This window comes from Medicago truncatula, chromosome 7 (genome assembly GCF_003473485.1).
Source record: "Medicago truncatula cultivar Jemalong A17 chromosome 7, MtrunA17r5.0-ANR, whole genome shotgun sequence".
Lineage (NCBI taxonomy): Eukaryota > Viridiplantae > Streptophyta > Magnoliopsida > Fabales > Fabaceae > Medicago > Medicago truncatula.
This window is the reverse complement of record NC_053048.1, coordinates 32,319,272-32,390,107: the sequence shown is the minus strand read 5'-3', so window position 1 is coordinate 32,390,107 and position 70,836 is coordinate 32,319,272. Positions and strand designations below refer to the sequence as shown.

General features: G+C 33.3%; 7 protein-coding genes, 1 long non-coding RNA gene and 1 pseudogene across 10 annotated transcripts; 4 read left to right on the top strand and 5 right to left on the bottom strand.

Moving 5' to 3' along the window:
- The first annotated feature begins 2,497 nt into the window (after positions 1–2,497).
- On the top strand, positions 2,498–3,241 carry LOC112416660 (uncharacterized). Its single transcript, XM_024770969.2, has one exon. The coding sequence runs from the start codon at positions 2,498–2,500 to the stop codon at positions 3,239–3,241; it is 744 nt and encodes a 247-aa protein (XP_024626737.2).
- A 4,725-nt stretch (positions 3,242–7,966) lies between these two features.
- On the bottom strand, positions 7,967–10,990 carry LOC11426427 (pyruvate decarboxylase 2). The gene is made up of 6 exons (XM_024770495.2): positions 10,472–10,990; positions 10,001–10,164; positions 8,906–9,556; positions 8,704–8,821; positions 8,419–8,607; positions 7,967–8,330 (listed from the first exon to the last, which is right to left on the bottom strand). Exons 1-6 carry the CDS (start codon positions 10,988–10,990, stop codon positions 8,160–8,162), a joined length of 1,812 nt encoding a protein of 603 aa, XP_024626263.2. The 3' UTR covers positions 7,967–8,159.
- Positions 10,991–16,043: 5,053 nt separating this feature from the next.
- Positions 16,044–19,669, bottom strand: LOC11413621 (dnaJ protein ERDJ3A). Its single transcript, XM_003623266.4, has 7 exons — positions 19,468–19,669; positions 18,848–18,903; positions 18,682–18,755; positions 17,853–18,328; positions 17,428–17,766; positions 16,807–17,160; positions 16,044–16,716 (listed from the first exon to the last, which is right to left on the bottom strand). Exons 1-7 carry the CDS (start codon positions 19,555–19,557, stop codon positions 16,429–16,431), a joined length of 1,677 nt encoding a protein of 558 aa, XP_003623314.1. The 5' UTR covers positions 19,558–19,669; the 3' UTR covers positions 16,044–16,428.
- A 4,557-nt stretch (positions 19,670–24,226) lies between these two features.
- On the top strand, positions 24,227–42,342 carry LOC11412327 (importin-11). 3 transcript variants are annotated; one of them, XM_039827531.1, is made up of 24 exons: positions 24,227–24,668; positions 24,780–24,889; positions 25,121–25,193; positions 25,797–25,858; positions 26,208–26,349; positions 28,000–28,209; positions 28,352–28,418; positions 29,775–30,174; positions 31,660–31,807; positions 31,919–32,079; positions 33,207–33,306; positions 33,562–33,636; positions 33,750–33,884; positions 35,712–35,801; positions 35,901–36,083; positions 36,166–36,270; positions 37,247–37,405; positions 38,830–38,874; positions 38,987–39,208; positions 39,715–39,821; positions 40,197–40,253; positions 40,510–40,579; positions 40,691–40,934; positions 42,044–42,342. In XM_039827531.1, the coding sequence occupies exons 1-23, from the start codon at positions 24,528–24,530 to the stop codon at positions 40,850–40,852; spliced, it is 3,024 nt and encodes a 1,007-aa protein (XP_039683465.1). In that variant the 5' UTR covers positions 24,227–24,527; the 3' UTR covers positions 40,853–40,934; positions 42,044–42,342. The 3 variants fall into 3 exon arrangements, with proteins under 3 accessions (XP_039683465.1, XP_003623312.2, XP_013449193.1); XM_003623264.4 differs by having other exon boundaries at positions 42,016–42,342; XM_013593739.2 differs by having other exon boundaries at positions 24,531–24,668; positions 24,752–24,889; positions 42,016–42,342.
- A 6,108-nt stretch (positions 42,343–48,450) lies between these two features.
- Positions 48,451–50,580, bottom strand: LOC11405964 (trafficking protein particle complex II-specific subunit 120 homolog; annotated as a pseudogene).
- A 125-nt stretch (positions 50,581–50,705) lies between these two features.
- Positions 50,706–54,304, top strand: LOC11406501 (ribosome biogenesis protein BRX1 homolog 2). The gene is made up of 8 exons (XM_003623261.4): positions 50,706–50,985; positions 51,082–51,223; positions 51,753–51,831; positions 51,996–52,120; positions 52,586–52,687; positions 53,558–53,626; positions 53,711–53,809; positions 53,913–54,304. The coding sequence occupies exons 1-8, from the start codon at positions 50,786–50,788 to the stop codon at positions 54,042–54,044; spliced, it is 948 nt and encodes a 315-aa protein (XP_003623309.1). The 5' UTR covers positions 50,706–50,785; the 3' UTR covers positions 54,045–54,304.
- Positions 54,082–59,349, top strand: LOC11409559 (chlorophyll synthase, chloroplastic). The gene is made up of 5 exons (XM_039827969.1): positions 54,082–54,198; positions 55,823–56,025; positions 58,899–58,986; positions 59,086–59,172; positions 59,254–59,349. The coding sequence occupies exons 1-5, from the start codon at positions 54,082–54,084 to the stop codon at positions 59,332–59,334; spliced, it is 576 nt and encodes a 191-aa protein (XP_039683903.1). The 3' UTR covers positions 59,335–59,349.
- Positions 56,556–57,710, bottom strand: LOC120576872 (uncharacterized). Its single transcript, XR_005642953.1, has 2 exons — positions 57,488–57,710; positions 56,556–57,216 (listed from the first exon to the last, which is right to left on the bottom strand). It is a non-coding gene; the product is annotated as an uncharacterized lncRNA (long non-coding RNA).
- A 2,052-nt stretch (positions 59,350–61,401) lies between the features above and the next one.
- On the bottom strand, positions 61,402–66,468 carry LOC11411098 (ERBB-3 BINDING PROTEIN 1). The gene is made up of 10 exons (XM_003623257.3): positions 66,308–66,468; positions 66,089–66,209; positions 65,596–65,680; positions 65,101–65,250; positions 64,857–65,010; positions 62,618–62,833; positions 62,399–62,535; positions 62,216–62,307; positions 61,948–62,127; positions 61,402–61,742 (listed from the first exon to the last, which is right to left on the bottom strand). Exons 2-10 carry the CDS (start codon positions 66,177–66,179, stop codon positions 61,663–61,665), a joined length of 1,185 nt encoding a protein of 394 aa, XP_003623305.1. The 5' UTR covers positions 66,180–66,209; positions 66,308–66,468; the 3' UTR covers positions 61,402–61,662.
- Positions 66,469–70,836: the final 4,368 nt, after the last annotated feature.

Here is a 70,836-nt window from a genome sequence, read left to right as displayed (position 1 = left end):
AATACATGTCCATTTTGGAGAAATTGCACTAACCAAAAAACCAAATAAATTTTGTTATTTTTGATGAAAATATGTGTGTTTTCTGAAATACCCTTAATCATTTATTATTTCATTTTATTTTTTTCTCTCTCTACAATAAATATGCAAGGGTATTATTGACAAGACAATAATTAATGTTGCATTGAAACTTAAAAGTGACAAGTATTGTGAAACAAAATTATTCTCTAAAATGGACAATTATTATGAAACGGAGGGAGTATCTTAGAAGAAATGTTATCTTAACAACCTTTTGGTTGTCCTTTTTGATTAGGTATACTATTATTTTTTTATCAAGAACCTTTTGGTTGTCCACACTATATTTTTATACTTTATAAGTATTATTTTATTTTTTTAATTACTTATTTCTCTCTATTATAGTCACATCATTAGTTATAAATTGTGTATTTTTATATTGGTTGTTAAATAATTGTTGTTTTTTTAATGTTCAAATAACATTGTTCTTAACTTAGATTTCATTTTCTGGCCTCTTGACATCAATCAATGTATACAATTAATACGTACTGAAAATCAGTACACATTAAATATTTACTATTATTACTAGAAGGTTTTCTTGGAACATTTACAACAAATTTCAATACCACCAGCTTTGCGAAATAGTCTCATCAATCGAAACACAGTTTGTTACTTGAATAATGCTAAAAATACATTCAAGAAAAACAAAAGCAACACAATTTTGCCAAACACGTCATTCACTATGGATTCATGGTAAAAAAAATAAAAAAAATAATATTGCTTGATATAACATTTTCTTCCATATAAGTCTGAATTGCCAAAGCACTTTCATAGACTCACCTCACTCTACCCAGTCAATTCCAACCTCTGAAGTACTATAAGCCGTAACGAATTAATGTCAAGGAATTGTACTCAAGTATTTCATTTTCAAATGTAGAAAAGAAAGATGGCCAATTATTTAGGCCAGTGTAGTGATAAGGGACAATTAATAATACATCTGGTTTAGTAGTTAATTGAGTCTCATATATAACACTAATGTGTAAACCAATTAGGCTAGTGCTCTCTCAAACGTGAATCAGAATAGAATAAGTACAAAAATGAACTAGCCAACTTCCTTTATTTAAGCATGTGCATTGTTGACTGTAGAGTGGGCCAATAGCTTAGTACATAATAATAAGTGGACTACTAATTTTCCCACCCTACCCATTTCTCACGTGCCCTATTTTTTTACGAAAGTGCCCAAGAGATTTTTGGATTCTATAATCCGAGTCGAGTTTTTCTCATGTTTTGGAGTGGAAAAATGAATTTTTCATCAATTCAGATTTTATAAACCGAACACCCAAAAAAAACAGGGTGTGTTCCTTGTTTTTTCGGATTATAGAATCCGAGCACCCCCTAAACACCATTATTCAGGGGAAAGACAGTTCGGATTATAAAATTCAAACTGTATCAGCATAAATTCTTAAATTTCTTGTAACATGGATAGCCAATTTACGGGTCATATTAATCTTCATAACTCACATCCTTCTGTTTAAGGTCATTATTAGATATTCTCAAACAAAAATTCGATTTTCAGACTACTTGATCAAGTTGCTCCGAAACTTTTCTAGAAAATCAAAAGAAAAAAAATCAAGGATCAAGACTCCCCTAGAAGAGACTTCTTAGAGAACACCGCCCCTCAAAATCCAAAATTTCATCAATTAGACCATTTTTTATTTTTTATTCTATTTTTCATATTCACAGAAAAATCCAGGAAAAAAATTCATTAGTTTTTTTATTTTTATAATTTTTTGGTTTTTTTATTTTATTTGACATCTTTTATCAATTTTTACATTTTTTTTTTGTTGTTTTTTATAAGCGAAATTTTCAACTGCTGAAATGGAAGAGATTCTGATTGCTGCTTATAAATAAGCATATTAAGGATTATTTATCCGAACACTTTCAAACTGTGTTTAGATTATATAATCCGACACCCATGAACATTTTTATATATAAAAAAAAGTGTGTGAAAAAGGTAATATGGTAGAAAAAGTAATAGTCTAATAAGTGGCGGGTGAATAACATAAGGCAAAAAACATTGTAAAAACAATTTTTTTCCCCATCAAAACAAAAACTATTGTGTAAAAGTTTCATATTCTAAAATAGATTGTTCAAGAGCCTCATAATTTACTTCAAGATTTATTATGAATTGCTTTGTATTTGTGTGGACTAAAAATATTTGGTGACCGAAATGAACTTGAACTATTAGGATTTTGTTATCTATATCTATGTATGAAAATTAAAATTGCCCCCGAAAGTTAAGAATTTCCTTTGGAGAGCTTGCCGTAATTGCTTGCCCACGAGAATTCGTTTGCAATCTAAAGGAGTTCAGTGTACTGACAGGTGTGCAGTGTGTGATGATTTCGGAGAGGATAGCAACCATTTGTTCTTTATGTGTAGTAAAAGTATGCTTTGTTGGCAACGTATTGGCTTATGGAGCCCTTTGATGGTTGTCTTTGATATTAATGTCAGTTTTCCAACCAATGTATTTGCTATCCTACAACACCTGGATCAGCAGCAAAAGCAAATTTTCAATGTGACCCTTTGGAGTATTTGGAAGCATCGAAACAATAAGGCATGGAACAACATCACTGATACAGCTCAAGATATTTGTGCTCGTGCAGGTTCTCTTCTTACTAGCTGGAGGAATGCTCAGAATATTCGGCATCCTAGCCCTCAAAATCCTTCCACCCCGAATGATTTGAAGTGGGTTAAACCAAGTCCCGGCAGGTTTACTTGTAATGTTGATGCGTCCTTTTCTCAAGCTCGGAATCGGGTTGGTATTGGTGTTTGTATTCGCGATGAAGAAGGTCGTTTTGTTTTAGCCAAGACTGAATGGATGACTCCGCTCCTTGATGTCGAGTTGGGTGAGGCTTTGGGTTTGTTATCAGCAATGCACTGGGTTCGTGATCTGCAACTAGGTATTGTGGACTTTGAGCTTGACTCCAAAAGTGTGGTAGACAGTCTTTATGGTAGTACTAGTGGCGTCTCTAATTTTAGCGCAGTTATTAATGAATGTAGACGTCTGTTAGCTTCTGATTTAGTAACCTCTGATGTTAGGTTCATTCGGAGACAAGCCAACGAAGTCGCTCATAGCTTTGCTAGAGTGGCTTTGCGTCATGCTAGTTTCCATATTCATATTAGGATTCCATCTTGTATCTCTACTATTATTTTGAATGAAATGCAATAAGTTTATTTTTGTCAAAAAAAAAAAAAAAATCTATGTATGAAGAAAGTAGCGGTTTCGGAAAGATTTTGGATTGGCATTTTTATTATTTCAATTATACATTTAAACAAATTTTCATGTAATAATATTATATTGTCGGTGTTATTAAAAAAGATAAAAAAAAATGGTATATATCAAAATATAAATATCTATACTAATAATTATACACTTATGTTTTTATTAAAAAATATAAATATAGTTTGTTGTGTTTGTTACATTTGAAAGTCACAAATATCTATACTAATAATTTTTTATCTATATCAAAAAATTTATATAAAATATCATTTGTAATTTACACGCAAAATTTCTATAAAATATCATTGATAATCTACAAGTGTTAGCGTAATAAAAAGTGTAGAAAGAAGAGCACGTGAGTGCCCATCTTTTCGCTAGTTATATATAACGAAAAATAGTAGGTTTTGGATTTTTTGGGCTGGCTTTTTCTTTTCAAAATTACCCTCTACTTTCAATTAAAATAACACATATAACAAATAGATATGCGTAAATTCAAAGATTAAAATAAAAGTTTAACAAATATGATTTTTTTTTTTTTGGTAAGGTTAACAAACATGATATGATATGAGTATATGTATATCCAGTTTTTTTTTTCTTTTATCATTTAAAAAGCGTAACAAACTATATGCGTATATTTATAATACTTTTTCGTTATCTCAATTATACCCTTAAACAACTTTTTCTATAATAAAGATTGTTGTTGATGTCGTTTAAAAAAAAAAAAGAATTCAGATTATATTTTTATGTTATATTATTGGTGTCATTGAAATAGATAATCATTATTAGTTTGATTTGTTATATTATGAAAGCAAAAAAAAACATTTATTCATTTTCTCATTTGTGTCCTAAAAATATAACTCATAGTTTAGTGTAAAGACACATTTGATTACTAAAATAATGGAAGTCAGAACAATTAATGTATTATATTATATGCTTACTGGCAGGGCCGTCCCTATAAAATAAGAGGTTCGACTCTCTATTTAAAATAGACCCCAATAAAATAAAAATGCAATTTTTTTTGTAGCTAAGCTTTATTAAAAAATCAGAATCAGAAGAGCTTCCAAACATGAAACGAAATACAAAAAAATTAAGTGAAAGAGAGATAGAATTTACTAACGGTGTCGTTTGGATTTGTCACCTATCCATTGTGGGAAAGGGGAAAACTATTGGTTTATGTGAAAAAGAAATGATTGTTGTGATTCTTTCAATGAAATGACTTTTCAAATTGAGGTTGGTTTGATAGTACCAGATTTATGTTCAGATAGGAGAACTAAAGTCTAGAAAAAACCCAAATGTGTAAAGAAGTAACATACATATTTTTTATTTAAATGGAGGTGGGTATTAGAGTTAATTTTTTCTGTGACTCATAACTTTTAGAGACTCGACTTGATTGAGCACCTTGCACTCCCTCAAAACCAATCCTGCTTACTGGCATATTATACTCCTTCACACACTTGGTGGTAAACTATTCACGTACTCAATTGTTTGATTATCAACAGGCATGTACACGAAATGTTGAGAGACATATCTCCATCGACATTTAACAATTGTGGACTGTTGTTTATGAAAATTGCTTTTCTCACATGTATTTTTTTTCTTTTTAAAATCACATGGAAGATACGTTTTTTGCCTTCAGTTGCAGTTAACTATTGCCGGTTCAGCTGTACTTAAGTGCAGTTCATGACAGAGAATCAATTGTGACTTTACGCGTTTTTGTCAAAAAAATCAAAATAAATCGAGGCTTATTTGGAATGCTACGAAACTTTACAGGTCCTCTGTATGTATTTTTATAGATGTGTTAGCAAAAAAACCAACTCAATATGTGATTTAATTCGTCTGTTGTCGGAAATTTCTAATTTTTTGTGGGAAATGTTTTTCTATGTCCTTAACATGTGTGCAAAAATTAATGAAAAAAATTCAACCTCTATGTAACTTTTTCGGACGCGCACTTGGGAAAAATTGCGATTTTACGTGTTTCGGTAAATAAATTAAAATAAAACCAACTCAAATTTCGAGTTCTAGGTTGATGTTTTGGCGAGGCACCGGTAGAGAACCTTTGGACTCTAAAGGCGTCGCTAAGAGGCTTTAAGATGGTTTCGAGGTTGAGAGTGAATTTTAATAAGAGTTGTTTAATTGGGGTCAATGTGGAAAGGGAGTTTATTGAAAGGCTTAAATATGATTTTCGTCCCTGTAAAAAAAAAAAACTTTGAAAAACATCTCTGTAAAAAAAAAATTGTTTGAAAAAGGTCACTGGCCCCACTTTTTTGCTGACATGGTATGGTTTTGGCCACGTGGCAGTTGCTTACTGTGCAACTTTTGCCACGTGGCAGTCCATGTCATTAAAAATTTAAAAATTATTTTTTAAATTCTGAAATTTATTTTATGAAATTAAAAAACTGAAAAAAATTCCAATATTTTTTAAATATGAAGAAAAAAATTGAAAATTACTTTTTTTTTACATACGGAAATAAATGATTGAAAATTAAAATATGAAGAAAAATAAAATTAAAAATTATATAATCTCAAAATTTATAACTTTTGAAAATATAATTTTTCAGTATTTTCGAAAAAAAATGTAATACATAATATTCAAATTAAAAAATGAATTATTTTTCGAAAATTTAATTTTCACTTTTTTTTTCAAAAAATTTAATTTTGACAGTTTTTTTCCGAAACTTTTTTTCGGAAATCTTTTTATGATTTTTAAATTTTTTCAAGAAAAAAGATTTTTTTTTTTAATTATGTGGCATGCCACGTGGCAAAAATAATGACAAATCAGATCGGAAGTGGAGCCAAGGACCTTTTTCAAACAAAAAAAAATTTATAGGGATGTTTTTCAAAGTTTTTTTTACCGAGACGAAAATCATATTTAAGCGTTATTGAAATGACATGTAATTTTTTGAATTTGTAGCGAGAGTGCACTTCCTTTTAAGTATTTGGGTCTTCTGGTGGGGCAAATCCAAGGAAGTTGGCTACTTGGGAACCGTTAGTTATTTATTTAGTTTGAAATTATTTTTTTTGGAAAATAATAATCATCGTCGAAAAAGGATATTACATAGCATACGGATTCACCCCCTCACCTAGTTGTTTATTACGAGCACCAGTTATAAACTCTATTCATGCAAACCAACATAAAAAAATAAAAAATAGACTTTAAAAGTTCACGAGAAACCAGCTGTGAAATATATACTAGAAAATATGTGACTTATTTAACTTCCTTCTAGTATGAACTATTAATGTGAGAATGATGTGAAAAAGAAGAAAAAAAACGTGAGAATGATGAAAAAGTTGATTTTGGACAAGTTTCTTTTATGTTTTCAAAATAAAAAATACACTAGTATATTTTCGACAAAAAAAAAGATAGAGATAGTCGTTGAATTTCTTGTCACTTTAGTATTACTAGCTCTCTTTCACCCACTACCATGATGATAACTTCAACTTCATGTCTGTTTCCCAAGTTTCTTTCTCTTTCATAGCAAAGGTTCACAAATATGGGTTGGTCCCCATTTAGTAAAATAGGTTAACATCACCACTCACTGTGTGGTTTAGTATTCCATTTTCATCGAACTAGTGATCAATCATGGCAATTCAGATACAGCCCATGTATGGACTTCTATCATAATCTATAGAGTAAATTACACTCCTCTTCCCTTAAAGATGTTTGAATTACACTCCCCTCCCCTCTTAAGTTAAAATATACACTCCCCTCCCCTCTTATTCAAAACATATTAGAAAAATTTTCACTCTCCTCGCCTAAGAGAAACTTGAATTACATCCCCCTCTCCTCTTATGTTAAAATCTACACTTTACTCCCTCAATATTCTTTTTTATTATTTCTAATAATCTAGCAAAAAATAATAATTTAACACACTTAAAAAAAAATGGTATTGCGGGTCTATTTTAATATAATAAAAAATAGACTACATATTTTTTGCTATTTTTTATTCACAATTTCATTAACATGTAGTTTTAAACCCTATTATAAAAATGAAACAACCCAAAACAAAATCAAAATATGTTAAAAATTACTAAAATCATTAAAGCATGATTATTTAAAAGTTAATTTTAAACTCTAATTTATAAAATCAATAGCAATATATTTAAATTTAATTATCATTGACATTTAAACTATAAAAAAATGAATTAAATTTTCTTAAATGGTGATTCAAAATTAATATATATTATAAGAATATTGATTTATGTTCAAATAGATTATTAATTAAAGTGTAGCGCATATTTAATTATTCAGGGAGGGGTTTGTAATTCAAGCATCTTATATTGAAGGGGAGTATAAATTTTAACATAAAAAAAATATTGAGGGAGTAAAGTGTATATTTTAACTTAAGAGGGGAGGGGAGTGTAATTCAAGCATCTTTGAGGGGAGGGGAGTGTAATTTACTCTAATCTATATATTTATCAAAATTAAAAAACATACATAAATACATCTTTAGTAAGTTTGGTCTTCGAATACATCTTTAGTTAGTTAGTTTTAGTTTGATCATCAAATGTGTCTTATGTTGATCCGTTTGGTTCATGAAATTTTTGCAAAAGACACATGAGAATGTCTTTGTAATTTTAATATATCCAGGGGACCAAGTAACAGTGTCTCACAGACTAAATTAACTATTTACTAAAATAAAAAACTATGCTTAAGAATCTTGAAGCAGCAAAGTATATTGCAAAATAAAAAGAGTGATGCATGCCATTTATATCAAGTGACTGAATTTATACAAACAAGTAGCGACTCAGTTACATAAACAAGTAAGTAAGCCATCAATAAAAGTAAAATCATCTAAAAAAAGGTTCTCAATTTTTAGAATCAAATGGCAACTCCAGCAATGTAACAACAATAGACTGACTCTGAAGTTTACTGAGGATTTGGAGGACGGCTATTGGCAGCAGAGACTCTGGAGCCCCACTCAAGCAACTCTTTGCTTGTGTCATCCTTGTGAACAATCACTTCAATGAAACATAAGCTATCTTTCTTTGGTCCTGTTGCTGTTGCAATTGCTTCAACTAATTCCTCTTCACAGAATACCTGAAAATGAAGCATGCATGAATCAGCACTTATATTCTTGTTATGGAAGAAATTTGAGGAGAATGCATCAAGATGTCAAACGACTCACCTTGGTAGTCCAACATTTTCCTTCACCATTGTGAATTGCATCAATCAATCCAGTGTAATTCCAGTTCTTGATAACATTGTATGGTCCATCATGAATTTCAACCTCAATTGTGTATCCTCCATTGTTTATCAGGAAGATGATGGTTTTCTGACCACACCTCAGCATTGTCGACACATCCTGTGCAGTTACCTGTAAAGCATTTAAGAGAAAGGTTAAACAAACAATGTTCAAGAAAAAATTACAAGTTGAATGAATTCATGCTTTAAGCAGTTATGCAAGACAAACCTGAAAGCTTCCATCACCAATGCAAGCAATCACTCGCTTCTCGGGGACAGCTTGTGCATAGCCAAGAGTTGCACCAACAGACCATCCAATTGAACCATATTGCATTTGAAACTCATACCTGCCAACAAGGTTTTATCAGCACTATAAACAACATGAAATTTATTGTTGAAAATACAACAAATCACATTATCTCAACACTTACCCACATCCCTCGGGCAATTTCAATTTTTGACAGTTAAACCATGAGTCCCCTGTCTCAGCAATCACAGCAGTTTCCCTCGACAACATCTGTTGTATATGTTGGAACATAACATTAACTCTCAAAGGTTCTTTTGGTGCTGACTTCAAAGGTTTCCCATCTGGGACAAATATCCTATGGTAATTTTCATATGCAGCATTGTTGTGTTTGAGACGCTTTGCAAGTGCCTTTAGGAAATCCTTCATCAAAATGCATCCAAATGCAGGTCCATTAGCAACCACAACCCGATCGGGCTGCACAATGATTGCCTTCTCTTTCTTGAGAAGAAGTGAATACCCAACAGAGCTGTAGTCATTAAAAATGGGACCGGCAAACAAGTATGCATCAGCAGATTCTACAATCTCAGCACAGAATGCCGTACTCACAGCACCCCAATAAGTTCCAATGAAATGAGGATGGTGCTCAGGGACCATCCCTTTAGCTGATGGCATCACGGCAAGTGCGTAACCACTCGCATCAGCTAGTTCGACAAAGGCATCAGATGCTTTTGCCACCCTCAGTTTAGGACCACCTACTAGTACAGGTTTTACTGCTTTGTTAAGAAACTCTGCTGCTGCCTCAACTGCTGCCTCCAACCCCATGTGGTTACTCAATCTGCAAAAAAAACAAAAATTAGATAAAGACTAATCATCAACATTTCCAATAATCGGTTCCTCTTCTTCACACATAAGTTTGTAAAATTTCATGTGATTCAATATAGTAAAAAGACCAGAAATTCCATTATTGCTAAATCTATTCATGTGATTCAATGAAGAATGACATCAAATCAGCTAAAGGTGGTAGAATCACATTGGGCCACCCCGATTTTAACAAAAACTAGCCTTTGAAGCTTCAACAATCTCACAGTACCACAATGATTCCACCAAACTTCAGCTAATTCAAACATGCACATTTATTGAACATCGTGTTTAAAGCAAGTTTGGTGTAAGCTTTTCAATTTAAAACAAAAGCCAAATTCTTTGTATGATTTGAACTGTAATATAGAAGACACGCTAATTACTTGAAAGTGGGATGAGGAACAAATAGAGAAAGACTTACTTGGGAGCGAGTGAAAAGGGGACAGGATCACGGCTGAAAGTGGGATGAGGAATACCAGGCAAGTTACAGCCAATGCTTATATAAACGGGCTTGCTCTCTTTCAGCGCAGTTGAAATCGCAGTATCAATCAACTCATGAGCATCTTCCAAGTTATTCACCACAGCCTATAATCAAATCAAACCACAATCAAAACAATCACCAAAACCCATTTTACAACAACTAAGTGCATGTATGTTTGGATCACTAGTGAGTTCGACAGAACCACAACGTGGCCACTTAAATTACCATGATTTTAGGACAACGTACACTTTAGAGCTTAAAAAAATCACTTAAGTTCTTCAAACTCACTGTAACGTGCACACTACTACACACTAACTCACCAACTTCACAAACACAATAAACACAAGAAAACAAAATCATCATTAAACAAGTCAACCCAAAAACCAAAAGATGACAAATTTAGCAACCAACCTGAAAGCAAGTAACAGTTTGAAAACACCTCAACTCCTGACTAAAATCAGGAACACCAATAGTATGATGAAGAATCCTACTAGTCCCATAATCATTAGAATTGGGTCCACCAACAATACAAATAAGCGGCAAATTCTCACTATAAGCACCAGCTATAGCATTAAGAACACTCAACCCACCAACAGTGAAAGTAACAACACAAGCACCGACGCCACGTGACCGAGCATAACCATCAGCCGCATAACCAGCATTTAGCTCGTTACAGCAACCGATGAGGTTCAGCTCCGGTTCATTGATGAGATGATCGAGAAGTGTGAGATTGAAGTCGCCGGGAACGGAGAATACATCGGTGACTCCGACCTGAACTAGCCTCCGTGCTAGGTGGCGGCCGAGGGTAGCGTCGGAGGTGGCGATCGCGGTGGATGGTTGGATCGTTGCTGTGCTGTTTTGTTGTTTGCATGAAACGACGTCGTTGCTTGTTGGTTTTGCTATATCTAAAGATCCTAACATTGTTTCCATTTTGTTGTGTAATGAAATGAAATGAATATTTTGAAGTATAGTTTTGATGGATATTTAAAGTATGGTTTTGTGATCTAAGAAGGGTTATTATATACTAAAAGGGGTATGAGTTGTTAAGAGTAAGACAGTGGGAGGTAACATGGAAATGAACACCTGTATTTAAGAAGATACCAGGGGCTGTTTACTGTTTTGGTTTAATAATTATGGTGTAGTACAAGGTATTAGATATTTCATTTGTTAGCTTTAATTTAATAATGATGTGTTAACTTTATGACTGTTTGTTTGTGTTTTGCTTTTTCTTCTTTTCTCTAGAAATATCAAAGAGGAAGGAAGGACCAATGAGGCGTCTGTTTGCAGTTGAGAAAGCAAATACCAACTTGCTTACATATATATACAAGACTCTGTAATTGATTCATAGAAAATTATGAAATTTAATACAAGTATATGAATTTAGAGTGGCTTTTTCAATTCTAATTATATTTTTAAATAAATTTGCTATTGAGAATATTGGATTTTTTTTTTTTTAAGAAGAATGTTATATCGTTGGTGTGATTAAAAAAATAAGAATTTTTATTATATTTGATATAATATTGATGTTACCGAGAAAAATAAGTATAGTTTCTTGCAACATTTTTTTTTTGTGGTTGGGGTTTCAACCCCGGGCCTTGCATATATTATGCATTGTTCTTATCAATTGAGCTAAGCTTACGATGACAGTTTCCTGCAATATGAAAGTGTAAAATATTTATATCTATAATTTTAATCAAAATTCAAATATCATTAAAACTATTATTTGTAATTTATAAGTATTAGTGCAATAAAAAAATGAACAGATGAATATCGTCTGAACATTAGTAACAATAATATTAGAATAAATTTATTAGTAATGTGTATTATTATTTTAAAGAATTTAGTTGCAATTTATTTTCGTTAAGTAATTTAGTGGTTGGAGCTCACACATTTTAAATATGAATAAGTCAAGGTTTCGAACTCTTATTTCTACATAAATTATACAATGTTCCTATTAGCTAAACTCACAAGGATTATGTCATTTAATGTTGTTAAAAACTATGTAGATAATTTTAGATATTTTGATAAAATAAAAAATAAAAAATTATTGAAGTGAAACAACAATATTGTATGGTCAATGTCATATATCATATGGTCATGGCGTAGTGAAGAAAACGGCAAGTTTGACTCATTTCTTATTCCAGCTCACTCTCTTAAGGTTATGAATTACGTCTGATGATTCACGGGAGTAATACACACTCTGTGGGACGGAGTAAAGGCCATTGAAAAAAGAACATAACCTTGCATAAGTAATAGATGCTTAAATTCTTAAAATATTTAGTTTAGAGGTCAATATCTAACTAGTGTGTGTGAAAAAATATTGGAAGATATCAATTTTTTAAATAGATTTCAGTTACTTTTTGAGAAATTAATCATTACATGAAATTAGTCATTCGTGTCTTAGTTTGCAACAAAGCGAGTAGCCTAGTCAAGGAGTGCAAAGTGAACTTTGGTTATCAAATGATTTTATATTTACTTAAAAATTTATAGGGTTAATTCATGTTTGCTTCCCTTTAATATTAACGATTTTCAGTTTACCTTCTGTAAAAAAAATTGTTTAGATTCCAATCCTGTAATTTGAAGATTTTTCGGTTTTAAACATTCATGAATTTTGACTGTACAATATTGATGATATAACATGGGTGAACCGAAATTCTCTAAAATTACAGGGGGCGAAAGTACATTAAATTTTGTAATTTGATATCATGAAGGTTTTAAGCCAAAAAATCTTCAAATTACAAGGTTGGAATCTAAACAATTTTTTAGAAGGGAGTAAACATATATTAACCCAAATTTATATAGTTGATTTATATGTTATAAAGTTCAATTCGGTGGTCAGATTTGTAAAATATGTATCGATTAATGTTTTTTATAGTTGATTTATATGTTACAGCGGATTAGTCACCTTATTTACTTCCACCTCTGCATAACAAAAACCTAACATTAGTAAACACCATTTCGTTCTTCTAATTTTTTTTTTTTAATGAATGATACTTTTTAAAGTAATGTTATAGATGATGTTTCTTGTATATGTGTGATCCTAACAATAACCTCTCAAATCCCTAATAAGCTCGACGTTGTGCAATTCAAATTTAACAAAGCTTGAGCAGCAATCAATTGTCAATTACACAAATTTTATATTGAAAATAAATAAATTTTTATAAATTTCAAGATATTGAATATACGAGACTGTCAAGATATTAACTTTCAATATTAATATGCACTAAGTAGCTCCAACAACAACATTTACAATCTGTCAAACAAAACTAACAACCTTCTCTAAATAATGAAATCCCTTCTTGTCAATTTTTTTAATGAAGAAATATCTTACATATCTCTAATGTATTCAACAAATTATCATCAAACATCTCAATATAAAATGATCATCAATATGACTCTATCCTCACATTACAAAATTGAATGAAAGCTATTTTTTCAACTTTGTATATCATTGTTGATTGATTGTTTTATAACTTAAGCCCTATATTTTATTATCTAACAAATTATATTAATCCAAGTGGATTTGGTGATCGAGATTGTTAAGATTCTAGTGGAGTGCAAAGTGTGTTTATGCAAGTTCACATCACTCCTTACCTTGAGGAGGATGTGGTTGTGGCATCAGAAACTGAGGTTGAGAAGAGTAATAATAGTAAGGGGGTGGTGGATAGGATTTTGTGTGATAGGCAGATGAATGATTTTTCTTGTTGAGGTTCATGCCTTAATCTTAAGTTGAAATTACTATCAAAGGTTTACAAGCACTTATCGAGTAATCACTTTTAAGACAGTTTAAAAGAGCTGATAAAAACAACTTATATAAAAATTGTTTGATTATTTTATATTTTGTTATAGAAATAACTTATACATGAAACATTCATGCCCTTGTAAAAAAAAAATGAAACATTCATGCCATATGATAAGTATTTATGCTATAAGCTGATAGAGGTACATTTCACACAAAAGTTGTCGCTCGGACTCGAAGATTTCTTCATCACAAGAGTTAGGTACTTCAGGGGACTTCATCATGCAACAATGTGACACTTAATATTAACTACACTTTTGTTTTTTAATCTTATTTTTCTTTGTCCTATGTTTCATATTAGACTGATATTGAAAAGGGGATGATAAGTAACACGAGTAAGATATTTGCCTTAGATCATAGTCTCTGTTATGTTATTGAATCTACATGCAGCCTTTGTTTTTTGTTTTGAGCTTGATTTTGAGATAATTTTAGCATTGTTTTTGGAATGCTATAAGTATTTCATAAGTTTAGAGATGAAAACCAAGATTGCGGGAATTCATAAATTACTAGTTTACCATTTAAAAGTTGGAGTTATATATGAAAGGTCCTCTTCTCCTCGACAGCTTCGATTCAATCATTCTCAAATAGAACGCTCTAGATGCACATCTTAATTCTTATACAAATCTACATTATTATCAGTAAACAAAGGATAATGTGATACTCAAAACCTTTAATGTGATAGAGGTTGGCCTGCACAAGCTGAATTTCATTAGTTAGGAACGTAATAGTTATTCAATGAAGCTTGTTCTATTTGATTGTGCTTAGCATTTTTCTCAACTTATTTGTAACTTATAGTACAAATACATAATAAGCGTTCATGCATAAACTTGTATAAGTTATTTTTATAGCACATGATAAAATAACGTTAAATTATTTTTTATGAGTCAGGATCCGTTGACACCAGGTGTCAATAGATTCATTGACACCAAATCTCATCCGTCAGTTATTTTAATCTAAAGGCCCATAATTAATCTGTGTTTCTTTTTCTTGTGTATCATTTCTCTCACTCACACACAATTATTGCTTCTAGTGATTGAAAAACTCAAATAAAAAACATGGAGCAATGATACTCGTAATTCTTTCCTGGGAAAATTGTTTTTCTCTTCCCCATTCCTATGAATTTTATTACTCTTGTCCGTATCTCCTTCCCTCTCATTTAACTCATATACATTGCAGTACAAGAAGGAAGTTTATGTCAAGCTTATTATAACAGTTACAATTTGATGAGTTTCCTTCAAAAAAAAAAAATTACAATTGGATGAGTTTGCTTTTAAATGATTGGATATCAACAAAATGAATGTATGGTTTTGGTAGAATGGAAAACTCCATTACAATTTTATTCTGATTACGGAATAAAAAAAGAAATCTCAACAAAGTCACTGAAAGTTTGGAAATGGCTTTGAATTGGTACAATTAGCATGTAGGAGAAGATATCATAGAAGGAATTGCATTTAACAACTAATATTTCCAATTCATTCAAAATTGGAAGTATTTTAATTATTCAACTATGGAGTATTTCAAATTTTGCAGACAAGAGAATAAGGAGAATTATGATAGGATTATGTTTCCAATTTAGGTTTTGTAATCATTAAAAATAATAATAGTGTGTGATTGAAAAAAAGGATACACAATAAATAAAAATGTGGCACTATTATTAACCTTTGATTAAATAAGATCAACGATTGAGATTTGGTGTCAACGAATCCGTTGACACCTGGTGTCAACGGATCCTGACTCATTTTTTATATATGCTATAAATTGTTTTTATAAGATATAAGTTATATTTCAAAACTTAAGAAAATAAGTTTTTTTATAAAAATTGTCATAAGTTATATTTCAAAACTTAAGAAAATAAGTTTTTTTATAAAAATTGTCATAAGTTATTTTCAAAAGTTCTGCTCCAAACAGTCTCGCAAAACATATGCAATAGATAACCTCAAATAAACCAATTCAAACAGGCTTCTAAGGCTCAATCAACCAGGTATTATATATTTGGACTTGAGAACAAGGATTAGTGCCTTGGATTGAAAAAGTTTATTTAAATTGATTGATGTGAGGATATTAAATAGGGTAAGACATTCATGACAAGAAAGCAAATGTCCAAGTCATGAATTGATATTAAATAGGCCTCACGTTCAATAAGATACAACTCTAATTAAAACAGTATTATTGTACACCTATTACTAATTATCTGATGATCAAATAACTGAATTATTCCCTGCTAATGCATGAGATGGTCATATAATTAATAGAGCCTTTGGTCTAAACTCCCCAATGAAAGAAGACACTGCATGTTTACATTATGATAAACTACAAAAGATTTCACAGCAGTCATACACAAGAATGCACATTAACCAAAAACCAACTACTTTAAAATGTCATTGCCAAAATTTCGATGGACCAAAGCACAAAATTAGTTGGATCCGCAGCTATTTGCAAATTTTTAAATTTTGGACTCGTTTCTGTTGTGTATCATATGTACTCTTGTTGGTAGTGAAGTTGATCTGATTCTATCTCGTATATCTGCAAAACACTGAGGTTTGTAGGTAACCAAATATACTCTAATGCTCTATTTGAGTACAGGCTTCTTATGTGTTTCCCTAAATGGTATATCTCCGCTTAGAACGGAGCTGATAAAATTCTCTACTTCCTCTACGGTCATTTCACCTGTAAATACAGTGAATTTCCCTTTCCGAGGTTTGTAGGCAATCAATAACTTATCTGATGATTTATAACCTGTTTTGTCAAATGCATTTAGAAAGGATTGTTGCTTTGAAGAATCTAAGAGACCATAGGAAATGGAGTCCTTAGAGCTGCCGCTTCCATTTGGTTTTCTTGACAAGGACTTCTGTGAGACCTGAAATAACGGTTCTCCCTTTAAGATTTTGCACGAGATAAAATTTATATATACTCGTTAAAGCATTAAGTTGATGGAATTTTTACTTACCAAAGTGAGAAGTGATTCTAGCTTTTCCCTTCCTTTGGAAGATCTAAAGGCACCAATTACGCATACTGGAGTTCTCTCCCCACAAAGAGCCTCAAAGTTTGTCCGAGAAAGCAACTGAATGTGTTTGTCTTCTGAATCAGCTTGTTCTTTCTTGGACTGACTTGATGTTTCCTTTTTACTTACTTTCTCAAAACTATCCAGTATCTTACTAAGATCTTGTACACCAGATTTTACATCTTTCACAGAAACCCCCGTTTTCAGAATGAGCTTTTCTCCATTAGGTAGCCAACCTAGAATAGCTGGAAGTGCATCAACACCTAGCTTTCTCACTCGCGAATCAGAATCATCATGAACCTGTAAATAATTCAGGATACACATTATGCATTTTGTTTATTCGTTAATATAAATACCAAGAGCCACTTCCACCAAAAAACAATCTGAAATATACAGAGAAAGAAATAAAGCGCTTCAAAGACTATAAACTATATGATGGTTGAGTCAAAATATTAATGTTCCATGTGACTAACAAATTAACTATCTTCTCTTAACCTTTACACAAAGAACTAGGCTTTCCCTACATGTGCAGAGAAAGGAATGAATTAACTACCATCACTTGCATACCTGTACATCACTGAAGGCAAAGCGTTTGCGATACAAGCCACTAAGAACACGCCAAATTACAGGAGTGTTCTTTTTGGTTGAGAGAAGCAGCACCCTAGGTAACTTTTCAGCAGTGCTAAATTGATCAAGTTGATTCAAGTCAGTCCGTTTTGAAAACATTGGTAAGTGTTGTTGACAGAAAGCTTTCAAATCCTTGACAGCCAAGTCACCGCCGTACTCCACCAGAGAACCCTTTTCATTCTCTTTGTAAGAATAAACAAAAAGCCTTGGACCTTTGCGCGGATATACGCCGAGCTCCTTACAGAATGAGACTTCCTTTTCACAGTTAATGCTTCCAACCTGTCAAAAGAGGAGAGAGACAATAAGTCATGCCAACTGCAAAACAATCAATAGAAATGATTTAAGTTTAAAAAATAAATAGAAACCTTCAAAGCTCCTTGCAGTGTACCAGCAACCTCCCCTATAATGGACTCAAAGTGTTGGATGCCCCTCAAAGAGGGTGAATAAGATAACAAAAGCCAAGTCATTCCTTCATCGACTATTTCTTTGTTATAGATATTTGAATTTATGGCCTTAAAACTTTTGGGGGAACTCTTGGACCCAGATTGAGATGATTGAGACCTAAATGAACTGCCAAAATCACCAAAAAAGTTTCCAAGAAGATCATCCAAACCAAATCCAAAAGAATTTGAATCACCAGAGCCGCCGCCAAAGGAAAAGGAGAATGACTTAGAGCCTCCCTGGTCACCCCTACCCCATTGTTGTTCCCCTGGTCTGAAGTTAAATCCACCAGGACCACCGTAACCTCCCGGATGACCAGCTTCAAATCCAGGATTTCCTTTCTCATCTCCATATAAGTCATAATTCTTCCTCTTTTGTTCATCTGATAAAATCTCGTATGCTGTTAAAAGAGGCAACAAAAAAAAAAAAGACACTCAAATGAACATCCTAACAACAAGAAATAGGTAGAAACCAGAAAGTAACTTATTATACTACTAAGGGCCTGTTTGGACTGACTTATTTGAGCTTATCTACCAGCATAAGCATTGTGAGATTGTTAGGGAAAACCTATAAAAACAGCTTATGACAAGTTACTAAGTTGTTTTCAACTTATTTTCATAAGCTCTCCAAGATAGCTTATGAAAAGAGTTTATAGAAATAGGTTATGCTATAAGCTGCAAGTTAAGTTGTTTATCCAAACAGGGCCTTCGTCTTTTATCCAGTGGCATAGAGAGAGAGATCAAGTTTATATACCATTATTTATCTGAGCAAACTTCTCTTGTGCACCCTTAGCCTTGTTCTTGTCAGGGTGATATTGTAGAGAGAGTCTGAAAACAAAAACAATATATATAAGGCCAAGTTATCAGAGATAGCTGGGTTTAACATGTGACGAGGTAACAAGAATGCAAAGTAAACATACTTGTGAAAAGCCTTCTGAATTTCTCGTTGACTAGCACTTTTATCAACCCCGAGAACCTGATAAAATTGAAATGTACAATCAGCTTAGCTAGCAATGCAATTCAAATCACTACATAAAATTTCCCCTTTTGGAGCCATCTTTCGTTTGAATTTGGGAAAGATAAAAACTTGCAACAAAATCAGATAAGGCAAAAACTTATCATAAAAATTTGAAAGAAAACTTATCATAAAATTTCTAATAATGTAATGCAAAACAATCAACTGATTTAATTAATTGCGCATTTCAATTAAAATCACAAAATAAACCCTCAAAATTCAACCTTTGTCATATTTTAATCTCAAATTACAAAACTCCAAAACAAGTTTCAGTTTCACCAAATTAAAAAAGAAAGTAAGAGTTTTTTTTTTAATAATGAAGGCATGAGCAACAAATTCCCAATAATGCAATCCAATGCAATTAACTCACTAATTACACATTTTTCAATTAAAATCACAAAATAAACCCTAAAAATATTTCAATTAAAATCACAGAAATAAACCCTCAAAATATAACCTTTCCGCTATTTTAACCTCAAATTATAAAACCCAATAAAAGTTTCACAAATTAAAAAAGAAAGTAACCTTGTACGGGTCGATTGTTTTGGCTTCGGATTGTAAAAGGAAACACAAGGCGGCGAAGGTGACGATCAATGTGGTGGCTGAAAGGGTCATCGTGACGGTGACGGAATCGAAACTGAGAACGGTGTTTTAACGTAACGGTGACGGAATTGATCGGAGTGTTCGTGTAAATAAGTTCGCGGGAAGAATGTCTAGATGCTTCGAGGCTTTATATGCTGTCGTTGTATGACGTGGCACTTTGATGTGTCACCACGCATACTGACCAATCATATTTCAGAGTTTCTTTTCTTCGATTTTTTCTGTTTGACAAATAGAGAGTTTGCTTATTTCTTACGTATAATTGTATTTTGTTTATGAAAATCTTCCATATATCTTTGTAGTTTTTTTTACACGCTTAATGCACTCTTTTACAATCTATATTTATGAAGTAATATGGTATTGTTAACTTGTGCCTTTAGGACATATGTTAAGAAATTAAAAAAAAAAATATTTCCTTAAATTTTGTGCATTCAATTTATTAAAATATTAAAGATTAAATTTAATGCACACATTCTAATACATTATTTTTACTTTTGGCTTCTAAACTTATATCTCAAAGGAACGTGAATGAATCTATTGAATTGAATGTAGATTAGTTGGAAAAGCCATGGCAAAAAAAAACTGCAACGTGAATGAACATTCCTTTTCATTTTTTTTTTCACAAAAATTTGGAATCACTATTTTTTCCCCCAAAATTTAAATTTGAAGGCTCCGGACTTAAAATTTTAAGGAATTATTTGCAAAGTGTTGGCGCCATTTTTTTAAGAAGAAGGAGCAAGAAATAAAAGTATATATACATATAAAGAACTAAACATATTCTTCATGAAAAATTATAGGAAGCCATGAAACCACCTCTTAACATAGATTTAAACATCTCTTTTAATCCAGAGTACCTCTTAACAAGTTTATTGTTTACCAACATAAACTTATTGTTTTTCTTTTATCCAAGGAAAAAGAATTTATTGCTTTTCAAAAAAATATGTAGAGTAAATGGGGCTAATTTTGTAAAAAAATAATTAATGTATTTGAAAATATTAAAAAAGTTTTATAAAAAAATGACAATTTTTTCTCTAAAAATGGTCATATAATAAGGGACGGAGGTAGCAACATATATAATAAAAAACTATGATCCAAAAATATTTCAATGACAGGTTCGGATTTATTTTGGTTTATTTGAAAGTTTATGGGTTTGAGTTTCAGCTTGGAGGATTAGATTTTTTTTTAGATCGAGACCAAACAATGTTAGGCATGATTTTTTATTGTGCTTTAATTGTTGTGTTTGATATATTTCCATTTTTGGCATTTAAAAAAAACGAGTTAGGCATGGAAAGTGAATTTTATTAAAAAAAATAATAATAATAAAGAGCGAAAACTATTAATAACACAGTGATACTAATGTGTTTGTTTTTATTCCCTCGTTTTTTCTCTACTATGTCTTCGTTGTTTATCTTTTCATATCAACTCCACCTTCTTTTTTTGAATGATGCTTTTGGTAGAATTATGAATAAATATGATTAAATTTTTCATTTGAAAAGGACATGTTTAATTGAATGATGCTTTTGGTAGAATAGAAATTACAAATATTAATAAGTCTACATACATTGAATTTGTCCAGTCTATGTAAACTTGCCATCGTTGTAATTAGCAGGTAATTAACACTATATTTTAACCTTGTTTCATCAATGTAGATTTGGGCGTTGAATTTCTGTTGTTGGGACTTCAGTCGCAAACGTATCCTTTAGAACAAGACATGTTGCTTGTATGTATAGTACTGCCATAAGACAGAACTTGTGGCATGCCAATGCGTACGACTTTACGTGGCTTCATTGTCATATGTATCAGACCTGCTTGAAGGTTAGCATGATTATAAGCATAATCCACTATTGGATGCGCCCCATGGTTAGTTGTGACAAAAATACTATGTTGATAATAAGGTGTAGTAGGTGTTAATTATAGAGGCATCAATTGATTTTGATTAATAACGTTTGCTTGATTTTGGCTTTCTTGCCCACCACAGGAGAATTGGTGGCTGAATTGTCATCATAATTGGCTCACACAACCTTTAAAACCTTGGGTGCATACGTCAGGCATAATCTTTACATGCAGAACCAAATTCTTCGGTGGTAAAGGTCATATTGTCATACTAGGTGTGCCAAATTTGTCGATGTGAGTGGAAATTAGTCGGGGTCGGTTAAGTTTCCTCAATTGTGATTCCTTTTGTTTCAAGTGATTGACACCGAGGGATGAACTTTGTCCCTCACTTGTGAATTCCCTAACTTCTCGAGTAGAGCATATTATATGGTTGTTTTTGGATTTAAACTACCCTAAGAAATGCATAAAAAAAAAAAAAAAGCAAAAATACAAAAGGGATAAAAAAAATAAGTGTGAAATTGGTTGTGTTATTACAATGTATGAACAAAGTATTTATAGTGTAACTATTGTCTACTAGCTAAATGATGTGACGTGTGTAGCGGCGAAGCTAGGAAAAAATTTACACAGGGGCCAACTATAAAAAAAAAATTAAAACCAACATATTAAATTTAAAGATAAAATATATTTTTAGTCCTATAAATTATTATATTTTAGGTTTGGTCCTTACAAACAAATTTATTCAATTTTTATCTTGATTTTTAAAAAATTTACAAAAAAAAAATGTTTTTAGTCTTGGATTTCATCTTTATAACAAAAAATTAAGGACTAAAATTAAACAAAATCTTAGGAACTTAACTTAAAAATCGCAAGTGTTGTAGAGACTAAAATCAAAATAATCTGAAAATTAACCAATACATGAAAATTAACTAAGAGCAGCAACAAATAATAAAAATTGACGATAGCTATTTAAAAAAGTTGGATAAAATGTGTTTCAAGAACCCAATTTTATCCATAAATGACTATTTACAAAATAGATTAATAATATATTTTGCAATGTACACAAATAGATTATGTTTAATTATGACTATTATCTTGATAGTTTTTATTGTTGAAAAAGTTCTCTCTATAATTGTTATTGAGAGCGGAAGTACCAAATCAATACAAATAAATCTATCAATGATGTAATAATTTTTTTACTTTCTTATTTATGTTGTTTTTTGGCAACTGAACTTGTTTGGAGTAGCTCAATATTTATTATTTGGGGTAGCTGGATATAGATACATACCAACTAATACAAGAATAATATTTTTTTTGGGGTAGCCTTCCTAATGAAAGGATACGCCCCTAGACGTGTGGTGCTTAAACATCCATTTAACTAATCCTATGGGTATTGTGAGATAACTCCCTTGTTAGTGGGATCATGGCGCCCCAACTTTAATCTTCTTTCTTTGGTGTGATCTATTGATAGTTTCCTTGGTGCACAACTCCACTAGAGACTGTGTCTTCTCCCTCATTCCTCTAAAGCAGTTAATGGTGCCAAGAGTATAAATTGCGGATTTGTTGTGTCATTGTCCAGTACCACGATGTTTTGACTCGGTTCTGAGCCTTTGAGGACTCACATTATGAGTTAGTGGTCTTGAGAAAGAATCAACTCATTCGCTCGACTACTCTAGCATTGTTTATCCTTCACTAGGACGAGAGGCTTCTCCATCTAATATTTTAATAAGCTATTTCCCATGTTCGACCAACATGATACTTAGTTTTAGGTGTAGACAACATTATTGACATGCAAAGGGCATCCTCACACACCTTATCTCCATTGCACCCGAACGAATTGTTTTTCAGATGGATCAAATATTTCATGATTACTTGTTACATGTTGTACCTGAAGACATGCAAGTTCTATTTGCGAGACCAACCAACAAGTTGATCATGATTACATTTCCTGATTCTACAAGGTCTCATATCCCATGTTATTGCCTCATGTAAAGGGTGATCTGCCGAGGCTGACAAATCAAGAAGTTACGATAGAGCTGGATATGCAAAATGACACTCTATATGAATTGCAAATATGTGGAAGGGTTAAAGACATAGCTTTGAATGCAGTGAATAATTGTTGGTCTATCGAATTGTTTTGTTATGAATCCTTTTTGATGTTTTATTATGGAGCATTTTGAACACAAGTATATGTCTAAAGACAAATTCATCCAATCTGTCATTTTCATCTTTGTTGTCCAGGCCCATCGGATTGTAACTCTCGATAGATATGTAAGCCATCTCCCGAGTGCATGATAATCTGTCTCTTGATATAAACATAAACTATCTCAGGAGTGGATTGGCTCGCAACACCCAACTTTATAAAATAAGGGTATTTTGGATAATTTGAGAGACATATGAGCAATTTGAAGGGGCATACAACAATTCTCAAAAGAGTCTTGCTAGCAACACTCTCTCAAACACTCAATTTTTAATTGATTTAAATCATGGTGTGTCACACTCTTTTTTTTTTTTTGAAGAAGCTAAATTAGCCCACTCAAATTGACACCGAAGAAAATCGAACCCGAGACCTCGAGGAGGAGCACACTCCCAGATCTCAAGCCAATACCAACAGGTCAACCCAAGTGGGTTGGTGTGTCACACTCTATAAATAGGTTTCACTTAAATGATGAGTCATACATTAATTTTATCCAATAAAAAAATAAGTGTCGAAGAGGGCGTTAAAAAAAGAGTGTATCTATCATTCCTCTCCTCAAAAAATTCTTACCACTAGCTTATAAAACAAGCCTAGTAATGAAGGGAAAAATAAAGGGCAAAATGAGTTGGCAATGGTGGCACCATGTTTGAATCTGAAACCCCCAAATGACCCTAAACTGGGGTCCCAATTAGCCTACACTAACCCACCCCCATATGCAAAATGCTTCAACCAAAGACATAGACTCTCAGTTACACACCAAAACTCTCAATCTAAAACACTCTTAAAAGCACACTTTTTTTTCTTCTTCTCTCTTTCTTCCATTTCAGAGTCACTATAATAATAATATAAATCCCTCTCACACCGAACACATTGATTCATTTCACTTTTCCAAAGCTCTATCTAACCAAAACGCAAAGAAACAAACAAACGGTTACCCTCAACGACGTCGTTTGCCGCGATGGCGCTTTCCGCCTCCGACGTGGCGGCGATGTACTCGCTCCTCGCCAATTCCATGAACGCCGATCATCGCCTCCGTGGCCCCGCTGAAGAAGCCCTTGCGCAATCGGAGTCAAGACCTGGCTTCTGTTCTTGCCTTCTGGTACTTTCTTCTCTCTCTTAGGGTTCCGATGAACTTCACATTGTGGATTTTGTTTATCAGTTTTGTTTTGCTTTGTTATCGAGGTTTTGCGTTTGGTGCATGATACTGCAGGAAGTGATTACTGCTAAAGATTTGGCGTCGCAAGTTGATGTGCGGTTAATGGCGACTGTGTATTTCAAAAACAGTATTAATCGTCACTGGCGTCAGCGCCGCGATTCTTCGTAAGTGATTCTGAACGTGATTTTATTGAATTTGCGTTTCTTGAGTTAGCTTACCTTCGAAGCACCGACACAGACACATTGAGACCAATAATAATTTGAGAAAATTGATGAATTGAATGTAATAGCTTATTATATATTCAAGAAAAATGCCGTGTATAAGAATCTCAAGTTGACTGAAACATGCAGTGTGTAGATTGTAATGTGGCTTTTGTATTTCTTGGTTTTGTTCAGGGGAATTAGTAATGAGGAGAAAGTGCATTTGAAGCAGAAGTTGTTGACGCACTTGAGAGAAGAGAGTGACCAGGTGTGTTTTATTTATTTATTTTGGACTTTGGTATGTTCCTTGGATGGTGCTTGTTAATGATTTCATACTTGACTTGTAGTGATTTTGTTCAAAATTATAGTCTGGTATCACCACTCATTAGGTTTTCATACTGGTCTTTGTTGGAAATTCTGTCTTCATTGTGGTCCGCCCCTAGCTGCCTATTAGCAGCATTTGGGTTGCCTTCACTTCAGCCTCCAACATCCTCACTGTGTTGGGTGTGAAGGGGTGAATTTAGTCCACATTGCTTGGATATATGGCATGTGTAGTGTTTATAAAACTTGGGCAGCCCTCTCCTTACAAGCCGGTTTTGTAATACTGAGTTAGGTCCAACCCAAATTCTAAGAATAATCAATGCAGTTTGATTTGCACAGGGTTCCAAGTTGTTTTGTCTTGCTTGATTTTAGAATTTTAGATTCTTTGTCTTGGTTTAGGTTAGAATTCGTAGTAGATGACAGTCACCCACCCTCCGATTTGGTAGACTTTTAGTTTTCATCTTATTTTATTTTACTGGCTATACCTTTGTATTTGTCATCAGCTGTAGATATTTACTTCTATTTTCTTTCATTTTTTTTTTAAATGCAGATAGCTCAAATGTTGGCAGTGATAATCTCCAAGATTGCTCGGATCGATTATCCCAAAGAATGGTACTTTTTTAACGTTCATTTATGCCGTGTCCATGAACATTATGCTGTTTATACCACTGCAATTGAAATTTCAATCTCCCCTTGTGTTTGCTTCTCTTGTTTGTCTGTGAATGCCCATTGGCATATATAATGAAAAAAGATTAGTCTAAATTAATTCATTTCATTCGTGTAAAAAATATTTCAATTTTTAAGTCTCATCTGAGATGGGCTTAATCAACTTGCATGCCGTTCTTTTTTGCTGCATAGATGTTATCAGTTATATTGTCGTTGGTTTGTATGCATTTTAATTCTTTCTGATTTCTTATTAATCAAACTCTATGTGTTGACATGCTATGTAATGACTTCTCAGGTCAGACATCTTTTTGGTTTTATCTCAACAACTTCAATCAGCAGATACTCTTGCCTCCCACAGAATCTTTATGATTCTATTTAGGACCTTAAAAGAGTTGTCTACAAAACGGCTTACCGCAGATCAGCGCAACTTTGCAGAGGTACGATTCATTATATACTTGTTTCCTTTTTCTATTTTTTATTGCTAATATTTTGAGGAGCCATTATCCTTTATACACCTTAAAAGGCGTGTCCCAAACTATCTAGTACCTTCCTCAGAGTTTTAAGGTCTAAAGGGATGCTTAAATTGCATTTTATTCTGGAGTTGATGTATATCACTCAACTCAGTGTATTCTGGAACATTTGAGTGTGACTCATTGCTTTTGTCGGATTGTTTCTTGAATTTAAACCATTACGTTGGTAGTTTTGAGCTGATTGTTATAGACTAAGAGAAACTTTTAAGAATACTAGTATAATACCACACCTTATAAACATTGTCTAGAAAACTATAAATCTTTGAAGCAAATCATTATGGCTAAAATTTAATGTCTTGGAAACGACTTTAAGTGCCAGATTATGTGCTTGCTCCCATGTGCTTTTCCTTGATAACATTTTTTATAGCATTTCTTATTATGTTTTGGTGTATTTGGACGAGCTTTTCTAAAAGTAGTTCTATGTTCTTCTAATGAACCTTCCAATAATCTTCCGAATTACTTATAGAAGAAATTATTGTTATATGTTTTGAGTTCTCAAGGTAATTCTGTCAATCTTATTTATAACTTTATGTTATGTGTAATTTGTAGGATTGGTTAGGAGAGTATAGCATTATTCGTTTTAAAAGTGCTGAAGCACAAAAAATAGCAGAAATTGTGGATTGGAAGTCATAGGATTATGTCTAATCTTTGTGCTACATGATAAAAGATTATGCATGCGGGTGTCGATGAAGTACTATTAACTTAGCTAAGGGTAAAACTCATCTTGTATATAAAATCAAAGAATAGCTTCACTTTTCTACCTGATATAGCTTGGATGAATGATGCGGTGTTTGTTCTAGAAGTTCTATTTAACTCCTCATGTTTTATCCTTTTCCATTCGGTGATATATTCCTAATCTTTAGAGTTAGAGGGAAACCTAAACTGGTTTTTCATCAAACATGATCCATGATTGAGTTTGTAGTAACGTTTGATCTGCATGTGAGGATGGCTTATAGTAATTTTTTCCAAACTAAAACATAAACAAAGAAAAGGATAATATTTTCACAAAAATTGGCCATCGAACCATTTTTTATTGACATATTGACCTCGATTTTTACTGCCTCCATTGTAATAAACATCAGTTCTACCTGTTTTTGGCTCTCTAATAGCAAGCCTTGTTCATAGCTCCTACTTACTGGTGTAAAGAAAACTATAACTAATTATCCTCCTTTAGCTCCTAGGTTCTTGTCTTCCCTCGCCCATTTAGTGAAAGTAAATTGGATCACCATTAAGAGAAACCGCTTTCAAAGCATCTGGCAGGGAGGGGTCCATCATTAACCTGCCCACCTTCATTACCTAAGGTGAAAAATTCTCCCTCACCCATGCTATGAGTCTGGTTTTTTTGTTGGACCATATTCCGTTTTGTTACCACTAATAATAATTTCCATTTTCTCTTTTTGTTGTCCTTTTACTGTTTTCCCCCAATGTTTTGAATCCTCCTCTGCTTCCATTAAATTCTGTATCCGATTGATGTGATTTTTCTTGAGTAAGATTACTGAAAATATCATGTACATACTCTTTGAATAATGGAATATCTACAACCAATTTCTTTGGCAGATATCATCCCAATTCTTTGATTATAGCTGGCGCCTCTGGCAAAGTGATGTGCAGACACTACTGCATCGTTTCTCCGTTCTTTCTCAAAACTATAATGCCGATGATCAGCATCATGAACTTTATCTTACATGTGAGAGATGGTTGTTATGTTCAAAGATCATACGGCAATTAATTATTTCAGGATTTCAAAGTGATTCCAAGTGTTTTCAGGTAATTATCTGTTTCGTGTTTTCATCATCTATTGTGATTGTGATTTCTGTTTCTTGAAGATTTTATCACCTTTTTGTTTTTAGATTTCAAGTTATTCAATTCAAAATTTATAAATGCTGGGCCTGGTATTACTATTTTGTAGGAGGTTCGGCCAGTCAAGGAAGTCTCACCTGTTCTCTTAAGTGCCATTCAATCATTTCTTCCATATTGTGAGATTTCTATTCCATTTGCATTTGTGTTTATCCATGTGTTTAAGTTAAACAATTGTATAATCTGAGTTGTTAAAAATGAAAATGTTAAGAATAATTTGTTTCCTGGACAAGATTCATTTTGTCATTGTGAGCTAGATAATATATTCTCTTGCATGTCAAGTTACGTCTTTGCAAATAAATGTGTAGTTTACACTTTACTAGTTATTTTCAACTGGTAAATTGACTATCCAGACATGGTGTAGATAAAGTTTCCTCTTATTGGCATGCAGACTTGGTAGGAGTATTGAAAGATTTGTACCATAGGTCAACTTTAAGTCCCTTAGTATTTGATGTACTTGGGCACACACAAGAACTGGGGTTATAATGCATGTTCGTGAGATGCTGAATACTATAGTTATAGTTGGTGAGTTGAGAGGAGTAACTTCAAAGCTTGAGTTGTAGAGAGAAGCTTTGGAGTCAAAGGGATTTTGTTTGAGTATGAGTGTGATAGATAGTATGAAATGCTCAAGGGTTCAGTAAGATGTATTTGATCAATGTTTTGGAGGTGTGCTTGAGTATCATATCATTCCAATAATTGGATGATTTAAGTATCTTGAGTCCATTATATGAATTGATGGGGAGATTGATACGGAAGTCACACACCGAAGTCAAGCTGGCCGGATGAAATGGAGAAATGTATTTGGCATAATTTGGATGAAATGGAGAAATGTATTTGGCATAATTTGTGCTTGCATAGCTACTATCAAATTAAAGGAAAAGCTGTAAGACTGGCATTTCTCTATGGTAGTGGACAATGGGCGATGAAGTGTCAACAAAAATGAAATAAAGTAAATGAATATTGAGGTAGATTAGTGAGTTTACAAGGAAATATAAGATCTGGAGTGAATGCATCTTAAAAAGGATATTTTTGTGGACAATGAAAAATATACAATGACTACTGCCTCTTTAATCTGTCAGTGTTTTTTTTTATGTAAATTGTGTATCCAACAAATATAACATTTGTGTTTCTTAATTTATATTTAGCTTTCGGTGCCCAGGTTGTAGTACACTGGTTTTTGTTTTCTGCATTTTTCACTAGTAATAGACTGTAGATATATGCTATATAGCAAGATACCATGCTAAAATTTGAACCTTTAAATATTTCCTTCCCTCCTCATTCTACAATGCCTAGTTCGGATATTGGTGGCAAGAAAAAATAAATACCATTTGTTCCCTTTTTGTGCTTTTCTCATATTGGTGGCAAGAAAAAATAAATAGCATTTGTTCACTTTTTGTGCTTTTTCTTGTGCATAAAATGCTACTTATTTCTTGCTTTTAGTCTTACCTCCCAGGGGACATTTGCTTTGCCTGCAGATTCGTCTTTTGAAAAGCAGTATCCTAAATTTTGGGACTTTATAAAGAGGGCATGTACCAAATTGATGAAAATTTTAGTTGCCATTCAGGGAAGACATCCTTACTCCTTTGGGGATAAATTTGTGCTTTCATCAGTCATGGACTTCTGTTTGAATAGAATAACAGATCCCGAGCCAAATCTAATGTCATTTGAACAATTTCTCATTCAATGTATGGTGATGATTAAGAGTATTCTGGAATGTAAGGAATACAAGCCGAGTCTTACTGGTCGGGTGGTGGATGAAAAAGGAGTTACACTGGAGCAGATGAAGAAGAATATTTCCAGTGCAGTTGGTGGTGTTGTAACCACCCTTCTCCCCAATGAGCGAATAGTCCTTCTGTGTAATGTATTGATAACAAGGTATTCACTTCACAAGCTCTTCTTGGATTGTTTATTTGACCAGCATATGTCTTGTTTTCTCAGCTGAGTAAACTCTAAAGGTGTGGCATATGTTTGATATATTATATACACAGTTGTCAAATTCGAAAGTCTTTGAAAGATTTTGGAGGGTCTGTGGACTCTACCTCTGAAAGCACACATGAGTTTACCAAAAATAAGAAACATAAATATATAAATAATACATGCACAATATAACATAGTAACGTAATAATAATACAACATTACAAATTATAACTCCATAGGGTTTGGATCCTCTAAAATGTAAAGTGAGTAAGTCAGGGGTTTTTATGTTAACAAACTCGTGATTCTTATGATCTATCATACAATATCTACTTTTGATCTTTTAATTAATGGTTGATATTACTCACTTTACACTCTAAAGTGAGTTGCTCACTTTAGAAGAGCCGGATCCAACTCAATAATGCAAATTAGCTAAGTACGCATATAAGACCCTTCTACATAAAACACAAGACATAAGTTTCAAAAGTGAAAACAATTAAAAAAACATATGATTATGCCTTCAAATGTCCAATCCTATTCCTCTTACAACATCGTCTTTGCCATCATCAATATCATATCCAACATTATCATCATCGAACTCCTCCCTAGATAAAAGTTTCTTCAACATAATTATCAAAGCCTTCTCAACCTCAAAGATATACCTTTATAAAAAAAAGGTTCTTCATCATAATCAGCAGCCTTCTCAACCTCAGATATATCTGAAGTTGCATTACTTGAATTTCCAACTAATTCAACATTGGTATCATCGGTTTGGTCAACATTCTCTTTATTAACAACTTCAGTTATCCATTCATCATCAGAGTGATTGTCTTCTAATGAAAGTGCCAACACCTTTTCTTGCTATTCTACTTTTTCAATTTGTACATGACATACACCAAGTCATTCACTTTTATTCTTGCAAGCTACATCTTCTCATTGTAGGGACCTAGAAAATGAAAAACACGGTTTCAAATGAAGTCCTATTGCGCTCATACACAGGAACTATGAGCCAATTTTTCAGTGCGAATTGTAAACCTCTTTAGTTCTCGAAATTCATCCCCATAGGAGTCCTACCATTATGCAGGACAAAGTCTTCTTGCATGTAGATATAAAACAAAACTACTATTCTGCATTGCAAAACCTAATTCACTGCTTTCAACTTCAAGATTTGGAAAATCTACGATAGTGCGCAGTTCAGCAATGTTACTGTCATGTAAGAGTGTCTGTGCACATATTCAATATGTTTGCATATTATTGATTGAGCAGATGTCTTAAAATGTTACTTTTGAAATTGACCAACTTTCTGTTCTTCATGTACATTTTTCATGCTGACGAGCTACTGAGGTTCAGCTACATAATTTTCATTTGCATCAAGAGTCAATTATAAATATCCTCATGATTATGCTCTCTATTTCCAGACTAAACAATGCCCTTAGCTCCCAACAGGTATTTTGTTCTGACAGCAAGTGATTTGGAGGAGTGGTACCGTAACCCTGAGTCTTTTCATCACGAGCAGGATATGGTCCAGTGGACAGAAAAATTGAGGCCATGTGCTGAAGCTCTCTACATTGTATTGTTTGAAAATAATGGGCAAGTAAGTGACATTTAAACATCACAGGTTATCTTGTATTTTCTCTCTGAAATATTTTAATGACTATATTAACTATAGACTAATATGTATGTGCGATCTTGACCGTTAATTTAGCTGCTAGCTCCTGTTGTCGTTTCTCTTCTTCAAGAGACCATGAACAATTGTCCGACTACAGTGACAGAAATTACTTCTGCATTGCTTCTTAAAGATGCTGCTTATGGTGCTGCTGCCTATGTTTATTATGAACTCTCAAACTATCTGAGCTTTAAAGACTGGTGAGCTAAAGCTACTATGCTATCTATTATATTTTGTTAATTTGTATGTTTATGTAAGATCCATATTTGATTCTATTATAGGACAGGGGATAGAAGTTCAAGAGGTTGGTAGATAAAAAATCCTCAATAAAGATAAAAAGAAGAAAAAAAAACAGAGGGAACCCTTAAAATTTAGTCAGTGTAGTAGAGCTGTCCAGTTTCTTCCCATGTATAAAATACTTATTGTGTTCAAAATCTATGAGCTAAGCACCAAAGAGAAACCATAAAAACGATTCTATTCTATATTAAGTCAGAGGAGAAGATACACCTTTGAAAATGCAGGCATTCCTGTCCAATCAAAACAGAAAACACCTTATGCAGGACATTGCAACAAAATGTTATTATCCTTGTCATCAAACCCTTGAATATAATGCGTAGAAGCTGATCCAAGCACATACCCATGATTTATGAGAAATTCCAAAATGCCTTTTCTTAAAAAATCACAAAGCTGGGCAGTGGATAAATAAAGGAGAGGCAGTTTCAGACTTAGATATGCACATAGCACATATTTGACGAGAGATATTTTAGGACCGTAAACTGTGTTAGGACTTAAGCACACAAGAGTCCAACCCAAAAGGCTAGTCTATTAGGGGGAGAGCCTTGTGGCTTAAGTACCACATTGAGTGCTTTTATCTACTCAATGTGGGACTCCTAACAATGCCACACCCTCTAAGAGACGATGCACACGGTGGCTTTCATTCTATCGACATTGACCCGGTGGTTGCCCTTTCCTCTTTGGTGGCTTCACTCATCTATCATCAGTATTCGGTGGTGAGCCTTAATCCAGCCCTTTCCATAGTCGAACGCTCAAGAAAGCACCGATTATTAGGACCTAAGCCCATAAGGAGAACCCAACCCTAAAGAATAGTCCGTTAGGTGGGAGAGCCTCATTGCTTAAGTACACCACATTGAGTGCTTTTATCTACTCAATTTGGGACTCCTAACAAACTGCAACAGGTCTTAAGAGTTAACTTATGTAATGGTTCAATTTAGTAGTTCATTATATTATTGATAATAGACTCTTCTTATGTTAGGCTCTGCCTGGTGCACAGTACTCTGAAAATTTGTTCTAAAACATTTATTTGCAGGTTTAATGGTGCTTTATCGCACGAACTTTCAAATGATCATCCAAACCTGTTTATTATTCATCGTAAAGTTGCGGTAATATTGGGACAGTGGGTTTCGGAGGTATGTAATTGATTTAGTTGCTTTGTGAGTAAATTTCCACATTTTCATAAGTAATTTGCTCAAGATATGATGCATTGCTTTCTCTCACGACCTAAATATTGCAATTCAAAACATGTACAGATTTAATAATTTCAATGTAAATATAGAACATGTTTATTATTGTAAATAATTAGTTACTGTTTTACTGTCTAAAATTTTCAAATAAGGAACATTCCATTAGTGTTTACTATATCATGCCTTTTCCATTCTTCACAGATTAAAGATGAAACAAAAAGGCCTGTATATTGTGCACTAATCAGATTATTACAGGGTAAAGATTTATCTGTCCGGGTATGTAACATGGTGCTATTGGCTTTACTTCTGTTTCTCCGCTTGATCAATATATTTGTGCTTCATTATCTTTGTTTTGATTATTTCAATCTAATGCAAGTTATTTTTTTTAGCTGGCAGCCTGTCGATCCCTGTGCTTACATGTTGAAGATGCAAACTTTTCAGAGAGGGAGTTTGTTGATCTTCTTCCCCTCTGTTGGGACTCATGTTTTAAGTTGTTTGAGGATGTCCAAGAATTTGATTCAAAGGTAAAATCTACTTCTGTGCAACTTTTTATTTCTTGATGGAAACATAAATTCATTTAGACTGTTTGGGAAATGTGTAATGATGGAGATGAAAGGGAATAATCCTCTTCTGTTCGGTGATTAAGATTCATGCAGAGGAGAGGAGGGATTATAGCTGGAAACCCTAGCCATTAAACCTTTATTTTGGTCTCCCTCCAAAGTAGAGAATAATGAATTGATTCCTTATGTGATGATGGTTATAAAAAACAAGCAGAAGAGTTGTTATAAAATGGGTTGTATTTAATAATGGATGTGGCCTGTCATGTGGCCAAACCCAAAAAGGCTGTGGTGTGATCCGGCAAAGAATTTTCAAGGAGATTTTTTGGGGAAGCAGAAGGTTGTATAGTGTACAAAATCTCATACCAAGTATGGTAATAAAATATCAGCAACAATGAGGATTTGAGTCTGTCAGGATTAGGGTTGAAGTGCTCAATGACCAATCCTTGCAATCTTCATTGATCGTAGTGAACTTTTTTAGTTTTTCCCTTGGATAGATGTAACATGTAGGTTTATAGTTCGCAGTAGGTCAAATCATGCTAAAGTTTTGGTCTATTTCTTCTAACACTATTTTCTGCTTGTGCTTCTGGTCACTGCAGCTTACCTTAAATACTTGAATGAAAACGAGGTATAGTAGTTCCTAATGGTATTGGTTGATCCATGAAGTCAACCTCACCAGGTAGGATAGGGCTTGGATGTTGTTGAATGTTTGGCTTCCTTTAGAATCATAACTAGCTCTTCATATGTCTTAGCTTTTGGAGTTATTTCATGGTTTAGCTGTTTCTATATTTGGCTGGTAGAAATCCCGGTTATGCATTACATTCGATATTGCCATAAAAACTATTATCTATCTTGTTTTGAATGTAATGCATAATCGGGTTTTCTACTAGCCAAAGATAGAAACAGCTAAACCATGAAAAACTCCAAAAGCCAAGACATATAAATAACAAATTATGATACTAAAGGAGGCCAAACAGTCAACAACATCCAAGCTTTATCCCACCTGGTGAGGTTGACTTCATGGATCAACCAATACCATTAGGAACTACTATATACCTATTTTTCATTTGAGCAGACTTAAACCATCGTATTCAAGTTGGGTGGTTAAAATGGAGAAGAGAGCCTCGGGTATTTTATGTGATACGAAAAAAAGTACGCTCAAGTTGAAGGGAAAATTCTATCGGACAGCTGTAAGACCGGCGATGTTGTATGGAACGGAATGTTGGGCGGTTAAGAACCAACACGAGAATAAAATAAGCGTAGAGGAGATGAGGATGTTGCGTTGGATGTGTGGTAATACTAGATAGGATTAGAAATGACCACATTAGAGAGAGTGGGGAGTAGCACCCATAGCAGAAAAAATGGTGGAAAATAGGCTTAGGTGGTTTGGGGATGTAGAGAGAAGACATGTAGATTCTGTGGTAAGAAGAGTAGATTAGATGGAGGATAGTCAAATCACAAGAGTTAAATGAAGACCTAGAAAAACTATTAGGAACTACTTAAGAGATTAATGAGTTGGCTCCATATATGTTTTGGCGCAATTTGATCCATGTCGCCGACCCCACTCAGTGGTATAAGGCTTAGTTGTTGTTGTAATCTGTTGTGACCAGGTATCCAGCTGCGTACCCTTTCTTTAGTCATTCTTTTAGCCTTTTCTTTTTGTAATAGGTATCTAGAATTAAGCGAAGGTTGGCAAGATCAAACATGTGTAATAGTAGTCTAAATATGATTTTTCTTTCCAAATTTGTTCCATTAGTGAATTGTAGTTGATATTTTTCTTAAAATATTTTTCAGGTTCAGATTTTGAATTTGATTTCTACCCTTATCGGACATGTTAGTCAAGTTACTCCATTTGCAAACAAGTTGGTGCAGTTTTTTCAAAAGGTAACATAAGCATGATTCTATTTATTTTGTCTACTATGTTTTGTTCATTTTAGCAAACTTGAATTTGTCTTATTTCTCTATTGCTAATATTATGGCAAGGTTTGGGAGGAAGCTTCTGGTGAAAGTCTGTTGCAGATTCAGCTTCTGGTTGCTTTGAAAAACTTTGTGATTGCACTTGGTTATCAATCACCCATTTGCTACAATATACTACTGCCACTTCTGGAGCATGGAATTGATATTAATAGTCCTGACGAAATCAATCTTCTTGAAGATAGCATGCTGGTAATCCCGTTGTCTTGTTTTTAACCAAGTAGATGTGTACATTTTTGTGAGAGAATAGATCATAAAGATTCTAACCTTTCAGTTATGGGAGGCCACACTTTCCCAAGCTCCGTCAATGGTGCCTCAATTGTTATCATATTTTTCACGCCTTGTGGAGATTATGCAGAGAAACTTCGACCATTTGCAGGTTAGACTTGGCTTCATACGAATAAATTTTAAAATTAACTACGTCTTTGCTTTCAAAAGAAAGATGGTGTGTGATATTGGGTCTAGGAAGTAGTGGCTCTTGGATGAAATATTACTGTATAAGTTTCAGCATAGATGATTGTTGAATTGAGACAACTGTTTCATGTACTTGTGATATGCGGTGTACATAATATTCGAATTTACAACAACAACCAATCCTTATCCCACTAAGTAGGTTTGGCTACACGAATCTAACAACGCCATAGTGTTTTATCAAAAACCATGTCTTTCTCCAATTCATTAATCTCTAGATCCTTCTTAAGTGTTTGTAATATTTGAATTTAATGACAATAAATTTCTTCTGTTTCTAGTTCCCCTTCCTGCCACTGTTTTCGTGCCTTATAATATATTTAGATAATTGTCCATTACCCCAGGGGCACTAGTTAAGGAAACAAGTATAGTAAGAATTTCTTGGAACTTGTGTAATCTAATACTTAAGAGTGTAGAAAATGTTGTTTTCAATGCAAAACTTACCTTTTTTGTTTCCTTGACTAGTGCTCCGGGGGCACTACTTAGCATGACCCTTCTTTTTATATATAAGAAACACTGGTTAAAGAACATTGTATTGGGAACTGTGTTATTATCCTATATATATATATATATGGAATTAAAATCAATAGCGTTATCTTTCAGTTTCTAGCAACTCAACTGGTATCTAGATTTGTGTGGCTTAAGGCAAAAAAAAAATTAATCATTCATTTCTTCATTTGATGTAGTGGTATCCATATTTAAGCCAAGGGCATCTCTCTGTTCTTTGTGCTGTGTTTAGCTGCTTGAAACCTTCGCTTCGTTTATGACCTTTACTCTTACATATTATTGCTGATTTATTTACTCCCTTATCATAGCAGCACATTTTTATTGACCTTATTTTAATATCTTGGTTAATTGTTTTTACATTCACTTTATATGAAGTACAGGTTGCAGTGAACATAATTGAAGATTACATAATTTTGGGAGGAAATGACTTTCTAAGCATGCATGCTACAAATATTGCTAACATTCTTGATTTAGTTGTTGGGAATGTCAGTGACAAAGGCCTACTTTCTATTCTTCCTGTTGTCGATATCTTAATTCAGGTATGTTATTCCCAACTCTCGATTGTTATTAGCTACTGAGATTTTCGGTATATAGTTTATCTTGTAAAGAGTTACAGCTTTTGGATGAAGATGGAAAAAAAGAGAAATACGGAACAGTATATTGTTGAAAGGCTGTAAATATTCTATCATCACTGTATAGGCTAGCTAAACCATGTATTTAGAGTGAGTAGGATATCTGTGATCTTTTCATTTAGACTAATATAACTTGGCCTCCACTGTGCAGTCAAAAGAAATACAATAACCTAACCTCAGACTTCTATTTATGCTACTAACAAGGTCAAGCACTTATACTAGTAGTAAAAGCACAACCTGTTGACAATATGACTTGCAACGTAGTAACTCTGAAATCTTCCAAGACCTGTATTCCCCCTGCTCTTATCCAGAGCTTGTAATTAAATTCGTATTAGGTGCTTTTGTAAGCCCTGTTTAGTTAGTGGCATCTAATGGGTGAAATCAGAACTCGCCCCCCCTCATACAGTATGTTTATACCGAGTCCCTATGTATAAAAAGAATATCCCCCCCCCAATGATAGTTTCACTTTTTATTTTCCTCATGGATAAATATCCCCAACCTTTTGTTTTGAAACATGCTGCCTGACTTTTATAAGCTGGTTACAAAAGTTTTTAATTCACCCCAATTCCCTTTTATTCAACCGTCAACTTGATATATTCCTTTTTTTTTTTTCCTTTATGAATCCTTTAAAAGAATTATCAGCTATCACCTATCACTTTATGTAAAATGTAAAACAAATCATGATAAGTTGAATAGAAATAAGGATCCAACTCCTATTAAATGAGTAACTCAATTTAAAGAGTGGCCAATTGCATCCTGGGGTCCTTTAAGTTTAACGTTTGTACCGGATTAGTCGTTTTAGTTTCAAATTAGTCCTTTATGTTAGTAAAAGTGTGCACCTAGTTCTTTAGGCCATAAAATATATGCACCATTACCCTCTTTCCATCAAACTCAGTTATGTTTATTGCTAACAAAGTTGTATGAAAAAAGGGATCAATTTGTTACAAAAAATAATTAAAGGACCAACTTGTTCACTTTTACCGACATAAATGAAACTAAAAAAACTAAAAGGATTAATCGAGTACAAACTTTAAACTTAAAGCACCCTAGGTTGTATTTGACCTGAAAGAGTAATATGAGTAACTCACCTTTATATATTCTCTATTTAATTATATATGTTATTATAGCTGTTCTCCCTCTGCCATAGACTGCATTGCCACCTACTATTATGGCATATTTTTTCCTTGTTGCCATGAACTGCCATCAATGATCCTATTTCGGTTTCATAAATTTCTTTGCTTGTGTCTAAATTTTGAAGGTAGTATTTTTTGTACCTTTTTTCTCATATCATTTCAAAAATAGTACATTTATTTGATTTTTCCTCTGTACAGTGTTTCCCCATGGAAGTGCCGCCACTTATCAGCAATACATTACAAGTAAGTCTAGTTATATCCTTTAAAGATACATGTGTGGTCAACTTATTTATTGTTTATAGTTAAAAATCTATAGACATAACTGTCGACTCTTGTATCATTTTATTTTCTCCAGAAATTAATTGTCATATGTTTGAGTGGAGGAGATGACCGGGACCCCTCTAAAACATCTGTTAAAGCATCTTCTGCTGCCATCCTGGCAAGGCTTTTGGTGATGAATACAAACTCACTTGGTCAATTAGCATCAGATCCATCGACTTCTCAACTGCTTCAGACGGCATCTATCCCAGTTCAAGAAAATATACTTCTTTGTCTGGTTGACATTTGGGTTGATAAGGTTGGTGTGGTTATATGCTTTAAAGATGGTGTTTGGGTTCTCCATATATTGCATATTTGCATCTTGTTTGTGCTTGGACAAACTTTGTTTTTTTTCTTTCTATCAAGAGTGCTTGGACAAACCTGGAAAACAAGTTTCACATTTGACTCTTACAAATTTTATTGTGGCATAGTCTTCATGTTGCCCTTGTTGAAATTATTGCCACTGTTGATCTTTTTTAAAATCAATACCCGGTTTTGTTTTTAGTCAATGGTTAAGTGTAAGTCTATGCATATCATTTTGACCTGTTTAATGTGTTTTATCCTTTTTTTATTGTTAATTAATATATATTCTTGAAAATAAGATTAGGATCTATGTATCCTATTGTGTAAATAGGAATAGAATATTCAGTAATTATTTTATTTATTGCTTTTGAGCCTATATTAAGAGGCTTAGTTATGTGGTTAAGACACAGGGTTTCACTATATTATGCATCTGTTTTCTTATGCAACATATAAAATTTCCAGGTAGATAATGTTTCTTCCATCCAGAAGAAGACAATTGGCTTAGCCCTCTCAATAATTCTGACGTTAAGGATGCCTCAAGTTCTTGACAAACTTGATCAAATTTTAAGGTACTAATACACCTTTAAATATTATAGTTCGCCCGGACTTAAATAACAGCAAAAAAAAAAGTCATATTTGGTGGACTCAAATCTAAGCAAATTTCAAACTTCATATTTAATGTTATCATTTCAAAAATATCATTTACATTTAATTGGTGTTCTCATATACGAAGTTTTCATAGAAAATTAAAGGAAGAGAAATGGTAATATGGGGAAACAATTATGTTTTTATTATATCAAGAAAATTAAAAGACATTAAGGAACATTCTTAGTTAATCTACATTAAAATTAGTTGTTTTTTGCTTATATATAATTATAAGTTTGAAGGGAGTACCTTAGTGCAAGTAAGGAGCAAATGACCCCAGTGTATGTTTTGTTGTGCAGTGTTTGCACTAGTGTAATTCTGGGCAGAAACGAAGACTTGACGGAGGAAGAGTCCAGGTTAGCTTTTTGTACTTGAAATATTTTCCTGTTTTTTGCACTTCATCCAGATTAGTTGGGACTTGGGCTGAATCTTGACCAGAATCCTCTTTTAATGTGTTGTGCAGTCCAATATTTCAGATATATTATTCGTTAACTGCTGGCTTTAGTTCCGAAAGTAACCCAGATTTTAGACTCTATAGGTGTTATCCCTTGTTTTAAATGTCAACTATCATGTTTTACGAACATAATTATTTATGTATGTTCTTATTAACAGTGGTGAGATGAGCTCCAGTACATCTCCTGATGAGGGCACTATTCCTGGTAAAGAATTCAGAAAAAGACAGGTTAGTGATTATGAAAGCTATATGTAATATCCATTCTGAAATGTTTAAATATTTGTATGAAAGAAACAAAAAAAACAAATGAATTGATGCATTTGTTTGTTTTGACTATAGATCAAATTATCAGACCGTATAAACCAGCTGTCCCTTGAGGACTCTGTCAGAGATAATCTACAAACTTGTGCTGCTATTCATGGGGAATCTTTTAATGTTGCAATGAGCAGTATGCATCCATCTGCGTTAGCACAATTGAAGCAGGCATTAAAAATGCCATAGCTGGGTGTGTCATTTTTGTGATCTAGTGGTGCTATGTGCATGCTCTCGGTCCTCCTGTCTATAGATTCATACTTCCTATACGGTATAATTCCTCATTTTAACATCTGTTTTCTTGGCTTTTCTGTTTGATTCCCTCCTACCCCCCAAATTCACTGATGTGTTAAAGTTCACTAAAACCAATAATATTAGGCGTTGTTTGTTTTCATTAACCCGAGAATAATACAAGATTGGTGACAGGATCACATACCGAGTTTCAAATTTTAGGCTTATGAACTAAAACCCTACATGTTCCAGATGAACACTGTATGTACGCTTGAGGTGCTAGTGCAGTGGTAAGAGCTAAGCATTGTACCTTAAGGTACTGAGTTTGAATCTCCTTGGGGACAGTTGTAAAATGGCCGTTAGTGCCACTTGAATCAATAAAAATTTCCCCCTTCCGTAATATATATATATTTTAAATAATAGTATATAAATCTCGAGAGAGTGAGAAGAATTTAGGTGTACACTGTTAGAAAACACATTTGACATGTGCTTATGGTGTAAATAGTACTTGCTATCAATTAGGAATATAATTACGAATTTGATCAGCTCTCCCTTATAATTAGTAAGAGATATATTATTGTGATTATAAATACACTCCTTATGTAGTTGCATGACACAACGTTCCAATACAATATTTTACGTAGTATCAGAGCTTGGTTTTCATTCAGCGACCTTTCTCTGCGATTTACTGAAGAACAAAACTTAGGTGCATTTCCTTTGTTGCTTCTTGTTTTTTTTTTTTTTTTTGAAGAAGAAGACTTCTTGTGTTGTTCTTAACTAAAATTTGATAACTGCCATGATTTCTTCAAAACCATAATTTTCTCAAAGTTTGTTATAACCACAAAGTGTATTTTAAGTGAAGAACAACACGAAAAACACCATAAGAAATGCACCTATGTTTTGGCATTTCTATAATGGACTGATTATTTATATAAAGTTTCCTCATTTCCTTCTTTCCATATTCCCGTTGTAAATATCTGGCACAAGACATTTCAATGACAGATCAGAATAAAAATAATATTGATTTACTGTGACTATCTTGTGGAATTGTTTTAATGGAATATTTAAACTAATGAGTTTCTTATTCAATTGCATCTAACATGTCAATAAACTCTTTGCAGGGTGATTTTGAAGCTTGTTACTTGGGCTGGTGATTTTGAAGCTTGTTACTTGGGCTGGTGATTTTTGATACATCTTTTTTAATATTGTAAGGTCATTATTTGTGTCCCATTCATTTTTACTAGTCTTTTGCCCCTTTGCAGCGTGAAACTTTGTAAATAGGATGTTGCTCCTTTATTATTTTAATACTAAAAAAAGGAGCAGCATCGAGTCCAGTGTTGTTTACTTTGTTGAGAATGACAGTAAAATGTGAAATATTGTTTTGTAGATGCTGTTTTTGGATACATTCAAACGTGTAGTGAAAATTTTACCGATTTTTTGAACTGCAAGTTCTACATGCGCATTAGCATTACCAATTTTTTAGAAGATTTTTTACGATCAGGATTTTATAGTTTGGTTTTTGAGGAATTTTAACGTACCTTATGGATTTATATGATTTGAAACGACTAAATGAATGTTTAGCAAAGTAATAATACTAACAATAAACATGTAAGAGTGTCTGTTGCTTTTTGGCATCTATATCACCACCAATATATATGCAACTCCAAAATTAACTTCCACATTATTTTTTTTGAGCAAAAATTAACTAATTTGCTCATAGGAATGAATTTGATCTTTTGTATAGCTAATTTGTTTGGCCATGGGCCATAGTTTGTTTGGCCTTAAACAACCATATTTCCCCTTTTCTACGCCATAACACCTACACAAATGGCTACCATAAACCCACCTATTGCGATCTCTTACCAATTCCACCTATTCAAACTAATGCAGATATTTCTACAAACCTACTACTGTGATGCCTCAACCCTTAATCAGAAAATCAAATAGAATCTTTAAACCTCCTACACTTACAGGCCTATTATTGCAACCTCCTAAAAAGTGCAGTGGAAAATTTTGACTCTACGACTTCAAGTAAATCATTTCCCATCTATCTCCCTCCTAATAGTACGATGCTTTTTCTACATATTTTCAAAATATTTAAGCTCAAAATTATGCAAAATATTATCTCCCTCCTAATATATTATTCAAGATATTTAAGCTTAAAATTATGTATTGACATTCGTAATAGGGTCAACTGTGTCACGTATTATGGGACGAAGGGAGTATCATTTACTAAAATACCCTTATTAGTTGTAGTTAGTGGAATAGTTAAGTTGGATGAAATTCAATAAATAAGGGTATAATAATTAAAAAAATAATAAATGTTGCATTGGTATTCTAAAGTGACAATTATTTTGAGAAAAAGAAAAAATAGTAAAGAGACAATTATTTTGAGACGGAGGGAGTACTCCTTTGGGTTAAACGGTGTTTACGCTTCCTATTTAGGCGAGTTTTGGTTTATCTGTCTATAAAAAAATTGGACACCAACCTTGTAATTTGAAGATTTTTGGTTTTGGACATTCGTGAATTTTGACAGTACAAAATAGTCGATATAACACAGAAGTAAACCAAAGTTCGCTCAAATTTCAGGCGGCAAAAGCGCCTTAAATTTTGATATCATGAAGATCAAAAATTAAGGAATCTTCAAATTACAAAAGTTGGAATTCAAAGTTTTTTTTTAGAGAGGGGTAAACACCAGTTGACAAAACACAAGTAAGCAAGATCCTTCATTTAATATGACACATACTTAGGGGATTTGATATATGTTTCTTGCGAATGGAAAATATTTGGCTAGGATGGATGAACCCACTTTATCTTCCTGACAAGTTCCACACGAATATTAGTTACTACTATTAAACATAATTGGGATTTGCTTATCAATAATACGACAAAAAAAGTGATCCTTATCGACTTAAGATCTGCAGGTCAAGAGTTGGTTGAATGGTTGATTGGCAGCTCCACATAGGGGGTGATGTATATGTAGACACTTCGACAAACAAATAATTAAAAGCCATAAGTGGGAAGTTTTTAGGGTTATGGATTGTACATGTACTAGAACTAATTAGTAGGTTTTAAAAGAGCATGATATATCTTTAAAAAAAAAAAAAAACATGATATGATACGATGATTATGGTTTTATGACCCACAATCCTAGTTGGACAACTGACTCAGATGGCAGTTATAGACATGTCCATAATATGGTCTACTCTTAGATTAGTGACTTGAGAATTGCTTTTTTGACATAGAAAACTTCATAAAGTACAAGTAAAATACGTTTATACCCCCAGCGGTAGTTAACTACCATTGGAAGAACTGCCGACAGTTAACTGCCGTTGCTTTTTTTCCCCAAAACCAGAAAACCCATACCTCTCCTATTCACTTATTACCTTACCCAAAAAAAAAAATCCTCATTTCAAATTTTTTTTTGTCAAAATCTTGCTTCCAAATCATTGTTGATCGATTGCTAGGACGTTTCTACACACAATATGCATCAAAGAACAAGTATTACAACGTTAAAAACCATTACATTTGATTGATTTTTCTGTTTTTTGGCAGTAGCTACTGCCCAAAAAAAAAATCAATTTTTTTTTTCCTTTTGTTTGTTTATGTTATTATATGATATTAGATACATGTTTATTAATTAGTTTAGTAATTGTATGTTGTTTATTTATAGAAAAGGTTGAGAATGCGGGGTGATGATTCGGGTGATCGAAAACCTAGAGTTGTCGATTCCATTAAGGTTGAAGCTCCCGCTAAGGTCGAAGCTTCCGTTAAGGTTGATACCATATTTGATGCATGGGAAAAATTGGTTGAATCTCCTACTCAAGAGTTATATGCGGGTAATCTAGTGGAATTCCAAGATGCTTGTAAGGATCATCCAAAGTTTCTTGAATATGTTGAAACTACCATTTTGAAGCCTTTTAAGGACAAACTAGTGAGGGCATGGACGGACCTTGTGCTACATCTTGGGTGTAGGACCACAAATAGAGTTGAAGGAGCTCATGGTGTGGTGAAGGAATATTTGTCCACCTCCAAATGTGATTTGGGTACTTGTTGGCATAAAATAGATGAGATGTTGGCAAACCAATTTGGGGAGATACAATCATCGTTTGGTAGGAGCGTTACGGTCTTGGAACATAAGTACAAAGATGTCACTTTGTACTCCGGGTTGGGGGGTCACATGTCTAGACAAGCCATGAACTTTATTTTTGTGGAAGAAGCGCGTGCTAGGAAAACCTTGTGCATCGAGAAGAAAACTTGCGGTTGTGTTCAAAGGACGTCGTATGACCTACTTTGTGCATGCTTCATTGCTGTGAAAATCCGTCACAACAAGCCCATTCGATTGGATGAGATACACCCACATTGGCATAAGTTGTATATCGGTTAAGAAGAAAGTAATGAAGATTTCTTTTCGGTCGCGGAGGAGTGGCGTGGTATCCAAGATTGGATGAAAATCCGTCACAACAAGCCCATTCGATTGGATGAGATACACCCGCATTGGCATAAGTTGTATATCGGTGAAGAAGAAAGTAATGAAGATTTCTTTTCAGTCGCGGAGGAGTGGCGTGGTATCCAAGAACGTCTTGAAAGAGTTCCGTTCCAAATGAAACTAGAGATCAAAGAGGGTATGCGGTTGTTAGCGTTTTCGGAGACCACAATGTCGTCACCACCTCCAAAAAAGGTGTCAACCAAAGGAGCTCCCAAAAAAATCAAAACTACACGTAGGATCCCATCTAAGTGGTAGACTATTGATTCTCAACATCCGGAAAGTCAATCTTCACCACGAAAAAATCTTCACAACCTAAAAGAAAAGGTGCTCGCATTGGCATTTCTCCAGTTCCGGTTCCTAAGCCTAGCTTGGTTTCAAAAAATTATGATCCATCGAATCCTATGTATTACATGCCAAAATTCATGAGACCATACATTGAGGGAATTGTGGATGTTATTGGTGACGGACATTGTGGGTTTAGGGCTATTGCCGAACGCGTGGGTTTGACGGAAGAAAGTCATGTTATGGTGCGGAGAGCACTTATTAAAGAGTTGAAAGAGCATAGGAACAAATACATCGAGGTATATGCGAGCGCGTCCGTTACAAGTACATTTTGGATGGATTGCATCCTCCCAAAAATCCTAGTAGCTTTGCACCTCCCGACAAATGGTTGACATTGACGGATATGGGACACATCGTTGCATCTTGTTACAATAGGCCGGTGGTGGAGATAACTACCCTTGATATTGGAGTCTCCGAGACTTTTTTCCCACTTAGAGGTGCGCCTCCAGTTAATCCGAAAAGCAACATGATTTGCATTGGTTTAATCCCAAATCATTTTGTCATTCTTTCATTGAAAGATGGTTGTCCACTACCTCCATCATCCACGAAGTGGAGAAATCATAGGAGCGATGAGGCAAATACATGGGATTATGAATTCTTTGATCAACACGATCGTTTCCGAGCACTCATGGAGATTGAGGACAAAGAGAGACCGGTTCCACCAAATAAACAAACAAATGAAGACAATCCAATTATGTTTGATGACACTCCGGTTAAAAAATATGAAAAATTTGAAGATGTTATAGAACATTTGGATGATTTGCTTTTGTTAGATGAAATATGACACTTTTTGGTCGGTGTTAATCCGTTTTTTGGTCGATACACGCCGACGTATTTTTTGGGATATATAATGTAATGACCAAATTTTTGGGTGATATGTAACTAACATTTAACTATATATATATATATATATATATATATATATATATATATATATATATATATATATATATATATATATTTGAGTTTCGCATTTATTAGTAATTAATGTACATTACGTGTAATGTGTTGCATAATGTGGAAAATTTGACGAATTTCAAACAATTGTGAAACGTTAACGCATTATCGGTTTTGTGTAATGTTACCGAATAATTGATAAACTATGAAATATTGATGTTTGTGATTGCTGGATGTTGTTGTTTCGGTTTGATTTCCTCCGGAATTGCCGTTTGAAATTATAGGTAAAACAGGATAAATTTCTTAGAAAAAACCAGTGCAGACTGCACTGATTCTGTTAACTGATGTGAGTGGCAGTTAGCTGCCGCTAGGGGCAATTATGTAAATTACTTGTATCATTGTGAAGTTTTCTATGTCAGAAAATCAATTTTCATTTCAAACTGTTTGGTGAGTTATGATGGAGACTGAACCTTGTTCGTAATTTCAGTCACAAAGAACATAAACTTGTCTCTGATATATGGCACAACAGTCACATTATTGAAATGGAAAGCATGTCTAATTTTTCTTTTTTTGTAAAGAAGGAAAGCATGTCTAATTATTTGCTTTTGATTTCGCTTAGTTATAAATTTTTCCCTCACCTTAAAATGTGTCACTTAAGAACATCCCGGGTCAAATCACAATGATAAATTATACTTCTTCGAAGTAATGATCAACAACTAAGAAAGCAATCGATAATTCAACTTAATAGATAGTAAAATCAAATCAAAACCTTAAAAAGTCTTTGCTTGCAGTGTTACGAATAGTCTTTGTGAATGTTCTCTAGTTGGTGTGTAATTTTATTGTTATCAAATTACATACAAATAGTCTTTGTGAATGATGGTGCAGACTTTACGGCTTTCCACTTGTGGATTTTGAAGTAATGAAGAACATAGAACTGAAAACGACAAAGCGATAAAGAACAAAAGTTTTGTCACTGATGCTACTCTAAAAAAAAATGAAGTATGTTCGAATTTTACAAGGATGAAAGAGATGATGACTTGTTCAAGTTCATTATAAATGGTGTCTAAACCTATGCAACCTAATTAAGACCCTCTTGTTAGTCAAATAATAAGCTGATAATTATATATCTTGCAAATTGCTTGTAGTGAAAAACGACAAATTAATTCTCGAAAAGAAATACTCTCTCCGTTTCAAAATACATGTCCAATTTTTACAATGTGCACTATTCACTTGACTTACTTTGACCATACTTTCTAACTAATGTATAATACAAATATTAGCATGTGAGATGTTGTTTGATTTGTCTCAACAAATATTTTTAAAATATTAAATTTTTATAATCTTTTACTTTAGATAATTAAAGATATTAACGGTCAAAATTGTACATTGGCATATGTGAAATGGTTGACTTGGACATGTATTTTGAAACGGAGGGAGTATTAAAGTACATGACATCTTAATCTCAATTTTTGGTATCAAGACCCTTAAATTGTTGTTTTGTCACAACATTAACATCATAACTGTGTTCAGCGTCGTTGTTTTATAGCAGATGCTAGCATAAAATCTTTTAGGTAATTCAGTTCAAACTTGTTAAAGGTGAAGTATTCATGTTTAAAAGGAGAGCTTTAACTCCTCGTGATTTAAAATCTTGCTTTAAATAGTTTAATTTGATACCTTTGAGACAATGAAAGCAGGATTATCTCACTTACAATATAAACTGAAATTTGGTGCATCTTGTGCTTTCTTGAGGTGGATTATAAATAACATTATGATATTTAATATAAAAAAAAAAAAAAACTGTATCAGGAACAAACATTAGTACGGTCCCAAAATAAACAAATTTCAAAATCACTGTCTCATCATAGTACAATCCCACATGATTTACAGCAAAACCCCCCAAGTTATTTCTTCTGTTGAATTCTTAAATTGGAAAGTAAACTTCCAAGTTTCAACCACAAGAGCTCAAGGAGCATTACCGCGTGTAACTTAACCGCATCACTCTAAATAATCCAATGAAATCTACACATTTTAGCATACAATGATATCATAACATTTAAGGAGAAAATTTGTTCATGTATTCCCAAGAACACGAAGGTGATATGGTGGTCCACGGCAAAAAATTGGCTCAGCAGATGAAGTTGCCCTAGCACGAGCCCGAAGGATGTCATTTGCATCATCGATCACTGCTGCGGCGAGTAGCGTATACTCTCCTGGGACAAGGAAATGCAGGCAAAAAGAATGTTTGATTTGATGAAGTGGGGGGATTTCAACGGTAATTTCACTCAGGACACCTGAAAAAAGAATTGATTTTGGCAAGACAGTACAATGTTAGAAACCCATATGAATGCATACCAATTACAGAGAACAAACAAAAATTGAATATTACCGGTCCACAGAACAGTTGATTTGGTACCATCTACACAGTTTTCCCCAGCTACATCTCTGCATGTAATGTTAAGATTAATTTTGATCGTATCCTTTGTGTTATTACGGACCACAACTACCATTGATGTCATTTCATGTGCAAGCACGGAACTTTTGGAAGCAGGGGATTCAGGTAAATCAGATTCTTTAACAGGATCAAGATTATCTGAATCAGATTCATCTCTAACAAGCTTGAAGCCAAATGTCAGTGGATCTGGCAGCAACACATCCATGACTGATGTCAGTAGAGCAGCCTGGATAGCATCCTTGATATTTAACTCTCCAGAGCTATTGCGTCCCTAGTGCCATTGAACCTTAATCCTAGATACAAGGTTCTTGATGCAAGCATTGAGTTCGGCTTTGCTGCTCTTTTCAGAGAATGATGAATTTCTTCCTCCACCAATCCCATCTGTATGAGTATCCTTCGATAAAAAGGAATCATCAAGAACGGGTAATTTAAAATGCTCAAGATGCACAAGAACCCTTGCTGAGCAATCTCTATCAATTCTTGTTTTAGGATAGCCGTATTCTGTAGCATCTGATCAGCTAAATGATTGTCCTCGTTACTGTTGTTCTCCAGTTTGACAGAGACATTGATTTCAAATACAACATCAGTTGGATTAGACAGCTCAAGTTCAAGAAAACGCAGTCCCCAGCTTCCTTTGAAAGGATCTATTTTCACCAATCTGTCCATTTTTGACTCTGAGTTAACATGTCCTCCATTGGAACTATTATTCACATCATCCAACTTAGGAAGATTTTCACTAACATGAGCAGGAAATTCCATTGAAAGCAGCTGAGCCTTCACAAAAGACAAACCCTGCAAAACACAAATCTGCAGGGGAACAACAAGGCGTCTACCGGGGGATACAGCGTTTGGATCTTCAGATGTTTTCAGTGGACCTGAAATAAACATGGAAAGAGCCTTAGTACCAGATATAAAAAGACAAGGACAAGCACAAGTTAGTAACAGTCTTCAGAACAGCAGCACATGAAACCACCAAATGACAAATCAATAAATGCATGTTATTACTAATATAGAGAATGCCAGTGTGCCATAAGATGGGAGCTACATAAGGAGAAATACTTGGAACAGATACATTCTTCAACTTTGGAGATCCACAACACCGGAAAGGGTGAGAAAGGACAAGCCCTTGTGCGGCCCCAAGAAGCAGATTGTCAACCTCTTTATTCGACGATCTACTTTGGAAACATGATAAGCTTTTTTTGTGGTCATTGCCAAAACTTGCATTGCACTAATTGCAGCCAGCCTATTTTCTTGCTGCAAATATTTCCTCTGGTATCCAAGACTACCATACAAACGAGCTATTTCAATGTATAATATAGAAATCGGTTAATGAAGGAAGGCTCAAACCTCAAAGGATAACTTCTTACAGCTGAGTATTATCTTGTAATGCAAGATGACACTATTATAACGATATCTAACTTCATCCTCCAAGACTGAATCAATCAATCTGAAACCAGAAAAATGAAAAAGAAATAAATAACACTAAGAGCGTGTTCATGTGGATAGCGGGTATCGTGGACGACGGAGCGGATCAATTGCGGGTCAAATCGCCCGCTTTCCTGGGTCGGAGAGAAAATACGAAACTGCCCCTCACTTAAGAACCGTTTGGAAACCCTAATTTTCTACTCCAATTCCGTCGTACAGAAAGAGAAACGGCCGCTCTTCTCTCTTCTCCAATTCCATTCATTCATCCATCGTACAAGTCAACAACATGGGGAAGAGAAAGCGAAGTGAAAAGGCTGAAGCTGAGGCGGTGCCCAAAAAGGAGGATGTTGCTCCAGAGAGACCAGTGAGGACCCTTTTGGGATGGAAGGATAAGAATGAAATTGAGGCTAAGGATAATGCTGCTTCACCTGTATTCAGGAACAAAGAGAAAGTTTTGGTTACTTGCTCTAGGCGTATTGTTTACAGGTACAAATCTCTAAACCCAAATATATTTTGGTTATGTTTGGCAAACAACTTAGTTAAGTTATTATGCTGTAAGGATTCATCATAAACTTATTATAGGTACCGACATTTGATGTTGAACTTGGTATCGCTTCTGCCTCATTGCAAAAAGGATAACAAGGTTGAATCGAAAGAAACTAAGGGCGCCACCTTGAATGAGCTTGTTGAGCTCAAAAACTGTTCGTCGTGTTTATTTTTTGAGGTATTCTTTTTAAATATTTTTTATGACATAAGGTTTTTCAGTGACATCTATGCATTATGTTTATGAGCTATGCTGTGTTGTTGTTGGGTTAGAAAATTGCCTGTTTGTTTATGGTGTGAAGAATTATTCCATTTTGTTACAGATGTTGATGTCTATGTTGATATTTAGATTCCCTAAAAAAAAATGTTGATATTTAGATCTAATGCAATATGTTATTGTTGGTTAATTTCAAATTGATATAATCTGTTTCCTTTTTGTGATGGATTACACAACTGATTTTTGCGTCTTGTAGATTTTTTTTATCCATTTTAAATTTTAAAGTGTAGAACACTTTCACTCCTTTGTTTCCCCTCCCAAATTGGTTTTCTATGTATTTACGCAGTTTACTTATTTTAAATCTGGCGACTGAGACAACATTTTCCATTTAATCTCAAGTTTGAGTTCCAGTTATTAATCTCGAGCAAGTCTAGTCTATTTGTGACATTTGGATAACTATCTTATATCTACCTTCTTTGTATGTGAATTTCAGTGCAGGAAGGCAAAAGATCTTTATCTCTGGATGGCAAAATGCCCCAACGGCCCGTCTGTTAAATTTTTAGTTAGTGCCGGTAATATTCTATCTGTTTGTTATCTTAAGGTTACTACATAAACCAATTTCCTGTATTCTAGGATCAGTAATCCAGTTCTTCATTCTTCTTTTTGAATTATGACCGTCTCTCTTTCTCTCCGAGGCCATTTTACTAGTTTCTCTTTTACCGTCACTGCTTTCCAGTGCACACAATGGAGGAATTGAAGCTTACTGGGAATCACCTAAAAGGCTCTCGTCCTCTTTTGACATTTTCATCAAATTTTGAAAAAGATGCATACTGGAAATTGTTGAAGGAGATGCTGTTACAGGTATTTGGTTTGATTACTCTTCTATGCACTGTTTTGGATTCAAAAGTTAAGGTCATTTCGATAATACCATCTTAGTTTAGTGGTGATTTGGGGGTGTTGCGTTGTATGAGTTCCTAGTATGATTGAAAGTTGTTGTATGTGCATTTTTCTGACGTATCTGTGATCTATTGTCATATATCTATATGCTTAAAAGTTTCTTAATCTGTCACCGTTGACTTGAGAAGTCTATAAATGTTATGTTTGGCTCTTGTCATAGTTTAAAATTTTAATTGTGTAGAATGCGGGCTAAGCATTTATTCCTGTTCACAATTTTCTGTAGTTTTGGTTCTTGTACTTGAGTTATGTATTTGAAAAGGGGTGTGGATTGTGTGTGCACGCGCGTGCATTTTTTTCTTGGTTATTAGAATAATCAAAGTATACACAATTTTGATTATTGCTGACGTAGTTTTTCTTTTCTTCATCCAGATATTTGAAACACCGAAGGACCACAGAAAGGCTAAGCCTTTCCATGACCACGTTTTTGTTTTCTCGATTGTCGATGACCATATATGGTTCCGAAATTACCAGGTTTGTGTTTGCATTTGCAAAAGATCTAAATAATTGGCATAACATTGTTTTCAAATTTGCATTATTTTCGAGTTTAAACTTTAAAATCTGTTGGTTTGTTGTTTTCAACATCACTCTACTAAAAACAAATAAGCGCTGGCATCTTGGTTATAATTATGCCAATTGTTTTGGTTAGCCATAGTTTTTGACTTAGAGTGAAATTGAGATGACAAATCTAAATGTCCTCTTTCTTTGCTAACATTGCTGATGGATAAACTGGGTTTGTGAACATTTCAAATTAAAGCATTAGCCTTAGGTTCCTTTACAAACAGGCTTTAGTATATGAAAATAAAAATATACTTAAACACAATTACTTTGAAGACCAATAGAAATATGATATTATGACATGTGTCTAGATTTGATGTAAGATCAAACCAAAACCTTATATACTATATCAACGAAGAAGTAAATGATTGTTTTACTATGGTTACATGGAAAGCTTTCAACTGATTTTTTGTAAACCACTGGATGCTATTATCATGTAATTACATTGTCTACACTTCTAGTCTAGGAGAAAAGAAAATGGATTCTTCACATAGGTATGCATGTCTTAAACACCATGACGCTACCACATGTGATTGACGGATCTACAGTGTTACTTATTCATGCATTGATGACTTTTATACTAATCCGGTGAACTTAATTTTGCTTATTTTATAATGTATGGAGGTCTTAATAATTTAAACAAGATAAAGGTATTATTTTATGCTGGCACACTTGCATTTTTTGCAGATGTGGCTTTGCAATGCTATTCTCATTTTCTACTTTATGTTGTCATTGATGCTTACTGAACTATGTTACATAATAAAACACATTTTTATTCTCATGCAGATCTCTGTTCCTCACAATGAGTCAGACAAATTACCCCGTGGAAGCCTTGATAAAATGACATTGATTGAGGTCTGCAAATTGGCTTATCGATTTATATTTGATCTGTCAATTCCTAAGATTCATTTAACTGATGTGTGCAAACTACTTGTTTAGGTTGGTCCACGGTTTTGCTTGAATCCGATTAAAATATTCGGTGGCAGTTTTGGAGGCCCGACTTTATATGAGAATCCACTCTACGTGTCGCCAAACCAGGTAACAACCAAAATATTCTCAATGTACACTTATAATTTCTGTAATTTTCTACTGAAAATAACTACATATTGGTTATATTTTTAACCTTTTTATGTTGTTGTAGATCCGAGCTTTGCAGAAGAAGAAAAAGGCTGGAACGTTTGCAAAGAAGGTCAAAGCAAAGACAAGGAGGAAAATGCATGAGATGGCCAATCCTCTTGAGCCTGATGAGTTTGCAGATATGTGGAAAGACTAATCTTAAATTCACCTGCCTCTTTTCACTAAAAGCAAGAATGGACATTTCACCTTATATCCAACATGAAATGGTGATTTTTGGCTGGCAGTCCGTTCTCTATAGCGGCTTTTTGATGTTGCGAATTGCTTTATATGTTCTATTGGAGATATGGGATGTACTTCTACTTTTGTATTTGAGAATGAAAATACTTGAGTTTTACGGATCATCTCTAATTTTTGTTTTGAAATCCTACATTTTAAATTTAAACAATATGCAACCAATTTTTGTTTTGAAATCCTACATTTCAAGTTTAAAGAATATGCATGACAAAGACGAGTTATTCAATCATTGATTTCTCGTAAAAATTAACAGTTTTTAGAGAGGGTGTATTTAGTTTAGACCACCGATTAGATTGATCCAACTTACACCATTTTTTGTCACCTTGAAGAATTATGTCCTCTTGAAGAATTTCATGGCTCACAATTAGAGCAAAACACAAAAGTTTTCATAGTTGTGCCATTCTAGTGTTATCAATTCCACCTCAAGCTGAGATTTTTCTACCTTAACTTCCAAATGAGTACTTCCACTATGCCTTTCACGTCGCAAATCCACGTCTAAAGTTGAACATGAACACTGTTACCTCCGCCTCTCCAGATAGAACATAACCTTTGGAAACAAACATTACCGCCATGACATCACCATCATGACATCCTACCTTCCACTTAAGTACTCAACCTTCTTTGATTGTGCTAGGTTGACCGACATCACCGCCTCACCCTTAACTGCCTCCATACATTTTCATTGATCCATGTTTGTCTCCACCTCCAAGATGTAACCTTTGGCGAGTGCTCACCTGACAAATTTCTCCCTTTACCCTGCAGTGGGCGCCAATTATTGTGAATTTGATAACTACAAATCTCACATCAATACTAGCTTCAACTCTTTAAAATGTTAGCGGACAACAGACGCGAATATTTACAAACTAAAATGATTATAGAATGATGTATTTGACAAAATCAGAATCTTACGTCTTCATTCTTCAACAATGATGTGGATATACTTTTGAATTTTCTTTCTTAAGTTTATTTTGATTTTGCATGTGACAACTACAACAATTGAAAGAAATGTCTTTAAATGAATTTTGTGAGAAATCAAACGTCTAATACGAGAGATAAATTATTTTATATTTATTGTACAAATTTATGAGGAATCAATTTTATTTTACTCTTTAATCAAATGTCCAACCATATGCGTTCCTTTAAATTTTAAAAACCCGCAAAATACTTAAAAAATTTAAAATTACTGTTATGAATCTATTGAAATCCATGAGTAATTTTTTATTTTACAATTCCAATGTTATTCGATGTACTCTTTTAATTGTTTAATTTTCTAAAACAAAAAAAAAACATGTTTTAATATTTTTTTCTCATCCAAACGAAAAAATATCTACCTTGTTTTTACTTTAAAATGATTTGAACAAAGACAATTACTATTCAGACCTCAATAAAATACTTTTAAAATGAAATAAAATTTTCAATCTAATCAAAATCTTGCACTTGTTTCTCGGGTACATCTCAAATCATTTCAGCGCTTGCAAACTTAATTGACGTAATTTATGTAAACTGAGTTTACTTATTGGACAACATGTATTTATGTATTTTTTGTGTGTAAATTGAGTTTACGTGACATTTTTTACCGCTAAATGCTGATATATTAATTGTCATGTATAGGTTTTTTTTTTTGTTGGGTTTTGTGGTTTTATTTTGTTCATTTTTCATTATGTTGTGTTTTACAGTTAGAAGTTTTGTTTTTTGGTTGTTTTAGCAGTTAAATCTGAGGCACCGGATAAGGCGCCTGCGAAAAATGGATCAAGCTTCAATCAGCTTCTTGGTATTAAAGGAGCTGCCCAAGAATCAGTGAGTGAACTTCAGCTTTATTGCTTTTTGTTTCCATTCTCTGATTTGGATTTGAAGTTTGACTTCAATTTTCGTTGCGGATGGATGTTTGAAATGATCACAATAAGACTTTGACCCAAACAACTTAATTAAGCACTTTTAGGATAAGTGTTTATGTATAAGTTATTTCTATACCAAAAGATGATTATTTAAAACTATTTTCATATAAGCTATAAGTTGTTTTCATAAGTTATCCTACAAAGCTTATTAAAGTAAGCTGAATTTAATTTTCGTTGCGGATGGATGTTTGAAATGATCACAATTAGACTTTGACCCAAACAACTTAATTAAGCACTTTTAGGATAAGTGTTTATGTATAAGTTATTTCTATACCAAAAGATGATTATTTAAAACTATTTTCATATAAGCTATAAGTTGTTTTCATAAGTTATCCTACAAAGCTTATCAAAGTAAGCTGAATACAATTTCTATATCACATATATGCTATGAAGCCCCGATACCCGACACGATACCGATACGATACGATACGGAAATTTTTTCAAAATTCCCGATACGATACGGCTGAAATACGTTTAAAATATTAAATTTAAAATTAAATATATAAATGTACAATATATAAACATTACTAAAATTGATGATAAATTACCATTCAAATTACTCAAAATGAGCAAACAAGTGACATTTACATATCTTAAGTTAAGTACCGTTATAAAATGACATCATTAGTACTATCCAAAAAAATCATCATCAGCACTACCCAAAAAGGACATAGTTTAGCTATTCATAAAGAACATCATAGTCCAACATTCACTACTTAAGAGGAAACACTGATTGTATCGGTCTCCTCTCCTCTGTTTCCATCATCAAAGAACATTAAAGCCTCCAACTCTGGTTCATCTAAAGATAACTCAGCTAATTCAATTCCAACACCATCAAGTGGGTCATGCGCATAAACCAAATCTTCAGCCCTTTTTGGATCCATTTTATTTCTTTTCAAAGAATGAATAAAAGAGTAAGTACTCCAATTTCTCTCAGAACATGATGAAGAACATACCTGAACTCCTTCACCATCAATTTTCAATAAGTGAAATCTCGCTCTAGAGTATGAACTCCTCACCTCTTTTTGACAAAAGTTGCACCTCCAAAGCTTGTTCCCACCTGCAGAATCATTATTCTGCACCACAGTGATAGTGACAAATCTCCATAGTGGTTTACTATCATCTTGGGATTCTTTTGAAGCAAACGAACTAGAACACTTTCTTCAATTGGAGGCATAACTATTAACAAAAGAAACAATAATAAAACATTAACAAGATGTTGGTATTATAAATACAAAGAAAAAATAAATCTAGGGTTTATTGTTTACATATGCTAAAAACAATCATTAATACAAACAATCTTACTAAGAAGAAAGTAAACATTTTTTGTGAACCAAAAGAGAAGACTAAAGAGAAAAGAATATATTCAAGGGAGAAGAACAAAACATTAGAGAGAATGGAAGTAAATACATAATAGAGCAGTAGAGAGAATTGAATCAGCGTAGAGAACCTGAAGATGTTGATGGAGGTTTTGTTGTTGATGTTAAGATAAAGCAATCGACAGGTTAGAAGGACTGGATGAGAATCGCTAACGGTGAGAAACTCAAAATGGGTTCCATTCCAATTCCATGTTTTTTAGAATGAGAGAGAGAGCCCGCTGCACTCCACTACTTATTTATGTATTTATATTATATTTATTTCTTATTGCTTATTTTATTATTATTCTTCTTATAAAATGAAGTGGGTTAACTAAAAGCTAAAATAATAATAAAAAATATTGTCCACGTATCGAATGAAGTATCGGTTAGTTTAGCCGTATCGGGTGTATAAGTTAGCCGTATCCGATACGTATCAGTAATTTAAATATTTAAAAAAAAAAAAAAAGTTAATTACCCGATACTTCTCTGATACACGTATCAGGACGTATCGGTATCAGATACTATTCTTCGTGATTTTTAGAGTATCGGGACTTTAGAGCATATCGGATACCATCTTGGAATATGTAATTGAGCTATCTGAACGAGTCCTACGTCACAAAATGACAATGGTTCAATGTTTTTATAAAACTCAAAAGGCAACAATTGGATGTGATAAGGCTTAGTAGTACACAAACATTAATCTGTGTTATAGCCCTATGTTATAGCACTTGACTATATAGAAGCATCTAATACGCCAATTTAAATCCATCCACAAAGCAAGGGATTATATTTTTGAGTCTCAATCCGATAGCTCCCAGCATAAACGAAGCCAAAATTAGAAAACATGAATAGACTCATCATTGCAAGGAACCAAACAAGTCAATAAAGTAAATGAACCTTACTCTGACAGGTTGACTCGACTGTGAGGGAAAATCCAGAAAAGAGTTTGCACTGATGGACAGTGGGTCCACCGGATGTGAACATAAAAGGGTTTCTCGCTATTGATATCCAATCCATGGCATAAGATGATGTTAATGTAGGTCTAAAGCCCATACTTAAGTTGGTATAAGAACTAGCTTTTGGTGTAGAGTTAGCTCAATGCACCCGCTCATGCCCAGGATTGGACTTCTAGAATGTGGAAAATATAGCGTCCAATAAAAAATCTACGGTAGGCTTTGATGCTTATGATGTGGATTGTATACCTAATTCAACAAACTGAAACTTACCTAGCTCTATTGATGAATCCAACTCCAATGATAGTAACCGGGCTAGTCCCACAATCCTCCATACTTCAGTAATTTTGAACATCGTAATCTCTCTTTTTATTGATCCTGCCGCTACAACAAACACAGCATTAGACTTGTGATTTGCTATGACAATTGTTTAAGAACATTAATTTCAAAGTTTAATAATCAATGCTTCATCTTCATGGTTTAGATTCATATGTGAATGTGATTTGTTACAACTTCTCAATGTTTTCTGAATAAACTATGCCCTTTGATAAGGAAATTTCCATTGGAACGTTGAGGATGTTGCTAAATCAATTTTGTGCATGATGATGTCTGGCCCATTCCTGACAGGATATACACAGGTAATTTTTTTTTTCTGATACAAAGTTTTACCGACTCGTATTGAATGGGAGTATAAAACTGACAAAACATTGAATTGTTGTGCTGCTGATTTCTTTTAGACCCTGAATGATTGGTATGACCGAGAAATTGATTCAATAAACGAACCTTATAGACCAATTCCTTCTGGTGCAATATCTGAGAATGAGGTATCTTGTAAATCTGAGACTTTATGTCTTTTCCTTTTGTTACTTGTTTATTTGGTCATCTTTTCCCTAAAAAACCTGCAGGTAATAACTCAAATATGGGTGCCGCTACTAGGAGGTCTTACCACGGCCGGTATATTGGATATATGGGTGGGTACTCGCTAAACAATTACAGGTTCCATCTCTTCTGAATGCAAATTTTCAGAAGCTTGGTTGCTCAAATTTTCTCCTTTACAGGCATTGGGTGGATCCCTGCTGTCGTATATATATTCTGCACCTCCGTTAAAGGTAGTTCTTTTAAAAATTTCTTCATTTTTTTCTCTTTATCTTTTGCCTTTGATGGTCATTTGACTAAGTTGTACATATTTTCTAGTTAAAACAAAATGGATGGATTGGAAACTTTGCCCTTGGAGCAAGTTACGCCGTTTGGCAGCTTAAGCTAAAAATACAACTTTGACTTTTATTTCTTTGCCTCTTACTCTCTTCGTCTCTAGACACAAAATAAGTTTTGACTTTTATCATCCAAATCTCTAACTTCAGCACTCTTAAGTTTGAATTATATTCATTCCAAATCTATCTGATTATTCACATTTTACTAAAAGTTCTTTCGCTGGTTTTATTGCAATCTTAACTTGTGTTGATGATCTTGTTCTTGTTGACATTGATTTAACTGAAAATAGAAATGTTAAACATTTGGCTTAATGGTTGCTTTATCTTTTGCGAACGCAAAAAACATGTAAAAATGGATATCCATGTCGTTTGGGATAAGGTGCAATCCGGAATGTTACAACCCATGCCAATCTCTTGAAAGGACTAACTTGCATATTTTATTCACAAAACTTCTGCACCGTGGTATTTTTAACTATCTGCTTTCCAAACTCAACATGGTATTTATACTGCTTGACCCATTTGACTTAGTCTTAGCTATCTCATAATCTGTTAGGAAACAGTTGCTTTTGTTAGGTTTCTGTTAAGCTTGTATTTTATTTCAGTTTTAGTTGTTTTGTTATCTTCCCCTTCTTACCCTCTGATATAAAAGGGGAACCATTGGCATTGTATATTCTCAATTGAACAAGTCGTCAGAATGAAGAATATTCAATGATCTCTTGTGTTAATTGCATTTCCATGGTCTTCCATGAATGAACATTTATGAGTTTACTGTACTTCAGTTAATGGTTTGATCTCTGAGCTGGCCTAAGTGATTTATTTAGATATATTTCATAAAATTAAGTTGAACAATAAATTTGAATGTTGTTAGCATAAATAAAATAAAATTGAGTGTCAAATCAAATTTTGATCAAAAACTACAAACTTTAATTTAAGTCGGATTAATTTTATATATAGGCAAGATCAAAATATAATTGACATCACCAAATATGTCAAAATCAATTCTTTTTATACTTTAAAATCAAAGATTTATGTGAAACATAACTTTCTACACTCTAGACAGTTGTGAGGAAGGCAAGTAGTTATCTCATTGCCAACATCCAAACTAAACCAATTTTTTTTTTTTTTGAAGGAATCCAAACTAAACCAATTTTATTTGGCAAAATAACAAAACCAAATATGTTTCATTAGCTTATTTTAGTCACAACAAAAAGAATTCACACAATTTCTTTTATGAAAAATGGCAACAATGCAATTCACACGATTAAACATAACACATACAATATACCCAAAAGAAGAGACTAATTTACCATTTCACAAATAGAACCTAACAGTTCAATCAGATATTTTAAACATTAGTATTGCCTGGAAAGAATATTACATCAACCATTTTGTGATCACTTCAAAATTAGACATTTTGCGTCCGTTTGATTCAACTTAAAAAAAAAGATTGTGTTAAAAAGCCTCGAGATTTTTTTTTAAAGATTTCTATTTGTTTACTCCCAATAAAGATCACTTAAAGAAAAACATGGGCAATAGATTTAAGAAAAAATGTTGTCCTAACATTTTCAAGAAGTCGTATATTATTTTAATAAAATCATATTTAAAAAAAAAAAAACTAAAGAAAAACTTAAATGACAATAGTTTTTTTTTTTATTTTGTAAAAAAGTAGATTTTTTTCTAAAAATTATACAACAAACGCACCCTTCATAAAAACAAGCTTTTAACCATGTTAAGTTTTTTCCCTCTTTAATTTCGTATTTTCATTCCAATAAATAAACGGAAATAGACCTTACTTCATTATATCAATTGCATTCAGACATCATTGATGCACTCATGTATTAATTAAGTTCAACTATTGTATGGTGTATTATTTAGATTTGAAATACGAAGACAGATCAAATTTCCAAGCATAACAATTTCTCTGTTTTTTAGTTGATATTTGAGACTGAAAACTGCTATTAGAATCGATGTCTAAACACTATACCAAAATTCATATCGAAAAAGGTATAATTTAGTGAACAATGTACCAAAACTGAAAGGGGTGTCAGAAAAATGAAATGAAAAACATTTCTTTTTTGGGATTGAGGGTGAGGGGGTGTCAATTCATTCCTGAGATGTGGCCTCATTTGTTGAGTCCACTGGCTCAGCTTCTGCTGTCTCATCAGCCTTGTCCTCTTTCTTACCTGAACAAAAACACAAAGCATCTTTTGTTAAGCACGAAATGTGATACCTATAGTATTACATCATATGCAAATTCCATGCATTTCAGAAAGCATATGATAGAACAAAAAAAGAATAAATACAAAAGCGACATGATGGAACAAAAATAGGCATTGATGCTAAAGCAACATGATAAAACAAAAGCAACATAATCTATTCCAAGCCTACCTTTTTTCTTCTTTCCGCCACCTTTCTTCTTTGTCTTTGTGCCCAAGGCTAGCCATGCCTTGATCTCTGGATCATCTATCGTTTTTGTGGGCTGCAATTCTTGGAGTGGATGAGATGTGACGCGGTCCGATCCATTTGGCATTAACAAGACCGTGAATTTGATGTGTGCAACAAAATCACCTGATAAGGAAACAGTATAGCAATAAGTTTAGGCTCGTAGGAACACAACCCAATTGTGGAACTGTTGTTATGCCTATAGAAAAATTACCAGGCTTTTCATGCAGAACAGGATATGGCTGCAATAGCTCATGATTCATACATTCCACTAAACCAAGGCGAGCTCTTTTCTCCTCCAAAGCCCTACAATAAGAGTGTAATTGTAAGTGGACATATAATCAAAATCGGAACTTAAACTTGATGACATCATTAGAATTGAACTAAGTAGAGTTACCTAGCAGAAAATGGCATGATTGGAAATTTTTGGCTTATTTCACTGAAAATGAACCGAGATGCTTTCATCTTCAAGTGATAACTCTTGTCAACAGCCCTCTTATAAATAGTTGTCTGCTTCTCATCCAATAACTTAGGCTGCAAGGGATTGAAAATATTAGTTCAATAATTCATATGGTGCTACATCATGCTGAAAAAATATTAATGAAATTAATCCTACCTTGCCTTCTCCGGTACTTGTCACTATATCAATTGCATAAACTTCATTTTCCTCAAACTCTGCATCATCAACCCTTGTATCCGGATTAGAGATACTAAGTACAACCTTGTTACCGTCAATCACAAACTGCTTCAATTGGTGGCTTAGAACACCCTCCACAATTTTACAATCATAGGCAGCAGCAACCTTTTGAATTGCATCAGATACATCCTTGTTCTGTCAAGAAAAGTATTTGAAAATATTAATACACCCTACTACAACTCAGGAAATTTGCATGTATGAATGTCGAAAAAACAAATTCTCACACTTCGCTACATGCAATTGATATGTAATTGTTTAAATATTGTACCATGTTGGCTATACTAGAAAATTGTACTGACTATATAAATCAGAACATGAAACCAGTTCCAGCCATTCAAGTTTCGGCAACAGGGAAAAAGAGGAAACCAATATGGTTATGATCACCTCGGCAAAGTTGCCAATATTAATGTTTTATGATATGTAAGAGTATCAAAAGTCAAAATATACAAAAGATAAGCTTCATTATGTCATCATATTTAATCTAAAAAAAATTAAGAGAAAAAAAAATAACTTGAAGCATGACAAGGTCAATAGAAAACTCAACCAAAGGGAAGTGGGTATTTATGAAACAAAGGATGAATGATTCTCTATCAGTGTAACTATGACATAAACAGGCTTCATTGGAGTTTATCCATAGCCTACGATGTATTCATCATATAGAAATCAGTTCATCAAATCAAATTTACAAAAGTTAAAAAGTAAGAAAACCAAGATATGTTGGCTGCACTAGAAAGCTGTACCGACAATATAAATCAAAATAGCATGAAACTAGTTCCAACCATTCAAGTTTTGGCAACAGGGAAAAAGAGGAAACCAATATGATTTTGATCACCTCGGCAAAGTTGCCAATATTACAGTTTTATCATATATAAGTATCAGGAGACAAAATATACAAAAGATGAAGCTCATTTAAATTAAAATATTTAATTTCAAAAAATGAAGAAAAAAATTGCTTGAAGTATGACAAGGTCAATAAAAAACACAAACAAAGGAAAGTGAGTATTTATGATACAAAGGATGAATAATTCTCCATCAGTGTAACTATGACATAAACAGGCTTCATTGGAGTTTATCCATAGCCTATGATGTATTCATCATATAGAGATTAGAGACCAGTTCATCAAATCAAATTTACGACAGTTTTTTGTTTTGAAGGAAAATCTATGAAAGTTGTAAAGTTAAAAAAAAAAAAATGTTGGCTATACTAGAAAATTGTACTGACTATACAAATCAGAACATAAAACTAGTCCCAGCCATTCAAGTTTTGGCAACAGGGAAAAAGAGGAAATCAATATGATTTTGATCACCTCGGCAAAGTCGCCAATATTACAGTTTTATCATATGTAAGTATCAGCATTCAGGAGTCCAAATAGACAAAAGATAAAGCTTCATTATATTATCATAATTAATATTGAAAAATGAAGGGAGAAAAAATTGCTTGAAGTATGACAAGGTCAATAAAGACGCACCCAAAGGGATATGGGTATTTATGAAACAAAGAAGGAATGACTCTCCATCAGTGTAACTATGACAAAAACAGGCTTCATTGGAGCTTATCCTAGCCTATGACGTATTCATCATGTAGAGATCATCTCATTTAATCAAATCCACAAATATGTTATAAAGTAAAAACCAAAATAAGACAGTTTTGAGAGAGACTGAAAAAACTGGGGAAAATGAAACAGCTCAGACTGAGATTTTTTCTACAAAGACAATCACAAAAGAAATGACATATCGCTTTCTACAATTTCAATCAAAAAAGAGGTGACATATCGGTTGAATAAAATGTACAAAAGGATTTGAATGACAACCAAGTATTCTGAAATGAACAAAACAAACAGAACAATGAGCTAGATATGTCAGCTGAGAGAAAGAAAATCTATAAATGACCTCTATCAGTGTAACTATGACAATAAAGCCTCATTGGATTTAATCCTAGCTCATGATTAGTTTTCATCATTTAGAGATCAAAATTCACAAGGCAAAGGTATCCCTTCAGATGCAACAAACAAAGTAATCTACTTATCTTTCAATTTTAAAGTGCCATATTGACACTGACTTATAACCTATCTACATGTGGAGCAGGATGAATGCAATAAAATCAAAATTACTTCAATATAATACATAGAAATGAGGGAAAAATCTTACAATTGATTACCTTCTTTCCTGGCCTTACAAGCCTTAAGGCAACCTCAGCAGCAGTGTTTGCAGCCGCAATGACATCTGCTGCCCGTCCAGTAACCGGACCTTCCTGAAGAACATGAGTGTGAGCTACAGCAGCAATGAACCCATCTATATGACAAGCCAAATCACTGCAACCATTGAAAGAAATGCATCATTATCAACTTTCAAATGATAGCCGAAACCACAGGGTAATCACAAAACTAGCTCTAAAATCTTACATTTTGACTATATCGCCTTCATCCAACACTGTCTCATCACTGGCTAGAGGAGAGAAATGGCAGATTGTGTTGTTAACAGAAATACAGGTCGGGAAAGCAACACCTCTCTCTATCTTCTTCTTCACATTCTTGTACACGTTACTAGTTTGCCTTCACACCAATAAAAGAAAACATCATAAGCTAAAAACCATTTAAATAATATTAACAAAACTAACATAGCAATTACAACAATCACACAAAAACACCAAATACAATATTTCTTTATACAATCAACGGTTATTATCATGGTATGCATCGCACAGAATCTTAATATTGAAATTACAAGAAAGTAACTAGTTGACAATATACATTAAATAACCTTCACAGAATCTAAATATTGAAATTACATGAAAAAAGCTAATCGACAATATACATTAAATAGCTAATCGACAATATACATTAAATAATGTATGCCGCACGTGAGAGGATACTAGTTATATAGCAATATAAACTTACTCTCTAATAAATGAATCTCCTTTCTCGCAAATGTCGACAACCTTGGCCTTTGGTTTACATTCCGAAATAACTAACTTCAGAGCCTCTGCATAACAAACAAATCCAAAAAAATAAGTAAAAAGTAAAATCATCTACATTAAAATGCACAAAAACACAACAAACAATGAAACCTTAAACTAATCGAGAAATTAAAAAACAAAAAAAAAAAAAGAATATATTCAATTTATGCATCTGATCTATGAATTTACAAAAACCCATTTCGAATTTGCAAATAAAAAAGACAATGATATATTCCAAAAATAAGTAAAATTAACAATGAAACCTTTTTTTTTTAACAAATTAACAATGAAACCTTAAACGATCCGAGAAATGAAAATTAACAAAAAAACATAATCCTAAGCTAAATTCAATAAATTTAAGCATCCAATTTATGAATTAACAAAAACCCATATAGAATATGAAAATAAAAAAGATAATGAGAAACAATACATACTGTTAACGATCTCAGCTGCAGTTTTGTATTTGGTTACAACATCAGGTGAAGTGAGATCCAACTCCTTCTCCTCCCTTTCATCATCCGACATGGTGCCTCACTTGTTCAATCCTTGATGTTCCTGAAAAACCCAATTGAAATTTTCAAACAAAAATCGTAAAAATCAATTTTTTTCCCCAATTGGGTATCAAAACAATGAAGAATTGGAGCATCACTTACAGTTGAGAAATGAAGATGAAGGGAGTGAAGAATGAGGAAGAAATGGGTTTTGCGGCAAAGATTCAAAGAAATGAGAGGCAGTGTAGAGAAATGAGGGTTTGTGAAGTGAAATTAGGGTTTCAATGAAGAGGCAAGTTTTGGCTTATATAGGATTTTTCATTGTCGTTATTGTGCTCACATTAGTGGCGTAGGGTTTTACCCTCGACATGGACCCTACCTTGTTGAGATGGACACAAGACCAAATTTTGTGATCAAATCACGACCCTTTGATGTTAACTAAACAACGATTCTTAGTTTGTGTTAAATTATACTCCCTCCGTCCCAAATTTTATGTCATTTTAGAAAAAATATTTGTCCAAATTGTATGTCGCTTTACAATACCAATGAAAAGTTAATATTACTTTTCATATTATATCCTTAACTATTTATTACTCTCTCTTCTATCAGTTCCTTCGTTTATCTTTTCCATATCATTTATTGAGGACAATTTTGTAAAACAACTCATAATATATTTTTCCCACATAATATTAATTACATTTCTTAATATGTGTGAAATGCTCAAAACGTCATTTGAGACGGAGGGAGTACGCAATTGAATAACTATTCTCGATCAATGGTCGTCATTTGGGACGGAGGGAGTACGCAATTGAATAACTACTATTCTCGATCAATGGTCGCTTACACATCATTTGTAAAAGGAATCTCTGACTAGGCAAAAATGTATTTTTTTTGCTATGGTTAACTATGAATTTGTGTTGGTTATATTTTTATATGATGATGCGTAATATTTCTCTCCCCCTTATTATTTTGGCTAAAATATGGTTTTAGTCCCTGCAAATATGTCTCGTTTTGATTTTAGTCCCTGTAAAAAAAAAATTGTTTTTGGTCCTTGCAAAATTTTTTGTTTTTGAAAATAGTCTCTGACCCCATTTTTGTGATGATTTGCATACGTGACACATTATAACTGAACCAATTACAATTTTTTTTTTTAAAAGAACTAAAACCAAAACGAGGCATATTTGCAGGGATTAAAACCATATTTTAACCTATTATTTTTTAAGTTGATTCAACTCGATTGGCATCCAATTTCATAAAATAGCATATTTCTGTTGACCCCCTCCAACATATTATTGAGAGTGCTCTATGTACTCTTCGTGATCAAAATTGGTGATATTGCGAATTTTATTTTATTTTTTGAAAGATGGTGATAGTGTAGTGTAGATGTATGTGTTTCTTTTGGACAAACACCGTCTTTATTGAGAAAATTTGACTTAGTTTTAATCTTATGCATACATACATGTACCAGAGCCGATTGTGTCTGTTTCAGAAGGATATGGGAGGATTCTTTATACTACATTGTGCACAATGTAATATGGCCACATAAAGATAGACATCACTATATAGCATACAAATAAATCTAAGAAACTTCACAGCAAACAACACTAAATAACATACCAACTATTTTTCTCAAAATTGACAAAGTGGTAGTCCATATAATCTCAAAACTGACAAAGTGGTGGTAGTCCATATAAGCTACACAATTTTTCTTTTTGTTGATATAGAATGACCTAAAAATTAAACAACGTAAATCCTACTAAGAAAACAAACATTACAACATTTAATTTTTGTTGAGCAATTTTTTAATTAATGTTATGAGTTAATAATACACAATTTTCAAAGAGAATCATTTTAGAAACTTACTGAACCTTTTGAATGCATGTTTTCTTAATTAAATAAAATAAAATAAATTTAAAATTAACTTTAAATTAAAAAAAATTAATTCTGAATATTAGATAAATCACATACAGTTGATTTCTCTCATGGTCATGAATTAAACATGACTTTGGAGTAATTTATTTCAATCATAAACTACATGCACGAATAACTAATATATCTGTCTAGAAGTCCTAGCTCAACTGGTAAATGCCGAAATTGCAAGGCCGGACGTCATGACCCGGGTTCGAATCCGGGACCTCACAGTTGTGTGTGAGTTTAATTTCAGTGGTTTACCACTTCATCTAAGACCAAAAAAAAAAAAAACTAATATATCTTGCAAAGAAAACATATATATATATGTTTCATTTTACATATATTAAATATGATTTTTGGAGTCTTTTATTTTAATCACAAACAACAACACCAACTACATGCATGAATCGCCAACCAATATAATAGATATATTTCTCATTTTTCATGTAATAAATAAGTCTATTTGTGTCATGTATGTCATGTGAGAATAAATATTATATATGTTACAAATACTAAACAATTATTAATTTTAACTTTTATTACATTTATGTATATTATATTTCTATCTCTCAAATAAGTAAATTAATTTCTATAAATAATCGCATAAGATTTAGTAACTTTCTATTACTTTATGAAAATATTATAAACTATATCATTTATCACTTTGAAATTAGACCGAGAATATAAAAAATATTATTTATTTGATCTCTTATTTATTTTTGTCTATTCTTGTATATTAATATTTTTCTTATTTTCCACAAATGTGTAAAATAAAAAGACAAACGAGAATAAAAAATTGTTACCCTCTAATTATTTTATATATAATATTAAAAAAAACAATGCGTGCACATCTAGATATTTAACTATATCATGTATTTATTAAACAAAAATTGGTGCCCCGGTCATCCATCCCGACCGTAAGTATATTACGAGTCAATTTTCTTTTCAAGAACGGTAAGTAGAAGGTCTCACAAATGAAAAAATATGTACTAATTACCATTATAATAGTATAATTGGTATTAAAAAGGTCTCTATTTTAAAGTTAGCTTTAGGCTTTAATAAATGTTCGATCCAATAAATATTTGACCAACCTATAAAGGAATGTTGGTTGTTTTATTTTTCAGGGCAAGGTTAAGGTAGGAATGTATAAACATTTCTAAGGGTGTAAGTGGTTCAGACAAAATCGATAAAATCGAAAATTCAAACCGAGCAAAACTAAAAAAGTATTCGACCTTGATTGGTTCGGTTCAAAACCGAACTAAACCAACCTAAACCGATCTAGTTTGGTTTGGTTCTCAACTTTTAATTTTAAAATCCAAAGAACCAATGAATCGAACCAATGCTAACCTCACTCCCCATTTTAGTAATATTATCCTGCCTCACATACACTTATGATTAAGCTCAAAATTAAAGGTCAACATAAAATACTCCATAATTCATTCACTTTCTCCCAACACCATCTCATCTCATCACTCCAACCCTATTTTGTTTCTACTAAAAATGAACACTAGCCGCTAGTCACACCTAACCCATCGTTCCTCACCGTCGTTGGGATCGTCCATCTCTCGTTAGTTTTTTCATGTTAGTTATACAAAGTAGTTTGAAAAACAAACAACATGAAAAACAAAGTTTTATGAAATATTTGAGTATGTTGTATGCATGAAATACAAATTTGTGAAAATATGAATTTTTTAATTGTATTTTCAAACAAACTGATCTAAACCAAACCAAACCGACTAGCTTGGTTCGGTTTCTTTTTTGAAAAACAGCAAAAACCGAATTAAATCGAACCGATGAAGATTTCATGGGTTCGGACATTTTTTTGACCAAATACCTATCCAAACCGAACCATTACACCCATAAACATTTCTCACCCTGAATGCCACCAAAATTACATGACAACCTTTGTGATACGCACCCTAAAAGTATAAACTTCCTCTCTTAATTGATCAAAACATCGAGTCGCAATAAGTATATATGTTTGATGATGCCCTTGCCACCTCGAGGAAGGTTGGAACGAAGCTTTATTGTAGGCCCTTGGATACTGATAGCAACCATAAGCTTATCTCCACGTTCTGTGAATATGGTATTTTGTCTAAAGCTGAGAATCAGTTTCAAGAGATGTACTCCATGACTATGTATCTGGATGTTCCTACTCATATGTCTTTGATTGACGCATGTTTGAAAGTCAATAGCATTGATGATGCTTTGAGGATTTTAAACAAGATGGTGGATGTTGGTATCAAGGTGGACACGCCCTCTAGCAACAGGGTGTTTGGCAAATTGATTAAGAATGGTAAAGTTATGGACTGTGCACACATTTTGAGCAAAGTAAGAGAACGAGATCTCGAAGCATCAGAGAGTAGATACACATGTGTCAAACTCGTAACAGAAAACCATACATACATTCATATAGCTTGCTTCGCATCAGAGAGTGGATACACATGTGTCAAACTCGTAACAGAAAACCATATTTATATACAATACTCTCATACTAATTCGCTCAGAAAAAGTTTGAAGTCTCTTTATTCTAGCACTTGGTAGTTAAATTGGTTACAAGGTTCTTGAGTTTTCTTCATTCGCATTGTAATTCATAGGTAGCATTGAAGCACGTTGTATTACATACTTACGTTGAAGCTACAACACTGCATTGCAAGTCATCAAAGATGAAGGAGATTCATGCTACATTCATCATGTTCCCATTGGAGCTGCACTGGGTTCACCAACGAATCTAACCCTCATGAGATACTGTGTATATAGAAGAATCTTTCAATTTCTTT

Coding starts and splice junctions, on each gene's coding strand:
- LOC11411098 (XM_003623257.3), bottom strand. CDS start 66,179: ATGTCGGATGATGAAAGGGAGGAGAAGGAGTTGGATCTCACTTCACCT. Junction 65,681..66,088: donor TGCAGCTGAGATCGTTAACA/GTATGTATTGTT, acceptor TTTGTTATGCAG/AGGCTCTGAAGTTAGTTATT. Junction 62,536..62,617: donor CAAGTACCGGAGAAGGCAAG/GTAGGATTAATT, acceptor AATCCCTTGCAG/CCTAAGTTATTGGATGAGAA.
- LOC11412327 (XM_039827531.1), top strand. CDS start 24,528: ATGGCGCTTTCCGCCTCCGACGTGGCGGCGATGTACTCGCTCCTCGCC. Junction 33,885..35,711: donor TCCAAGAATTTGATTCAAAG/GTAAAATCTACT, acceptor AATATTTTTCAG/GTTCAGATTTTGAATTTGAT. Junction 36,271..37,246: donor GAAACTTCGACCATTTGCAG/GTTAGACTTGGC, acceptor TATGAAGTACAG/GTTGCAGTGAACATAATTGA.
- LOC11413621 (XM_003623266.4), bottom strand. CDS start 19,557: ATGACCCTTTCAGCCACCACATTGATCGTCACCTTCGCCGCCTTGTGT. Junction 17,161..17,427: donor TTGCCTTCAGTGATGTACAG/GTATGCAAGTGA, acceptor AATTATTTACAG/GTTCATGATGATTCTGATTC. Junction 16,717..16,806: donor TAGAATCACTTCTCACTTTG/GTAAGTAAAAAT, acceptor CCGTTATTTCAG/GTCTCACAGAAGTCCTTGTC.
- LOC11409559 (XM_039827969.1), top strand. CDS start 54,082: ATGGACATTTCACCTTATATCCAACATGAAATGGTGATTTTTGGCTGG. Junction 54,199..55,822: donor TTCTATTGGAGATATGGGAT/GTACTTCTACTT, acceptor TTTTACAGTTAG/AAGTTTTGTTTTTTGGTTGT. Junction 56,026..58,898: donor AATTTTCGTTGCGGATGGAT/GTTTGAAATGAT, acceptor TGCCCTTTGATA/AGGAAATTTCCATTGGAACG.
- LOC11426427 (XM_024770495.2), bottom strand. CDS start 10,990: ATGGAAACAATGTTAGGATCTTTAGATATAGCAAAACCAACAAGCAAC. Junction 8,822..8,905: donor AAATTGCCCGAGGGATGTGG/GTAAGTGTTGAG, acceptor CCTTGTTGGCAG/GTATGAGTTTCAAATGCAAT. Junction 8,608..8,703: donor TTGGTGATGGAAGCTTTCAG/GTTTGTCTTGCA, acceptor AATGCTTTACAG/GTAACTGCACAGGATGTGTC.
- LOC112416660 (XM_024770969.2), top strand. CDS start 2,498: ATGGTTGTCTTTGATATTAATGTCAGTTTTCCAACCAATGTATTTGCT.
- LOC11406501 (XM_003623261.4), top strand. CDS start 50,786: ATGGGGAAGAGAAAGCGAAGTGAAAAGGCTGAAGCTGAGGCGGTGCCC. Junction 51,224..51,752: donor CGTCGTGTTTATTTTTTGAG/GTATTCTTTTTA, acceptor TGTGAATTTCAG/TGCAGGAAGGCAAAAGATCT. Junction 53,627..53,710: donor ATAAAATGACATTGATTGAG/GTCTGCAAATTG, acceptor CTACTTGTTTAG/GTTGGTCCACGGTTTTGCTT.